At 39.7% G+C, this 71,509-nt stretch overlaps 3 protein-coding genes and 1 long non-coding RNA gene across 5 annotated transcripts; 2 read left to right on the top strand and 2 right to left on the bottom strand.

Moving 5' to 3' along the window:
- The first annotated feature begins 10,883 nt into the window (after positions 1 to 10,883).
- On the top strand, positions 10,884 to 16,491 carry LOC136288242 (uncharacterized). The gene is made up of 4 exons (XR_010720496.1): positions 10,884 to 10,944; positions 11,250 to 11,321; positions 16,106 to 16,197; positions 16,425 to 16,491. It is a non-coding gene; the product is annotated as an uncharacterized lncRNA (long non-coding RNA).
- GPX8 (glutathione peroxidase 8 (putative)) lies at positions 14,919 to 20,641 on the bottom strand. 2 transcript variants are annotated; one of them, XM_066181149.1, is made up of 4 exons: positions 20,063 to 20,641; positions 19,201 to 19,462; positions 17,055 to 17,266; positions 14,919 to 16,527 (listed from the first exon to the last, which is right to left on the bottom strand). In XM_066181149.1, the coding sequence occupies exons 1-3, from the start codon at positions 20,267 to 20,269 to the stop codon at positions 17,103 to 17,105; spliced, it is 633 nt and encodes a 210-aa protein (XP_066037246.1). In that variant the 5' UTR covers positions 20,270 to 20,641; the 3' UTR covers positions 14,919 to 16,527; positions 17,055 to 17,102. The 2 variants fall into 2 exon arrangements, with proteins under 2 accessions (XP_066037246.1, XP_066037245.1); XM_066181148.1 differs by lacking the exon at positions 14,919 to 16,527 and having other exon boundaries at positions 16,824 to 17,266.
- A 4,680-nt stretch (positions 20,642 to 25,321) lies between these two features.
- Positions 25,322 to 41,413, top strand: CDC20B (cell division cycle 20B). Its single transcript, XM_066182492.1, is given in 11 exon segments — positions 25,322 to 25,356; positions 28,611 to 28,700; positions 31,168 to 31,278; positions 32,706 to 32,852; positions 32,855 to 32,897; positions 33,747 to 33,811; positions 33,814 to 33,838; positions 36,331 to 36,548; positions 37,526 to 37,656; positions 38,400 to 38,510; positions 41,276 to 41,413. Coding segments are annotated over 11 exon segments (1,083 nt in total). The 5' UTR covers positions 25,322 to 25,352.
- Positions 41,414 to 46,116: 4,703 nt separating this feature from the next.
- LOC136288850 (granzyme A-like) lies at positions 46,117 to 51,217 on the bottom strand. Its single transcript, XM_066182353.1, has 5 exons — positions 51,133 to 51,217; positions 50,305 to 50,449; positions 48,537 to 48,675; positions 47,604 to 47,876; positions 46,117 to 46,806 (listed from the first exon to the last, which is right to left on the bottom strand). Exons 1-5 carry the CDS (start codon positions 51,191 to 51,193, stop codon positions 46,648 to 46,650), a joined length of 777 nt encoding a protein of 258 aa, XP_066038450.1. The 5' UTR covers positions 51,194 to 51,217; the 3' UTR covers positions 46,117 to 46,647.
- Between the last annotated feature and the right edge of the window lie 20,292 nt (positions 51,218 to 71,509).

The following is a 71,509-nucleotide window of genomic DNA, read 5'->3' as shown; positions in this document are numbered from 1 at the left end:
TTATATGACAGCAGCAGCACTCTTGATCTTGTCTTAACATTGACTTACTTCTGGTCAGCAGCCATTATTTGCATTTTGCATTGCACAGCCTTAATAAAACAACTAAAGCTAATGAGGTCAAAAGAGGCTGTGGTTTGCTTTGGAAAAATTATTTCATAGCTGCAGCAAAGACAGTCTTACAGTCTGCCTTGCACCTAGCACTGTTCAAACTCTGATAGCAAGCATTTATGTTCAGTATTAACTTTATACTCTTAAATAAAATACTATGAAAAAGAAATCACTAAGAGTCTTCCAGGTTTTTTCATGTGCTAGTAAAACACATGAAAATATTAATTTTTGGTAAAATTTCCAGATTTCTTATGCAGATAATGGAGCTACAATTAGAACCCACTTGCTAAAATAGGTCAATTTGGATTATGCGTCTATTCTCTTTTTCACCCAATAAATTGTTGTTGCAATTGCCTGTGAGGGTTATGATTTAAACCCAGCTGGAATTTAAACTTCATGCAACCACTCCTTGTCCTCCAGTCCCTTACCCACACACTAGTGAGAGAGAGAGAGAGAGAGAAAAGGCAGAATTGTAGGTTGAGATAGCAATTTACTGGAAATGAGATACGGAAATGAAAAGTAACAGCAACAACACATACAAACAACAATGTATAAAAGAGGATGATTACACAAAAAATGCTCATGGAGTCTAACTAAACAGACCTGGTGTCATGCAGATATATTTATCTATATAGACATAGATAAAAAAATGCAGAGGAATTATTTCTGTAGTCAGTGGCTGTCCCTTCAAGATGTCTGTTGAGTTCGTGCAGTCCATGACTGTGGGTTCTATCCTCCCTAGACATCTTTCAGAGGAGGAGGGCTTGTGTGCTGTTGGCTAGTTGTGAGCTGTGTCAGCTCACAATTGGTGTATCTGGAGCACTCCATCCTTGTTGCCCATGGTAGTAATGGCATACAGTGGCACAGTCGTTCAACAACCAATATTATACAATTCAGTTTTACAAACTGTTCTCACCCAAAAATCAAACCTCCTTGCGGTACACATCATATTTCCCTGTCCTGCATTACCCACCAAGTGCATCCACATCCTTGAGCAAAAACAATCCCATGGATGTAGTTGCCTTTGTTTGAAGCAGGACTAATCCAAAATGCCTTCCTGAAGGGCCATCCAGTGGTTGTTTCCACTGTTAACACACAAAGTTTGTCTTGGTGGGTTTGGGGTAGTGTGATGTAGCCAATCTGCCAGTTTGTGGTAACCAGGGAGAGAATACCCATGGTTAAGTCCACCCCTTGATCACAAGCCCATTTGGATGTTGCATCTCTTCCCTGCTGACCTGAGGCATCATGGGTACATTGAGATAGAAATAATTCACCCTTGTGTTGCCAGTCCAGATCCATCTGAGACACTTCAACCTTGGCAGCTCGATCCACCTCTCCATTGTTTTGAAATCCTTCAGTAGCCCAACTCTCGGGGTATTGTGCACCTACATGATGTACTTTACAGCCAACTTCTACACCTGGGCAGAGGTGCCACACTTCAGCAGCCCAGATGTGTTTCCCTCTGCACTGCCAATTGGTCTTTTTCCCTCTGCACTGCCAATTGGTCTTTTTCCATTGGTCCAACCACTCCTACAGAGCATTTGCCATCATCGGCAAGTCAGTGTAGAGACAAAGCACTGGCCATTTCTCTCATTCAGTGATACCTAGAGCCAGCTGGACAGCTTTCAGCTTTGTGAACTGACTGGATCACCTTGTCCCTCAATAGTGTAGGACTTCACACAGCCCCTTTCCACTTTCAATTTGTCCGTACAATACATCAGAAACCATCTGTGAAAGAGAGTGCATCGTTTTTCATTTTCTGGCAGCTGATTGTAGTGTAGGACCTCCTCAACATGTCCAACATTTTCCTCCTCTGGTGATGACCTCAAATTTTCACCTTCAGGCCAGTTTGTGATGAGTTCCAAGATTCCTGGGTGATTGAGGTTTCCTATTTGAGCTCACTGTGTGGTCAGAGCAATCCAATCATTCTACATAGCATCTGAGGCATGAGGCATGGAAGGCGCTTTCCCTTTGAACATCCAGTCCAGCAATGACAGTCAGGATGCCAGAAGAGGCTGTGCTTCTGTGCCGTTACTTCTGAGGCAACTCAAACCCCATCATAAGGATCTCTTTTTCAGCTGGGGTGTAGAAGGCCTCAGTTCCTTTGTATCCCTGACTCCAAAACTCCAGGGCTCATCTTTGAGTCTCCTGGATACCTTTTGCCAGGACTCCACGAAGGACCATTTTGCCTGGATGCAGTGTAGAGCATATTTTTCACATCTTGTCCTGTCCTGACCAGCCCAGGGACTACTCAATGAACAATCTCCTGTTTCATTTGTTCAAAAGTTTGTTGTTGTTCAGAACCTCACCTGAAAAAATTCTTCTTTAATGCCACATGATGGAGAGGGTTTACGCTCTGACTGTGGTCTGGAACATGCAGTTTGCAAACCCTGCAGCACCTAGGAATGCCTGTGTTTCCTTCTTGCTGGTTGGCGGGGACATAGCTGCTGTTTTATTGAACATGTCCATTGAGATCTGATGATGTCAATCCTGCCATTTACTCCTAAAACTGAATTTCCCAGGCAGGTCCCTTGACCTACGTGGGTTTATGGCCAAACCAGCCTTCAGCTGATGTTGAATGCCTGAGAAGTTTACTTTTCCGTTTACTTTTTGGCTGCAAAGAGTTTTTTCTTGAAAGCAGAGTAAACATACCACGTTATACTCTAATGGGTTTTCTCTGTCCATCACCAAAGCTTTGTGCCTCTGTAATTCCCTAACTCAAGTGGATCTCAGATAGAAATAGGTGCAGGAAGTTTCCTAACATACTTCAGTTTGACTTCCAACAAGTTGTGGCCTTAGGACACTTCACACCATTTTTCAAGATGAGAGGTAAAGAGGGCTACAAAATCACTACTGAACCTGTGACACACCACTGCTCAGCTTTCTAATAACACCCTAAATAAGACCCTAAATAAGGTCTTTTTCCTCTTAGGAAATTCCTTAGTATAATTTTCTTTGAAATTGGTTGGTGCCCTAAAGGATTGCATAGGTGATAAGAGGTATGCACCTAGCACTTCTATACAGTATTCTTCAGAAGTCTAATTAGACTATCAAATATGCATTCACATGACTGGGGCAATGGACAGCACATACTTCAGGATATTCTGGGATGTGCAGTGCAGAGCAAGTGCATACCTTCGAAACAAGGAGGAAAGGAAAAGATAAGGGTAAAATCAATAGCTGAATCTCTCACACTGGTCTCTTTGTGTGAAAGATGTTATTAATAAAGCAGATACAGAGATATTTATTTAAAAAATATCATTTTATTCTTGTTTGGTCTGGTTGCCTCTAGTATTGTTCCATTTTTATGTATGTTTCATAGTATGCACCTCTCTTTTTAATTTTGCAGTCAAATTTGTATCTCCAGGTGAGATTCAGAGTCTCCTTTGTCTCAGTGGGCCTTTGAATGGGTTCAGGAATCTAGCAGTTCCAAGGTCTTTGCAGGACTAGAGACTCACAGTGTCTCTGAGAGGAGCTGGAATAGACTTGTATCTCTTGTGAAGGGAAGGAATTTTACAGATTGTGGGTTGACAGAGACGGTTTGACCTATACCTATACCATGAATATCAAGGAAGGGTTTTAGAAGCTTAAAAAAGTGGAAGAGCTGAATAGATGAACATCTCCTACAGAGTAAGTGTCTTGGTTTGGGAAGACAGGTATCTGCCAGGTAAAATTACAATCAGAGGCTCTTTGGCAAAGATTTGGGAAATAGGAATAGCAGTTCTTTACTAGTATGTATTACAAAGCAAACAAACACACAAAAAACCCCCCACCAAACAACTACAGCATTAATAACAAACAAAAACAGTACCAAGAACCTTGAGGGCTTTGTTTCACAAAACCCAGGGCAGTTTGGTTTCAGTGTCCCTGCAGGATCCTCAGAGCACCAAGCTGAAACAGTGGAAAGTCCTGGGCTGGTAGCTGGGATGGCAGGGTGTCCCGGCAGGCAGGGGCAGGATGTCCCAGCAGCACAGGGGGTGCAGGGTCACACTGTAGCAAGAGGAGCAGCGCCGAAGAAGCCGAAGGCGAGGCAGGGCCGGCCCAGCTCCCGCGGGTGGCAGAGAAAACTCAGGATTCAGGCCGAACCAGTGATAGTAGATTTCCCAGGACTGGATCCCTTTGGCCACAGTGAAACTCTTCCAGCCAGCAACAGCCGTTCTCTCCCTCCCCAAACGCTGAACGCGGGAAAAAGAAAAAGCCCCCAGCTGCCTCAAGCTTTGTCGTTTACCTTCGTTATCTCCCCCTTCCACCTTTGTCCACCTCTTTGTTTCGGTTAAGTACTCTCAAGTATCCAACACTTGGTCTCCTTGGTAACTTATGGGGAAAAAATTCTTTAGAGAAAGAAGGAACAAACCTAACCCCCAACAGTAAGGTACAAATTTGATATCTTCCACATTAAGTGTGTAAGTGCTGAGGGTAGGACTTAACCTGTGTAATCTAAAAACTTGCTGAAGTCCTTACCTCAGTAGGGAGGTGAGGGATATTATCTCTGTAAATTTGTAGATTGAAAAGATCTGTTTTGTCCTGATGATTTTAAATGTATTCATTTTGAAAGAGTGAAACAGAAAAACAAACCCCAAAACCGTTTTAACTGAAAACTTTGGTTAAGCATTCAACTATATTGAAAATACAGTTGGACACAATTCCCTAAACTTTAGTCTTTGGAAACGAAACCAGGGACTTATTTCCATGGCAAATCACATGGAAATGCAACTGAATTTCGGAAACTAAAAGGTGTTGAAGCTGAACCTGTCAGCAATCACTTGAGTGAAACATGCTTGCATGGAGAGAGGGCAGTGTTTTTCAGCTGTATAGTTAATTACCCTTATCCAGGAAAGAATGTTAGAAACCTTACCGTGTGTCCAAGACAACGTGAAAGAGATCATGTACAGCAAGTGCCTGAAGCCTTGGATATAGTTGCAATTCATAGTTATTCAGAGTTGTAATTACTTTTTGCAATACTTACTAGTACAATAACATATAAGCAGTTTAGTACTAGAAATGTAGAAAGAAGTATTGTGCTATCAGCAGAAGCTGCTAGGGAAGCTTTGGAAAGAACCATGTCTGAGTGCTATTTTGGCAGTTTATTAATCCAGACTCTTGGAATTCCAGGATGAAATATTATTTAGGCACACAGCTGGCAGCTGGCAATGAACCCAGAGGTTCTTTTGTTCAGTTGGAGTTTATCCAAACCAAACAAAATGTAACTTTACATTGTATACACTCTTTAATGCCACCACAGGATCTCAGCATGTTGGAAGCATTGACTCAGACTGTAGCAGTAGCATGCTGAAATGGATTTGCAGTGTGCACAAAAAAGGGGAGAACATGTTGAAGAGTGAAACTCAGCAGAAAGGCCTGGGATGGATGACTTAGCAGGACAGCTTTTGATCTGCCCATGGAAAAGCAAAACCAGGAAATTACTGTAGTGTGCTGATGAAGAAATAGACTATTGTTTTATGAAAGCTGAAGGTCACATTAAAACTGAAAATCCTGGGAGTCAACTGTGTGTTACATGAAAATTAATATAATTTATCAAAATGCACTTATCCCTTGTTTTCTTGGCTTTTTTTGCTTCCACCTCTCTCTTTTTAAACCAATAAAAGAAAGTAACTGGTGGCACAAATTCGTCCCTGAGCTAAATAGAGCCTTGATCTACTGTCATATGCTTGCCAACCTGGCTTGTTGTTATTGCTAAACTTAGCATTGGAAATAAAAGAGGTTTAGATACAGGTGAAAGGGTGGCACAAACGGGCAAAAGTCAGAAAAATTTGTATATAGGCAGTATTCAATCTTTTAAATGCCAATCTATGCACATAATGCATTCTTTCTGTGACAGAAGCAGTAAACAAGTAATAATTGCGTATTTTTTCCTTTGTTTTCTCACGTGTTTGAATAGGAGATGTAATTTTCCTTAATGTTTGAGTGTTGGGGGGTTCATCTGAAGAGTAACAGTGGATAGTTATTTTGAAAGCTCACTCCCCTCATGTTCACAACCACTTTTACTGTGCTGGTGAAGATAAATGTCATGGGATATTTCTAACGAGCAGAGTACTGGACTGAGTTGTCAATTGTTGGTTTTCATGTAAGCCCCAGCAAAGAAGGAGAAACTATTGCCTCCTCTTGTCCTCTTAATTACCTCTCCTTTGCACAGCTAAAATGAAGCTTTGAGTTCATTGTACAGCTAAAAGGGAGCTTTGAGTTCATTGCCAGAATATTCCAGTTACCTGGTCAGCAATATTTCATTCTGGAGTCTAAACAACAGCTGCTCACTGCAGTGTGAAATGATGTGATGGGAACAGTCACATGAATCGAGTCCCTATTTCTTTCCTGAGTCCTTCCTTCCCCTTGCTTGCTTTGCTTTCTGTTGCAGGTAGAAATACTTGAGGGTCAAAACTCCCTTTAAAAAATGAGAACCACCATTTACTACAACTGTCAGCCACTCAGAAAAGTCTAGTGTTTTGTCTGTCCCGTTGTGAGAACTATTCCTCTTACCCACTCAGAAGTACTTAAGCACTGAGCAGGCAACAAGACTGGGATCTTTCTGGTATACTGGCTGAAAATCTAGAGAGAACAGTGAAGAAATACAGGAAGAAAAATTAAGATGTTTCCATATCTCAGAGTCTCTGCTCAGTAAGCTTATAACAAAGCTGGGACATAATTTTCCTTCTGGCAGGAAGTTGGAGGCCTTGGTTTCCAGAAATCTCTCTTGATTGCAACTACAAAATGGAAATCAATTTTCACCTCTGTATGTTCAACAATTTTTCCCACCTATTTCAAAACTCAAACCTGTGTAAATCTCATTCAGACCCCTCACCCTGTTAAACAGTAATCCTTTCCTTAACATAATTTGTTACACCTTTCTTGGTTTATCCTGGGTGTCACAGGCAGTGATTACATCATCTCTGGATAATCTCTCAGTATGCCCTTGATATCTAAGTCCCTGTGCTCCTTGACTAGCAAGGTTTTTTCTCAAAATGGGCCTTCATTTAAGAAAAAGTTTACTAAAAATTTACCTAAAGGCCAGTTTTGTTCATCTCTCTCTGACATAGAGACAATCTGTCATCTATTGCTTTTAAGACAATGTTCTATGACGAGCTCTTGGGATCTCCCTACCTGCCAGAATCTGGTATAAACTACCATCACGTCTTGTCAGCAGTCATTTGGCAAGGAGCACCTTCCCTTTCATACCCTGAAGTTCTTGGGTCCTAAAAGTAGCAGTGGTCCTTGTCCAGCAGCCTGGATGCGATGAATCCAACTTTTCCTAAAATGTGTTGTTTCAGTCAGTGCTTAATTCTCTGTTAATGTTGTGAGTCTTGCTGTTGATGTCCAAACCTCACCTTCAAACAACAAACTTGCGTTTTATTTAAATAAATCTGACATATGATGATTAAGGCAATTTTATAGTAGAAGATCTTAGGGATAATGGCTGAGAAAAAATGGTGTTACTATGGTAATGATAACCTGAATATCAGCTTTCTAAGTACCAGGCACAACATATCAGCACCATCTGCTGCCAGTCAGGACAAACTACATGGTTTCTTACATATTGGTTTGGAAATATTTTTACAGGGAGCTACAAAATTTCAGCCACGTTTCTAGTACTTGAGTGAAATAACTGAGCAATTGGCTGTATAGTTTCCATAATGAGGAGCCTAAAATTAATTAATGGTGAGGAAGAAACAAAGACACTTGACCCAGAGGGCTGCATTTCACTTTGTAGACCTATGAGTGAGATGCTGGAAGCATTACAGAAGTGGTACACTTAGCTATGTATAATTTATCTAAAAAAAATCTGTGTTTAAAATTGAGTTACAGTCTCAAAGTGACAATAAAGCTCTTATCTGGCCCACATTTTCCAGAATATTATGTGCTTCAAGTGAAGAAGAATGTATTAAGGACATCCTTGGTGTTATAATGTCTTCCTGGTAATCCAACACATCCTCCCAAACACAATGAGGTTCAGACTTCCCTATGGCACTCCTGCTTATTTTTATTTACCGCTGACTTCACCTAGGGAGCTATTTACCTTATTAAGACTCCTAACAAATGTAATATCTTGACATATTTCCCATTGCTAATCAGTGTTCAGTAGAAATTTTATAGAAAAACCTCCAGATTTTTTATTATAATCCATTCATGGTGCATGTATGCATGCACAGGTTGAAGGTTCACAGGTGGGAATCACTGCTTGTAACACCAGTTGCAGTGGATCATATTATTTACTCTTTAATGAATTGCTCAGCATTAATTAATCCTAATTCACAAGGAACAAAATTCATAAGGAACAAAACCTTGATGACTTTGAAAGACTTTTGACTTTTATTCCAGTTTACAGTCATGAAAACCTCTTTCTTCCCACTATCAAACAAACTACACGGTTACAGGTTTTCTCATCTGAAAGAAACATTTCAGTGTGAGAAAAAAGTTTGTTAAGAGCCTCAAACACTGGTCTGATAGGTAACAGTTCAATACACCTCGCTTGAGTGTTGCTGATTTATTGAATGTTCAAGGGAGCTGGCTTTGCAATCTGCTCTTAGGCAGGGTGATGATATTTGGCCGTGCTCGTTAAACGTTAGTCTTGTAGGAAAAAACTCACATTCAGTTAAATGAGCAACTGGAGCATTGCAAACAATCCTTTGTGAAGCTATGCCTGCAGTGCCTTGTGTGCTGTTTGTTTTACAGAAAGCATTAAGAAGGTGCTGAGTGACCCAGCCACTTTGTATGCTGGGTGTGCTTAGTTGTGCCCTTACCAGCACAAAGGGAAGTAATAAGGTGGCACTTCTTTGTAATAGTTCTACTTTGATTTTGGCAAAACAACTCCATCAACTGATATCTAATTATTGCTTATTACACGTTCATCAATAAAAATATTGTCCTCTGTCATCTTCTTTACATGGTGTTTTTTCTGCAGATGTGAAGTGTGAAGCTGCAAAATAAAATTAGGTAGGAAATAAGAAATGATATGAGAAGATTTTTGCAGAAGATTTTTTTAATAGGTTCAAATAATTATTTTCCAATGGAAAACTCTCTCCTGGTTTCTAGTAACAGTGAGAAACTGAAGATTCATTTCAGCATAGTTTAAAAAGTGGTACTCTGTTTCTTACTCTTAGAAAAGAACAATTTTAATGCTGTTTCTAACATCCAAAAGCTAGAAACAGGAAAAAGTGCTCTTTTCCATGCTGTGTGTCTGCATCTGTCACTTGAAAACCTGGGTGGTGTCACCCCAGATTTTGACACTATGAGAAGGACTGAAAAAGAATGGTTCTGGACTTGCATTGAAAAAAATGCGTTCTCTTTCTGCCTCTTTCGATTAAACTAGACCCTATCTTGCAAAAATCCCCCCCCATGTTTTACCTTTCTCCTATCAAACTAGTGCTCAGGTTTTCTCAGATAAGTGCCTAAGCATGTATACTGCCCCTCCGGCGTGGGAACTCCATAAAACACATGCATTAGCAACTCATCTGCTGGCACGAAGCGACTTTTCACACTTTCTCCTACAACTTCCCCCCTTACCTGCCATGTAAAAGCAAAGGATAGCAGGTTATTTTCCGAATCTGGTAGGGTAAGATGGTGATGAAATGGTGAGGTTTTGCTCGCTTTTGGGTTTGGAGACCTGCGCTGGCCGTTCGCTCAGTCTCGTCTGAGAAAACGGCAAGGCATTCAGCTCTCAGTTTCAGAGAGCCTGGCTTGAGTGCCTCAGGATGGCACTGCCTGCCCCCAGACCTCTGTCTCTATGCGGTGCTGCCCGGCTCCTCACAGCAGGCGAAGTGTCACTGGGAAACAGCTGATGTGAGACCTGAGGGGGTCTGTGTGTAGCATGTGCTGAAGAGACGGGCAGAGAATGGCAACAAAGCTGGTGAAGGGTCTGGAGCATAAGTGCTGTGAGGAGCAGCTGAGGCAGATGGAGGTGTTTATCCTGGAGAAAAGGCGGCTCAGGGGTGACCTTATCACAGACTACAAATATCTGAGACGAGGCTGTGGCCGGGTGGGGGGTCGGTCTCCTTCCAGGCAAGCAGTGACAGGACAAGAGGCAATAGCGTCAAGCCATTAGGTTTAGGTTGGACATTAGAAGGAATTTCTTCGCAGAAAAGGTGAGTAGACTTTGGAATGGGCTGCCCAGTGAAGCGGTGGAGTCACTATCCCTCGCGGTGTTTAAGAATGGACTGGATGCTATTGGCACTTAGTGCCCTGGTCTAGTTGACATGGTGGTGGTTGATCATAGGCAGGATTCGATAAACTCACGGGTCTTTTCCAGCTAAATTGATTCTGTGATTCTGTGAAGCTGTGATGCTATGCAGTTTCCCATGCCCCATTCCCGTCGCAGAGAGAAGGGGCCGAGCGATGGCAGACCGCGGCACGGACACGGGGCGGTCCCGGGGTCACGGCTGGGGCCGGTGACACAGCGGCCTCGGCGGGGCGGGCAGCGGCCGCCCGGGGTGTCGCTCTGGCGGGCTGCCCCTGCCCGATGCCGAGCCAGGGCTCCTTGGCACCGGCCGCCGCCGCCGCCCTGCCCGCGGAGCCGCGGGACCCGCCGGGCCAGGCGCTTTGCCGCCAGCCGGGACCGCCACCGCGCTGCCCGGTCCCGCCGGCGGGACGGGACAGCGCTTCCCGCCTCGGCGGGCGCGCCTGCGGGATGCTTAAAGGACGGCGAGCGGCGCCAGGGAACGGTGCGGTGGGCGGCCGAGCAGCTGGCACCGCCTCCCAGGGGGGACCAGCGCCCCGAAGACTGGCCGGGCTATAAGTTTCCCTCCGCACAGGTTTCCGTGAGAGCGGGCTACCTGCCACGCACCTGCCTGGAGCCGACCCGCTGGGAAGGATCCTGCTCCAGATCAGGTACCTCTCCTGAGGCGGCGGCAGCGGCTTCAGCCAGCCCCGGAAGAGACCGAGCGAAAATTAGAATAACCCGTCCGGAGGACGAGCAGGAGGGATGAGGACTTGCTTTGCTAACTGTGCCCCGTGGGCGTGTAGGGGCTGCCGGTGCCCTGGGGAGGACCGGTTCTCCTCGGGGTCTCTGCCCTGTCCCTGGGGCCGTGGCTCCCAGGGGAACCTCGCCAGCAACAAGGCTGGAGGGAGGGTGGTTTAGGGTGAATAAACTGAGCTGCGTGGTTGCTAAGTGTTGTGTCTGTGTTTCTTTCAAGCATGACGCGATGAGAACGCTCGGAAAAGACCTGAAGTGGAGCAAAAAGCCAAGACCACGGAGAGCGGCTAAGGTAAGGACAGGCACAGACGTTTGCACTCCTTTGTACGCACTGAACTGAGAGTTCCACTGTACATTTCTGGGGGATAGAGGGAGAGAGGGAGGAAGAAGGGAGGGAAACTGTGGAAAATAACTGATTTGGAAAAAAACCCCACAACATGTAATTTTTATTCTGTTCACTTAATCCTTATGACACTTTCTTAAGTGTAGCATCTGCAGTGTCACAAAAACACAAGTTACGGTCAATTGACATCTGTTCAGGGAAGGAAACAAAAACACCTTTGGGCTTCTCTCCTGGTGCACTAGAGGGACTGCTTACTCTTTAAAAGCAAGAGTTACATGACCTGGTTGAAGGGATTGTTTAGATTTGCAGAGCTCTCTTTTCGTGCGTACTGCAAACTCAGTTACCTACATTTAGAAGGTGGTAAATGATACAGGACACGACAAAATTTCACAAGTACAGTAGGAACCTAGGTACGAAACTAAATCACAAAAATAATAGCTGAGCAGTAACAAATAGGTAAAATACAGGCAGCTTGTGTCTTAAGGAGTTGACATGAATCACAAGACCAGGTAAGACTGTAACATGCAGACTGATGGAGTGGGAAGAGAAGGTGTTGGTGGGATTGACCATACTGAAAAACACTGAGGCAGGAGATAAGCAGTATGCTATTAGGTCTGACAGTATGGAAATGTTATCTCTGGCATGCTGAGAATGTTGCTTCAACATATGTATTTTATGTAAGTGACCCTTTAGGGAAAAGCCACATTGCTGACGGGAGCAATGACTGGGTTCTGGGAGACAAAATTTTGGGTTTGATGGTGAAGGGGAGCTAATGGCCAAAACTGAAGAGAATGTAACAGTCTGGCAGTGCACGTTAGCTGGCTGTTGTCCCTGATGTGTCCACAGCTGCTAGCTGCACTCCATATTGTTTCATTCAAAAGCACCACAGAAAACTCAGAGGTGGCCTCCTTTAGGCTGTGGAACAAGAAGAACTCAATTAGCCAGTACTTTCTGTGGCTGCTAACAGCAGCAGCACTCAAGGAAGTAAATGTTTTATGTTTTGTTTTGTATCGAGTTAAGATTTATTTTGAGTGATTTAAGACCAATTCTGCAGGAACAAAGTGAAGGCTCCAAATACAATATTAATTGGCTTTTACACAAAGTGTCTAACTCAGTACCTCCTTTCCAGTGTGACTTCAAAGGACTTTAAATCAAAATGGATGTTGGAGGTAAAAATTTTACTCCCATCCAGACTAAATTCATAAGCTTCAGTCCTGAAACCTTTGTTCTCCATTAGGTGGCTGCAAAAAGAGGTATGCTGTGGTTTGTAAATTACAGGTAAATTGGACTATAGAGTAACCACGGGTAATTCTAATTTCAAAACAAAATTGACTACACTGAATTTGACTCTGGACTCACCTAGACTAAGGGCAGGGTTGCAACAGTGGCCGTAAGTAAATGTCCCAACAAAGAAAAGGACTGAAGTAGGTGTATATGTTACAAATTTACCAGTGGAGGTAACTGGTATTCCTACCAGTCATATTCCCCACTATACTGGTATTCCTACAACTAAGACAAGAAATCGTTTGCAGCACTGTCCAGTTCCTTTTGGACAGTCTGGGAGCTCCACACAGGGTTTATACTATAGCTCTTACTCTGGTCTTCCTGAGTCAGACACTTACCTGTGACATTTATTTCTTGACACTATGTGCTGTTTGAACTTGTATATACACACATATGAAATATGAACCTTAAAACAGGTGACTAATGCTGAATTTAAGTAAAAAATAAGGAATGTTTCCAGGCATATTATTTCAGGAGGCATGTCCCTCATAAGGACTCTGTGTCTGGTAGGCAGTGTATTGCTAGTTGACTGCTGTACCTAACACAGCAGTCACTGCTACACTGTCACCAGCTGCAGGGCTGGCTCTCCACTGTTTCAAGGCAACTCCTTTGGAAGATGCTGGGATTCATGCAGGAATTGGTGCAGGTGGTGCAACTGTGTGTGATGGGATGGCAGTGTATGTTGGCTGCTTGAAATTCTGACAGCAGCTAACATGCAGCTGCTCTCTTTTCCCACATACTTTGGTCATCAAAATGGAGAGCTACTACTTTTTATAAGAAATCTTTTTGTTTCTCCTGATAATTGCTTTCTTTGACTGTCAGGCAAATACAAGTGGTATCTTGTATTTCCATTATTCTAGCAACAGTGAGAATCTTTGATTGATTTAGACTCTGGTGTCCACCTATTTTTAGATACCAAAGTAACAGGAAGTATTTAAAGTATTTTTAAGTATCTGAACCAGATAAATAATTCAAATATTTCAAAAAAAATTAAGCTCTTGGGAGCTTTTTTTAAAGCAAGAGCAGCACAGTCAAAAACTTCACATGCATTTTAAGTTTGATTTTAATTTTTTAATAGAAATATTTGGCAAATTATGCCTGATAGGTTTTTGAGAGGTGGCTTTTTTTTGTTTGATTGTTTTTAATTGAGTAATTAGAGTCCTCCATGGCTTAAAGTCACTTTCACTAACTTCCTAAATACTATATCTGAAAAATAATTACCTTTCTGTTGTATGTGATTTAAAAAGTCAACCTTAGAGTTTTTCATCTCTCATTGCTTCTCCAAATAACTTAATTTGTTAACAACAATGCATTAAAACAACTGCACATAGTCTCAACAGCCACACAGTGTGAACAGGACATAGCACTATACTTGGAAGAACAAAGGTTGGAATCACATTGATCTTTTTGATCCATTTTACACTGTGAGCTTCTGTCAAACATTGCTGCCTCAGCCAACAGAGTGTTAATTTTCTCATCATCCTGCGGTTTAGGTATCTACAGAAGGCCAAAGAAAGTCTTTGTTGTTACTTGTTTTATCTAGGTGCTGCTGTATGTGCCTTGGACAGTGAAGAGAAAGAGCACTAGTGTTGGTGAAGGTGTCGTCCCACTGTTGCATGTGGTGATTAGGCAGTGTATTGTTAGTTAGCTGTTCCCCACACACCAGCAACTGACTACACTGTCAGATTAGCACATCACTGTCCAGACAAGGATATAAACACTGCAGTTATAAATATCTCGTAGGTCTCTATCTGGTCCAGTGCCTGCCTTGTTCCCCTGACCGAATGGAGCTGTGCTAGGTTATGCAGACAGAGTGAATGCAGCGTTTAAAATAAAGTATAACTGAAGTATAGAAGTAAATGTAGTTATTTCACACAGTTATATAGCTACCCTAACTGTTTTTTAAACAATCTACTGAATTATGTAAATATTAAGTAACAGTTTCAGGTTTGAACCCTAAGTGAGTATGTTTCTCTTACAACACGAAATGTTTGCAGGAACATTGATGTATTGGATCAGCAAGCAAGGATTTTACTTGAATTTACAGGAACATGTACTACTGGTGACTGAAATGGACTTAGAATATTTTCACTTCCAGGCAACTTTTTGGAAAGAGGAGCTCACAGTTAAATGGTATTTGTTTGAGAAAATAAGGATACATCAGACCTAAGTAGTGACGGAAGCTTGATATGGGAGTGGCTAGGATGAAAGATGCAATAGGTTATGCTCAAATGGAAATAAGATAACCTTAACACTCATGGACTGACCTTTGTTTAAGCATCATAGGAGGGTAGTGTAATCTTAAACTGGGGGGATTATTCAAGAATCCAAGAAATAGGTTTCAATCTGTTTAAAATACTGGAGTTTGTATTTTTATATGCTATATTTTAAATAACTCTAAGTGGATATTTATATAGACATGCATTCACACTACTTTCTTGGCTTTTGACTACAGATAAATGTTTGTTTGTATAACAGTATTCTGACTTTCATTTTATTTGTTTGCCTTTCCAAGTTTGTGTAGATTTGGCCATTAAAGATGCTTTAGTTTCACCTGTTAACTGGTAACATACTTTTAACAAAGAAGTGATTAGTTTATCAGTGGATAAATATGATAATATTTATATTATATTGGAAGAGCTGGTGTGCCTCATGATGTATAAGTAATACAAACACACTGAGTTTTTGTAAGGAGGAATGTTAATTTTTTGAGGAATGTTAATTAACAGTAAATTTTGAAAAACTTAAACTGTGTAGAATCTGGACTGAACAGTACCTATACTGAAATTTATTCAGAAGATGGTTGTAGTGCATTGTGACTAAATTGTGGAATGAGAAGTTCCATGACTGTTTTCTCAGACAAAATCTTCTTTTTCTAGGACTCTGGAGTGAATAAGATTCAGGAAGCCATGAGCTAAATAATTCTGTCCAATTGTTTGCTAATATCACATGCTATTTCTGAACACCAGGAAAGACACTTGATCTTAATGCTGGCATTGAGATATTCGAGATTATATTGTGTCATCTCAAAAACAATCTGAGCTTTAGTGAGTGAGTGACAACAAGGTGTACACATTTTCTTCCCTCCTGATCACTTTCAAACAAGAAAATCATACCACACTGTTTATCTTGAGTGTTTTAAGGACTCAGGTGAAATTTCCCATATACTGAATAACTCTCAGGCAGTACCAGGACTAAAACAGGCTTTTTTTTTTTTTTTTTTTTTTTTTTTTTTTTTTTTTTTTTTTTTTTTTTGGGGGGGGGGACATCTTCCATTAACGATACCCAGTATTTCTTTATACCTACCTTTTTTATTCAGTGATACAAAAACCGAGGAGCTTTGGCAGTTCACATGAACAGATACTCATGTTTTAGTCTTGTACATTTTCAAGCTAAGATATCCACCTTTTATTTTCTTACTTGTTTACTAACTCCCTTTATTCAAACAGATAAATCAAAACGCTTGGCAGTTTGTAATACAAGAGTGGAACAGAACTGGAAATGGGTTAGCAGTTACATGCAGGACTGGCGACATGGCAAGGTGAGAAGAGGGGGGCTTGACCCATGAGCCTACATCCCCTTCTTCTACCTCTACTTGAAGATTCCAATTTTATTCTAAAAATAAGAGGTAGATGGGTGGCCGGGGAGTATTGTTTTGGACTGACTCAGAAAGACATCTGTTAGAGTGCCAGGCTCTTGATTTTTGTTGCCCCTTGAATCCTTCTGTAAGCAACCATGAATATTTACACAGGCCCTGCCTTCATCCAGGTCAGAAGAGAAGGAATCCAGCAGGAGAGGAGCTCACATCTGAGGCACTGTACTGCAGCATGAATGTATGGAGAAAGCTGAAGACTTGAAAGGTGTTGCAAAACTGAAATGTAAAATGATCAAAATATGCAGCAAGCAAGCAAACTTTTTTTTCAAAAATTTCACTTCTTTTTTCACATTTTTTTTTCCAACTGGCAGCTTCACAATTCAGTAGTCTTCCTTGAGAAGATATTGCAAAGCTGGTATCTTCAGTTTCATCTGTGTCTAGAAACCCTGCTATGGATGTCTCTGGGTTCCATATCTTTCATAACAGGGCAATTATGTGTTAATGGAATATAAAATCTCTTTGTAATGGGTAGATGGGGAAAAAAACCTGTGTAAATACTGAGTAACTTATTAATAAACCTTCTTTCTAACCATCCACCTGCTGGTGACAATTTTAATTAGTTATTGTCAGCAATTCAGAAAAAGAAATCATAAACCCCTTATGCAAATTGATGGTCCCTCCGTGCCAGGTACTGAGTGCATTGTCATGTCAGTAACCTCAGTCCTTCTTGAGGCCACTGCAGGAGCCAATTCAGAATTAACAGACATATTGCAAACACCAATGCTAAAGAGTAGCAAAATCACCTGACGGAATGTAGAAAGGCTGTGTACCCACGGTGTTGAATAGCTTTTTCAGAGGTCTTCTCTTTTCTTCATGATAATCTGCCTGATTAATGATGTTACTTCTGGTTTGATACTTTCTATTGGCTCTTCGGGTCTCCAGAATTTCACAACTTTACCCTCAGGGTTGACAAGGTACTTCCAGAAATTCCATCGAGGCTCTTTCTTTGTAGAATCTGTAAGGATGAAATCAGATGATTTTACACCTGGAATTGTCTCCAGGCACCACACTGAGTCTTTGACTATTTATGCTGAGGTAATGCCACCATATTCTTGCTAATTGTCTGGGCATAGATTTACTGATTGCTGCTAATGATCTGAAAAGCTGGAAGTAAATGATGCTCCCCCCCTTCCTGTGAAACTGTTTAAGAGTTCCCAGTTTTACTACGCTATACTTCCTAGGGAAGAAGATACAAGGGCTGCATATTTATTCAGGGAATCCCCAGTTTTATGGCAGTTTTGGGAAGTGAGAAGGTAGCAGGAAGTTGTACTGGTGATGGCTTAATTAGGCTGCTTTCACAAAAAGCTCCAGTAGATTTTGACTGGAGAACAACTGTTTGGTTGGGAATGGTGCTGAACCCTAAAATGATTTATTGAAGAACTGGATTGAAGTTTGGCACCACACTTACGCTGCAAGTGGACTTTTTTCTGTTTTGCACTAGGTTATTGGAGAGTGCTGTTGTCATCCTGTTGCCACCCTGTAGTCACAGGCACAAAAGGGTGGTATAGCATGATGTTCAGCCTTCTGATTGCCAAAACAGCAACATGAAAAAAACAGGTACTTTAATTGAAAATGCAAAGGAATTTAATGTGAAACACAGGAATGCAGAAAGAGAAAAAACTTTATTTCAGAACACTGAAGTACCAGAGAATCTTTCTCCTTCTTGTGGGTGAACATCATGTCATGTAAGAAAATGCTGAGGAAAAATTCTTTTCTTTATAGGTATCAATGTTTAACACTGATGGCACTGATAATTAGAATCTGGATTCATCACACACTGCAGGTGCCTTTGTGGTCTAGACTCTTCTATAAAAAACCGAGAGAAAACACTCAATAATTCCACTGGACATCTGGCAACTCAGGGGGGATAAAGTTACCTGAGGTTTTTAGTAGCATGCCTAAGGAAAGGTAGGAACAAACACAGTTACAGTGACAATGGTGACCACTTAAATGATTCCTGAATAACAACAATTTTCAAGTACAAAGGAGGTATCATAGGGCATACGGTATATAGGTGTTTGGGGAAAGATTTAATTTAGATATTGAAATAGTTCTCTGACAAGAGGCACTATGAGAGAGTGAAAGAGACTTGAAAGGCAAGGAGATGGGCTTTCTGCTACTTTATTTTCTGGGTAAAATGGTGTGTTAGAAAAGGGTTATGTTTAAGGTATTTTTTCTTTCATATATCAATGTGGTTCTAAACCTGGTCAAAACTCAGGAAAATTCAGAGAGGCTTTTCAAGTTGGCTTTGAGTTTATGAGATCTTTGGCCAACTGAAGGGAGAGAGCACTTCATTTTGTTTGTGAGAATATGAGGTTCTAAGTCTGTAAATGCTCCCTGTATTCATGCAGGATTTTGCAGGCTAGGCCCTGAAGTTCACATGACAAATTAATACAAATCAGTAGTTATATGTAACTAGTATATATAAACCTGCCTTACAATGCAGTTTACATAAAAGTGGACATAGGATCCAGCTAAAAATCTCATCTGCATGTGTTTATATAAAATCTTCCAGTAATTTTATGACCCCCAAAACTACATTTTTGTCCAAAAGAAAAGTCTTTTTAAAAATAAAGATCACATACTTTGGAATGGAATTTTGTAGGTGGGAGTTTCTAGCTCTAGCATTTCTAACAAAATGGATGTTTCTGTCTGGGCTGGTCAGAGTAGGCTGTTTTTATAAGCACTGAGGAGAGACTGTTGTTTTCAGGACACAATTCTTTTGCCCATATTTTTGATATCCAAATTGAAATGAGAGGAATTGTGCTAAGTGCCTGTTTCTCTCCGTAGTTTATGAAGATTCAATGTTTTCTGACAAAAACATGCAGCCTGGATTCAATGAGAGTACCATGGTTACAGGCAGCTTGATACGTAAAATAAAACAGTTACCTGTTAGAAATTTAAAGGCGGGATCTGCTTCTGATCCTAGGATCTTGATTTTGCCGAAAACAGGGAATGTTACTCCATAGTTTCCTTTGGCAAAAGAGTCTATTTCCTGGCTTGAACCAGGCTCTGATTCTCCGAACTGGTTGCAGGGAAACGCCAGCACAGTGAAGTGGGAGGGACCAAACTCTCGGTGCAGCTCTTGCAGAGCGATGTAATTTTTGTCTGTGTATCGGCAGTAACTGGCCACGTTTACAACCAAAGTTGCCTTCAGAAAAACAAAGTTAGAATAGTAAGGAAAAAGCCTACAGGTGTTGTAGAGGTCACAATTAAATCTTAAAACGGCACTTCTCATTATCATGAAGGTTCCTGTCGGAAGGCCAAATGTAATCTGATCATCATTTCATTAAAACAGATAAAGATGAAAGCAGCTGAAGATATTTACTTTCAGACAATCTGTTGTAAAACTATAGTAAACTGATAAACTTCATCTTACAGCTCTGTTTAGATATAAGCATTTTAAAAAGCAGATAGTTAGGACGTGCAGTAAAATCATATTTACTGCATAAACTTCCAAAATCCAAACTCGACGTTCTTAACTAAGATTAAAATCCACCAATTTACCTGTTAGGCTGTATTGGTCTATGCTAAATAATAGAATTTATTTTCTTGATTTACTAGATCTAATACTTGATTCCTGGAGCCAGCCTATATAAAATAAAATTTTCTCCAGCTGACAGTATGAGGAACAGGAGTTTAGCACAAATCCGCCAAAACCTCCCATAACTAAACTTTTTATTTACCTAGAAACGGACACATTTTTTTGTCAGTACGGATTTAAGACAGAAAAAACGAAATAATAACTTACTTTCCCTCTGTACTTCTCCAAGGAAATGATCCTTCCTCGTGAATCCTTGACTTCAAAAGAATAAAAATCTTTGCTTTTCGGTTTAAAAAACCTGAGTTGCAGCAGGCAGAGAACGGTGGTGCACAAAACCATTGACAGGAAGACAACAAAGACCCTGGTTTTGGGGACTGAGTATTTCAGAGGATAACTAGTTGAGAGAGGCTCCATTTTTGAAATCTTTGGAGAGGAAACCGGGCAGGCCTGGAATGCGAAGGAGGAGCTGAAACATGAGACTCTCCGCACAGACCGGAAAGAACGAGCCGCTCATTTTTGTCCCAGTCGCAAAACAGCTACTACTTATCACGATGCCTGCTGGGCTTCCGAGCTCTTGTGTGAAGTATCGGGGTCTTTCGGGGAATGGGGAAGAAGGAAGGCAGGAAGGAGAAGAAGTGAATGAAAAGGCTGTAACTATCACCTAAGGAGGCTGAATGCTCCGAGGGATAACTGGCCTGTGTGGGAGACTCCAGCGTGTGTCTGCACTGTCTTCAGAACTGCTGGGGGCAAAAGTGAGTTTGTAGTGCAGCTCCAGCACATCCCCTGGGCCCCCCAGATGTATCTGGCGGAGTTGCTCAGCAGGAGGCAGCTGCGTTATCAGGCACACTTGGAGAAGTAGTCTGGGGGACAGCTGCTCAGGTAGAGAAAAGGTAGAATGGCTGAAACTGCCCTGTTCACTAACTCAGCCCTGCATCTCATCAGCTGCTGTGGGATCACAGGCAGCTGTGTAAAACTCTTTTAAGCACTTGGAGCAGAGAAAAACTCCTTGGTAATAAGCTGTCATAAAGGAAGATAATATAATGTGGATTTTTTTTTTGCAGTGAGAGTGGGGATGATAATGAAATATGGGTTGCTTTCTCAATTGCTACTGGCTACCTGGCAACGAGCTGTACTGAGACGGTGAGATTGAAGGTCTGCATGAGAGAAGAGTTAGCTGAGAGTCTCAGGTGTAAGCCAAGCTCCAATGGTGTCTCCTGCTTGTGAGTCTCTGCTTACTCTCTTTCCATCCCAGTGCAAACCAGGACTGAAGAGTAATTTCTGTCTCAATTGGTTTTCTTTGTCACCCTGATTTTTTTGCTGCACTTAGATTATGCATTTTAAACTACAGAAATATAAGGGGCTTTTTGGTATGGAAAACCTGGAATCTGGTTGTTTCTTCCTTTTTAGTGACTTACTACTAGTATTATTGGTTTGTACAATATCATAGTGATATGTTCAACTCTTTCTATAATCTCTAAATAGCTAAAATCCACATTTGTTTTGTTTAACAAGATTATAGAGACAATTTCACACTGTTTTACATAACAGAGCGATGCTTGGGAAACAGTGTGAAATTTTAGTATTTGTATCTGAGGGAGTGTTAGGCTTTGTCTTTGCCTGGCAGTGAGGCCTGTGAATGTGGTGTTTTGATGGTGGGAAAGAAAACACACAGGCTTCTGTGCTGAAATGAACAGAACTGTACTCAACAAGCAAGCACAGGTGACTAATGCTGACCTTGAAGGCAAGAACAAATGTGTTTGGTTACAGAAAATCCATGCAACATCCTGAGGTCTAAGCTACATCTCAAATGTTTGCATTTTGCATCTAATATTATTTCAGAACTAAATAAAACAAACAAAACCGAATATATTGTAATACTTGTGTACCTAATAATTACCCAGAAGCCCATTATATTAAATGTCTCCTTTTGTTACTCTCAGCTAAAACCTTGCTCAAAATCTGTCTGAAAAAGAAATTGTTTAATATTGTCTAGGCAACATTTTAAGTTGTGATAGTTTTTCAGGTTTTATGGTTTTCTGATACAAGTTGCTCTATGAATGAGATCGAACAAATGCAAATAAGACCCTCAATTTAATCTTTACTTGGTATCCCTTAATACTTTAAAAAGTATAAGATAACATTAAAAACAATGACATGAGTAAACTGCAACGGTGGTGAGAAAGTTCAGAAATCAGAAGAGATCCAAGTCCTTTTTCAGGTAAAGATCAGAGAACCTGCCTGGTTGCAGACTGACAAAAGTGAGTTTGCCCAGTGTCCCTCTCTCGGGAACCACCAGACACCTAAACCTACGCTGCTGTGTGGCTGAAGGTGCCTTGGGTTCTCAAAAGCCAGTGATGTAGCTTTAATGCATGAGTGGCGCAAATTTAGGGTGGGATTTTTTTTGTTTTGCTTTTCTCCCCCCCCCTTTTTCTTTTTTTCTTGTTTTTCTTTTTTATTTTTTCCCTGCCACAGGCTTTCTGTGCCAGCGTTGTTCAGCTGTACTTATCTGAACAGAAACGTTTATTTTCGTTTCTTTTGCAGTGTATTCACCCGTCTGCTCACTCCTTCTTGGCGCGTTTGTCGGTCTGCCGGAGCCGCGCTCAGCCCAGTATCCGCGGCTGTCGCTCTTAGGCAAGGGCACGGCAGAACTAAAAACAGCGCGCAGGGACGGGCTGACACAGCCTTGGCTAGTGTGGGTGTTCGGTGTCCTGTCGCGGGTGCAGGTGGCAGGCTCGGAGCCGGCAGGGGCTCCATGTGGAAGAAGAGCTCCACGCCGCGGAGCGGGCGCGGCGCTGCCGGCACAGGATGGCAGCAGCACGGCCGGCGGGGATCCGGGTCGGCAAGCAGAGAAATACATCCGTGTGGAGTGAGGACGGCCTCCGGCAGGGATTTCTGAAACAGCCTGCGGCAGGGAAAATGTGAGGAGGTGAGTGTCGGTGTTTCCCGTCTCCCGCTGCCGGGCTCTGGCAGTGCGGGGCTGCAGCAGTCTGTGCGGGCTGCCTAGGCAGACCGAGCTCCAGGGCAACATCCTCTCAGGTTTTTTAATTACGCCGAAGTACTGGAGCAAGCCCAGAGAAGGGCAATGGAGCTGCTGATGGGTCTGCAGCACAAGTCTTGTGAGGAGCAGCTGAGGCAGCTGGGGGTGTTTATCCTGGAGAAAAGGAGGCTCAGGGGTGACTTTATCATTCCCCACAACCGCTTGAAAGGAGGCTGCGGCCAGGTGAGTCTCGGTCTCTTCTTCCAGTCAACAAGTGACAGGACAAGAGGAAATAGCGTCAAGCCATTAGGTTTAGGTTGGACATTAGAAGGGATTTCTTCACAGTAAAGGTGATTAGACGTTGGAAAGAGCTGCCTAGGGAGGTGATGCAGGCACTAGCTCTGGAGGTGTTTAAAGAAAGACTGGGCATGGCACTTAGTGAAATGGTGGTGTTAGGTTACAGGCTGGACTTGGTGATCTCGCACGTCTTTTCCAACCTGCTTCATTCTGCGATTTTCTCACAGGAGCATGATGCTGTCAGGAAAGGAAAGCTGGGCCCGTGGCTGCCCTTCCCAGTGTACAGACAGCTTAGGGCAGCAGGCCATTTCTGACAGCTGACGCTGAGTGGGGTGAAAGGAAGCAGTGTCAGAGTAGCCTTTTTCTCCTCTATGATGTGGGACACAGGAATGGTTTTAAGTTTCACTGGAGTGCAAGGGGGCACAGCACCTTCACGTCTGGAAAATTAACAACAACTGACAGAAGGGCCGGAGAGCTCATACAGCTTCTCTCATTTGCTTCCTTTTGCTTCTGCTTTACCGTATGTGCAGGTCCTGCAGATCCAGATGTAACTGCAGAACTGGGACCAGTCTGCAGGCCTGGATTTGGTGTAGTGTGCCCTCATGGGAGGAGGAGCTTGCCTTGTGTGGTTGTTTCTTCTAAAATGCCCAAGGCTTCATGTATTGACAAAGGGACACCGCCTAGGGGACCCCCACACTCTACTCAGAAGGGACCTTCCGGAAGGCCATTCAGAGCGCAGATCAAACTTATAGGGGAGGCTGTTTCTCTCTGTCAGCAACAGAGGGAGCTGACGAAACGTTGAATGAGCTTTGAGAGCGCTGACTCCTGCTTCCAGCAGTGCTCGGGGAAGGTGGGGAAAGGTTTGCATGCTGCGTGTCCACGAAAGGCTTCCTGGAAGATGTAGAGAACTTAACACAGCTGACTTCTTGATTAATAATAGAAATACTTGGAAAACGAAGAAAGTATGCTCCTTAGTGTTCCGGATATGTTCCTGTGATTATGGTTAGAAAGTACAATTCTGTTTTCTGCTAAGGAGAATAGCAGGGCTTTTCAGCAATGCATACTAAGGTCTAGGAAACTCTGGCTCTAAAACAATCTGAAGTCTTTCCGTCTTCACTTTCTAGAACAGAAACTACTGCATACTGCTTCTACAAGCAGTGGTGAAAGCCTGTGCAGTCCTGGGAAATCAGATGTTAATTTTCCAACAAGCAGGATTCTCTGTAGCTATTCAATCTACCTAAGGCTGGACATGAGCTGCAGTAGTAAACAGGCATTCCTTATAAAAGGAATGGTCAGTCTGATCTAGTTTAGATATTTCTTTTAGGATAAGATGAGTAGTGCTGTAGAAATATCTTTTTCTTCACTGACAAAAGGAAAGCAGGATGACTGCTCCAAATGTCAATATTTGCACTGGCCCACTTAGTATGCAGATCTGCTTCCTGAGTACCGCTCTTACACAATCAGTGCTATTCTAAAAAATACTTGACAGATATTCTCATGCACGTTTTTAAAAGGATTTTTTCCATTAAAACTGTTTTTCCAGTAACACCTTAGATGCCTAAGAAACTCTCCATCATGAAAACTACTCTACCAAGCAGTTATGCTGCAACGGGTTTGGAAGGAAGGAATAACAGGAGAGCTGAAACAGAAAACTAGTAGGTGAGTTATGCCATAATCAAATGCACAGACAGGATATTTGCTTTTCTCATGTGTTCTTTACCTTGTCTCTGGCCTAGAATCAGTTATGAGGATACTACCTTACTGACATGGATAACAGAAACATGAGAAGGTCCATTTAGGAAATGTCTGCTGGAGAAAAGTCAGGAGTAAATTGTGTCATTTATTTGATTCAACTTTTCTCCTCTTTCTCCAGGCTGTGGTCCTGCAAACTAAAATCGACACTACACTAATGAAGCCCCCAGGATGAGTTTGTTACTGCTGAGGGAAAGAATATATTGTCAAAAATATGCATGAATGACTCAGTTTTCCACTTGCTTTAATAATCACTGTGTGTGAAGAAGATGATTGCTTCAGTTCTTCAGGATGTAGCTCTTGATTTTGTCACACAGACAGAATGAGGTGCTATGAAAAATACACAAAAGAGTTACCAAAAAGTACCTTTCTGGGAGTACTGTTGTGAAAATAGGTGGTCAGACTTTGATCAAGGTTGAAAGAACACAAGGAATCTGCTTAACATGAGAAACAAAGGCTTCAGAACACTTAATGTGTAAGTGTTAATTTCTATTGCTGTACATTTTATCAGTTTATTCTTCATAGTGAGCACTGGCACACCATTTTTTTTTTCTTTTTTTAGGCATTATCCATGCCTTTTTGGACCATAAATCTATACTTCAGCTACCCACTTTCACTAGTGAAGAAGTTTCTCTTCACTAGAAAATTGACTTGTGTGATGCATTTGTACTTAGGTTAGAAAATCTATTACCATAATATGACACTCAAAACCTCTTCTCTACTTTACTGCTATCTCCTTGTGACTGTTCATATATTAACTTGGAACTTTTTGGCCAGTGATTACAGTTTCTTCTGTTCTCTCCTTCCTCGGACTGCACTAGTTCCAAGGTTGGTATGAAGATGTTAATAGCTACTTTCACATAATTACTCTTTTGACCATAACTACTGAGCAAGCTTGCTTCAGAAATGCATACCTAGTGTCTTTTTTTACAACGTCTTATAATCCTTAATTTAGGTTATTGAGACGTTTCTGTGAGGTATTAAGCTGAACTTTTAACAAAAGGAGGCAAGGTCAGCATTGATGGACTAATTAAGCTTGTTGTCTAATGCTTTGTAATAATGGTACTCTTGAACATCTCTGGACTTTGGAAAGAGATCATGCTTTTATACCATTCTGGGAAACCTGATTCTTGGGACAATCACTTAATATTCTTAATAAACAAACTAGTTTTGAAATCTTCCTCTCAATAAGAAACGGTGTTTTCTTTTTTTTCCCCTCTGCTCCATCAACTGATTGAAGAGCCAGTAAATTTTGGAATTCCTAAAATAAACAACCCAATTGTTTTAATAGTCTTAGGTCAATCTAGCCAACAGAGAATTTGCTCATTTTTTGGTGAGATGATAAGCACTTTCTATGAAATGTAAACATTTTTTCTTATAATGGAACATCTTTTAGAAGATGAGTACATGTTAGTCTCTTCAAATGGAGTCATAGAATGATTTGGATCGGATGGGACACTTAAATATTATCTAGTCCAAACCCCCTGCAATGACTGGACATTTTCAACTAAATCAAGTTGCTCAGAGCCGTGTCCAACCAGGCCTTGAATGTTTTCAGGGATGGAGCATCCACCACCTCTTCAGGCAACATATTGCACTGCTTCACCACCCTCATTGTAAATAATTTCCTACATCTAGCATCAATCTCCCCTCCTTTAATTGAAAACCATTACCTCTTGTCCGATCACAACAAGCCCTACTGGAAGGTCGGCGCTCCTGTTTCTTATCAGCCCCCTGTAAGTATTTAAAGGCTACAATAAGGACTCCCCAGAGCCTTCTCTACTTCAGGCTGAACACCCACAGCTGTCTCAGCCTGTCCTCAGAGAAGAGTGCTCCAGCCCCCTGATCACTTTTGTGAGTCTGCTCTGGATCCACTCCAACAGGTCTTTTTTGTGTTGAAAGCCCCAGAGCTGGACACAGCATTCCAGATGGGATCTCATCAGAGCAGAACAGAGGGACAGAATCACCTCCCTTAATTTGTTGCCCACACGGTTTTTGTGCAACCCAGGAAACAATTTGTTTTCTGGGCTATAAGTGCCCATTTCCAGCTCATGTCCAGCTCTTCATCTATCAGTACCCCCAAGTCCTTCTGGACAGGGCTGCTCTCAATCTGTGTTGTTTCTGGAGGCTGCCCTGAGCCGTGTGCAGCACCTTGAACTTGGCCTTACTGACCCTCATGAGGTACATGTGGATTCTATGTAAACCTAGATTTATACTGTAACTTACAAGTAGAAGTTGAGTTAGAGCAAATATTTTCAGAGTTCTAGATCCAGGGCTACAAACATTTCCTAAGCTGTGATATTTGCAATACACTGTGGTGTGACCGAAGCCTAAGTTCTTCCTAAAACCATTTGAAAGTCAGTCCTGGCTAAACCCACATGAAAATCTACTTATCTTCTTAGATATAGTAATAAATCACTATTTACTTTGTGCAGCCTGTTAGTATAAAGGAATGGGATCTGTTGAGAATAGAACCTTCTCACATACCAGTGAATGTGTGTGGTCTCTCTGTGGGCCAAAATATTACTTCTTTGCATACAATCAATTTCCCACAGAAATGTCTGCACTAATCTTCGAGGTACACATATGCAAGCAATGTGATTAGCTTTCTGCCAAGTTGCCTGTATAAATCATACAGAAAATGCTTCTCAAAGCTGAAGGCCTGCTGTAGAACAGCTGGACTATATAGAGGAGAAACACTTCTATTTTCCAGTTATGTTTTTCTAAGACGTTTCTTGTCATGATTGCAGCAGAGTTTTGAAGAAGAGTAACACAGATTGTGCATGGCAGGGCAGATTTCACAGACATTGGAGAGAGAGAATTCAATAATCTTGAGTGGATGATAAAAACATCTGCTGCATTTCCACACTACTATATATAAAGAATTACAGAACAAACAGAAATTTAGCATCAGAGCATTCATCTCAATGACCACTGTGCAGAAATGCATATTACTAGGAATTGATGAAGATATTCCTGTCCTGTGTGAGCTGATCTGAGCCTCTGAGTCTTGGTTAAAGACCTAATAATTCAGATCTCTCTTTCCTTATTTTTTCTGCATAATCTCTTTCTTTCATACCCAAGGAAATGCTAATGTAATTTTTAAGATGGTATTCCTCAGAGATACCTTGTAGCTATTTTCCACTTTATATTGTAGCACTGGTTCAGGGAATGGGATTGGGATCATGGAGCCCAGTGTCTGTGACCCTCGTTTGGGAGAGCTGTGACACCCAGAGGGTGTCATGCTGTAATCAGTGGCCCTGCAGTGTATGCACCACAGACCTGCTCTTCCCTCACAGACAGACTTACTGACAGCATCCAGGAAATGTCATTTCAAGCTGGTAACATTAGTCCAAATCCCAGTTCAGAATAGGACATGTGATCTCTAAGGTTTGACAGGTGACCCAGGCTGTAACTCCAGACGTACAGGTTTGGACCTTCTTCCACTGCTAAGGCGTTGTTCAAACAGCTTTGTTAAACTCTGTGTATGATCATTAGTGGTGAGTCTGTGTTTTATGGAAGGAAAAATGTCTCAAGTCTCTCAAGTTAGAACAATATGATTTGGACATGATTCGACATTCTGTGTTTGTTATTCATTTTCCATCCTAAAGACAGGTTGTTTTGAGGCTTTTATGTATTGACTGAGTCCTTTGATAGGATTGGTGTTATCCATGATATTTAAATATGTTTTTCAACTGACTTCTTCATTCAGTTGTGTTTTCACTTCAGCTTGGCTTCCAATGGTCCTGGAAGTTGGATATAGCATTGCAGAAAATGGTGATGTGAAGGTCTGGGAAAATACAAGTTGCATCTGGAAAGGTATGTTCCAATAAAGCATTTTCAGGCACACTGAAGAATAAGATAATACAGTCTGCATCTACACAGGAAAAGCAAGTGCCTCTACCTCTTCCAGTGTTACAGAAAAATACAAAGTGGCTGAGAGCTACCTGCACTGAGTTATTTCTAGAGTTCTCAAAACCTCTGAACAGAGAGTATTCCAGCTCTTTCAGTGTGGTTAAGTCCTACTATTTTAGTTGGCTCTCCTTTGGCCCCTATCAGATGCACTGATAGCCCTAAAACAATAATTTCCTTTCAGCTTTTCTGTTTCAGAATGCTACAAACAGTATAGGGCTGTGCTGTGGAATGGGCAGGGGATATATGTTATCTGGACTGTTGGGTACATGAGAGTGCAGGGCATGCAGAGATAGTGGAGTTTTGTTGCTCTTGTCTGCAGGGGAGGTTCAGACTGTCCCTAGCACTGCTGCTGGTTTTGTCTGTGGGGGAGTTTTTTAATTTACTACATAAAATATCCTATGAATTAATGAGCGTTAGGGAGTGTGAATGGTAAAATGATTTGAAAACAGGTGGAATCTGAAGAGATAACCTGTGAAATTATACAGGCATTCCCGTAATGAGACAGTTCATTATATATCAGACTAATATTTTGGTGTCTTTTGTCTTAGACAGATGATTTGTTTTGGTGCTCTGGCTATTCCTCTATCCAAATCTGGATTTCACCCCCTGTAGAAGAAGTTGGGGTTTATGTGATAGATTTGTATTTTCTTATATTGCTTTCCTCAGTTGCAAATAAGCCTCATTTCACAGCAGTTAATAGCAACAGTGTAGGGATAAAACACAGTAGGTTTTTCTCTTGGCGATGAATATAGGATTGAAGAATACCAGGTTTGTTGCTGCCCACCTACTTGCTAATTGAGTAGTTTGATGGGACAGCACTGCCTACTTATCACTTCTGGAGTCTTATTTTGGGAATTGACAAAGGCATGTTAGAACCAAAATCTTATCCAAAGTCAGTGATACTAGTACCCAGGCAAAATAACAAAATGGACAACAAAATTTGATTTCCACTAAGGAAAAAGCCTATTATGCATACTCATGTGTCCGTGAAGTTGTGAATAGAGCTGAAAGGGTAACAAGTATGATTTGGGGTAGATGAATTACTAAGAAGAGAAGAGAATCCTGAAATGAGTTAGAGATGATTTCCTCTGTTACTGTCCCATCACACAGCACCAGCTGCTAACAATAAAGAAGAAAATTATATGCAGAGTTTCAGAAGTGTTGCCATTCTTTGAATATTACAATTAAGTGCCTTAAGTTTCTTGAATTATCTTACTTAGTAAGATTCAGAAAGACTTTGTAAAATTTTCAAAAGTAATGAAAAATCTAGGTATTAGAAATACAGTTTTTTTTTTCTGTACTGCAAAGCCTCATTTTAGTAATATCAGATCTTTCTAGGTTTAGAATGAAGTATTACAAATTCCATTGTGCAGATGTGAGGTCATTCCTGCAAACCCTTCTTAATTGTTTAGCTCCACAAAATTTTAGACACAGAAGAAAATTGCTCTAATCTACTTGCTTACCTTCAGAGAGAAGGAGTACCACTGCTGAAAGAGGAAACATTTCCTGTCTGCCAAACTGAATTTTGGAATAAGGGAGAAGGTTAAGGACAGAGTGTGGAAAGGATGTATGTTGTAAGTTTTCCACAACTGTCATTGAAATTTTATATGGGATGTGTATGTGTTCTTCAATATTCTTCACCATATAGTGTTCTCTGCAATATAGCAATATCATTTCTTACACATAAAAAGCTAGTATTAAATGATTCAAAATGTTAGTGATCTGGCTTTTTTTATTTTTTTATTTTTTTATTTTTTTATTTTTTTTTTGGTGTTAATAGTGCTGAGGCGTCTTTGCAGCCTAATGTAGACATTGACCACAAAAGATGACTCTTCTTTCTCACACTTGTATTGGCTTTGGTTTCTTGTTACTGTGGTGTCGTGAGCTTAGTGTGGTGTGATCAAAGAATGTGTGTTTTAAAAACCTTGTTCTGTAGTTAGGGGACATTTGGGGGAAATAAACACCAGAGAGTAAAAGAGTTAATTACTGTATAAGGGGGCTTTGTATTGGGAGAGCATGCATGACAAATTCTGCTACTAGTAACTTGTCACGAAAACAAAGGCAAAAAAAGAGAAAAAACCCACCATGTTTTATATTAAACAGTGGTACAATTTAAGCAAAATATAGTGGAGCCTATTCTCAGTTCTAGCTGACTGAATGCATGGAAGTTTGAAAAAGCTGGTGAAATATGACTTTTACCTCGTCCAGTGTGTGTTTAGTGTTTTGAGCCTACCCAGGATAAATAAGGCCCTCCAAGCCTCCTCTGAACTGTTCAGAGGCAAATATGATGAGAATGTGAAAAGTTTAGGCCTTAGAAAAAATGGTGGTATTTTGGATTACTGATTTGTGTGTGATGAATCTTCAAATACAGGATGCAAAGAGGGGACTCAAAATGAACTTAGAAGTGTTACCACTGTGAAGCTGTCCACACCTTTGGAGCAAGGTGTGAGGTTTCCTATTACAGGCTGGTACAATGATCACTGTAAGTTAATTCCTCCAGGGTATTGTTTTTAGCACAGACTGTGAATTCTTCTGTGTGTTTCAAGAAATGTGGTGATGTGTCCCCTTCACATAAAATGGAAACATTGCAGGACATAACTCTCATACAGCTTCCTTCAGCTATAGATCTCAATACAACTTGCAAATCAAGTATATCTACCTCCACTTAAAATTAACTTAAATCAGCCTTGGTTATCTAGTAGCCAAGAACCACAGCAGCAGTTTCATTGAGAGGACTTTGAAATATCTTGTTTTGGAAGACAGCAGTGACATCATTCGTGGTTTGGGTGACACCTTCTAAATTCTCACTTACGTCTTTGTTAGTGAACAGGCAAAAATTAAACACTCACAGGTTACACACAAACAGACATAAATCTCAGGTCTGAAGGTTTTGAGCACTTCATAAGATCAAACAAACCATTTATGTTTATGTATTTGTAGTTGTCCCTGGGAAAATTTTTTAACATACCTTTGCAAGTGTTCATGAACAGGATAAAGGTTTGTTGGTATGATATACACTGATAATGCACAAGGTATGTCCCAAGACTAAGTACATTAACAATAGTGGTCTATGGAAATGATTTCTGCTGCAACAGTCAGGTCTGTAATTAAACAGGCTGATGGATTCAATTGTTCTCCAGAGAGACTTTAGTTATCAAAATATGATACCAGACCTTGGATTACCATAGCACATCCTGTGCTTCAGGGGTCATGAAAAATGAGAATGTCCTGGTTTGGCATTAAATGTTGTACACCATCTGATGCTGACCTACAAGACATAAGAGGGTTCTATGAGGCTAATTATTACAGTGGTTTTTTTTACAAGTGCAATGTGCCCACCATCAGGGACAATGGAAGCAGTACTCCCATCATACACTTACTAAGCAAGAAGCAAGCCCTGAAGATGAGGAGCAGAGTTTCCCTAATAACTTTTTCCATTTTGCTGTACCATCTGCAAGGTAAATGTTATCACTAACTAGAAGATGGTGGACAAATTGTACTGTCTATGTACTGTACTCTGTCCTGTGTCTTTCTCAGACACAAGAATCACCTCGGAACAAGGGTGGTTTTGGATCTGTATCTGTTGGAGAAGGAGCCTCATTTCTGGTGGAAGAAATCAGGGAGAGTGATGTGGCAATGTAAAATCCAGGGTGACAGATTAAAAAAATTTTAGTGGGTAAACTGTAACTCAGATGCTGTGTGCAAACATAGACATTTGAGGAGATAAGACTAACAAAGACCTTGGTTTGTCAGAGATAATCCCCTTGTAAGTCAAATGCTCGCCAGTAAAACTTTCATAGAAGAATTCTCTGGATGTTTTTGCATAGTCTCCCCCAAACCATGCTCCCCCTTACCCCAGCTAATTATCTACTGTTTTTTTTCCAGTAATTTTTAGTAGCTTTCTTCTAGAGCTAAACATAGTGGGGTGGAGCCTTGAGAATTTCATCGCTATCGAGGTAGGACCTGCTGCACACATCCGGAATGGATGAAATCTTCAAGCTGTTGAAAGCATTGATTTGAATTCCAGTTCCAGACACATTTCATGTCTGGCTTGGACGGAAAAGGAATATGCCTTGCAATTTGCACCAGTGATGGAGAAGTGCAACTACTAGACAACTTACTTTTTTTCAGTCTTTCTCCATTTTTGGCTAAAGTGGTTACCAAACTATTTGATACTGATTTTTTTAGGGAAACAAATGGAAAAGATTGACTAAACTGAAAACATATGTACGACTTCCCAGTATCATTTCCACCATACTGAAGATCCAGACTTAGTGGCATCCAGATTTAGCTACATGAAATGGAGCTTCTAAAACAAAAAAAAGGTGATGACTGAATTAATGAATTAGTTTTCCAGTGACAATCGGACTGTTTTTCCGTCAGTAAGAGGAGCTCTCATTAAATTATTTTATTCAGCACAGACTGTGTTTTTCTTCTATGTCTTTTGCTAAGATCACTCTACTAGTCAATATCTTTAGAGTTCAATTCAAATTCTCCTTATAGGTTCTCATTTAAGAATTTGACTTCAGTCTGATTAAACACATATATCTGAGCTTGCTGTTACAAGACACTACTACTAACAAGAGTATTTTTTGTGACTTTAGCGGAGGTGCTAGATAATAACTGGCCCTATTTGCTGCAGTCATGAGTCAGCAATCTGAAGGCACTGAAGTACAGGGCTTCCATGTGTGAACCCATACAGATGGACATGTAAATAAATAGCTTTAAACTTACAGGTATATAGCCCTTCAATTCAGTCAGACTTCTGCATTACTGATATATGTGTTGAAATTTGGAAACACTCATTGTCTTACTTGTGAAATAAAGAAGCTTGAAGGTTTCCTTATGTCAATTCAGAAATGGAGAGTGGCCAAATTCTAAACAAATGAAGGGAACAAATTTTTCTTTCTTCTTGCTGTCAAATTTTTATGTCTTGTTTGTTTTGGACTGGCAATTGTGGAACATTGACACCAGAAAGAGGCTGAGAAATATGTTTGGCCACCTGTCTGTAATTGGAGCTGGAATCATTGCACTCTGAGCAGGTGAGTAGCAAAATCCATTCCCAGAAAGAGTCTTGCTGCATTTACTCAGGCAGGTATTCCATTCATTTTAGCTGTTTTTCTTGGCCTTTTTCAAATGTGATTTACCTGTTCTCCCATCTTTCACTGATCTCAGAAATCATTTGTAGACTTATTGCATGACAGAAAAGCAGCCAAAGAGGATTTAACCTGTTTCTGCAGTCTCTGTTTATACTGTCCTTCCAAAAAGTTGTCACCACTTGCAGAATTTCACTATGATTTGGAAACTCTGACTCTGGTTTAGTGCAAAGCCTGAGCTTGAAATTGTTTTGTCCCCAGTGGGTCTGAACCTCAAAAATCATGGTCTGCCCCGTGCTGGGGAGACAGTATGTAACTTAGATGGCCCCTCCATTCATATCAAGACTCCATCTGTCTTTAGAAAAACGCAGCAAAGCACAGCTGTTAGGAGTTGCACACCTCTCTAGCTGTGTATCTGAAAGGAAAGGCCAGCTCATTGCTATCTACCACCCAAGAAGGGATGGAGTGGTTGACCTTTGCATTGTCAAGGGTGTATTTTATATTTTGTATTTAGGTATCATTTCAGTATGTGGGCTCAGATGACAAAGATCAAATGTACTCTTGTGGGTTTTTTTCATCCCACTTTCTGTTTCAGATCTTTGACTCACGCATGAAGGGGCTGAGGGGAGACTTGTGTATGATGAATGCTTCTGTGATTTTAAAACTGTAAGTTCGTGTTCTGTTTTACTTAAATGGAAAGATAATAACAAAGTTAGACTGACTTTATTAACTCAAAATCAAGTATCTCTTGATAAGAACAGCAGTGGTAGATTTATTTTTGGTTTCACAAATGCTCTGGTTGTGGTTGTATGAGGTCTGCAAGGTGGAGGTATGAGGAGGTACAGGCATTCCAGTTGAACAAACAGTTAACAAAATGCAGCTGCAATTATACTGGGTTAGGTTACAAGGATGCAGGTGTAACATCCTGTCACGGCCAAGTGCCATAACCTCACTACAGTAAGAAATAGTTTTGGTTCATATTTCCTCTTGGCCAAAGCAATGAAAACAACAGGAACTTCGTAGCAGAAATTGATGATAAAATTCAGTGTGAACCTGTGAACTACCATTACGTTTGACGCATTAGATTGAGGTAACATTTATTTATTTTTCTAGGTTTGAAATTAACCGTATAATTCTAATATTAGGGCAGAGTTAAAATAATTGCACAAAGGAGAAAAAAAAAGACATGGAGTTAATACTAATTGTTACAAAAATTAGAGCAGCATTCTTACATTAAACTTCATTGAAACTTCATTGTGGAAGTTTCCAAAATACCAATTGACTTTGGGATTACATTGTGATTGTTGTGGTTAAAAATAGTCCAAACAATAGCACATCATCATGAATCTGTAAATAAATTTCTGTACCATAAAGTCCACTATACAAGCACAACACAATGACATTTCTTGCAATAAGTCAGGTTTGCATATGCATTTTTAATGCTTCCAAGTAACTCAACATGTATCTGAAAAATCTTTAAGAGCCATTGAGGGAAAGTCTCCAATTGCTCATCCTTATTAAAATAATTAAAACACTTATATAAATCTATTGCAGTAATGTAAGATACCTGTTTCTCAGATACCCAGAAATATTGTATTAAACTTGCTGATTTTATTTCAGTGTCATCATACTAGTTGTAAGTGTGAATTTCCAGCAGGGAGCTCTTCGGATTTTTCTTAGGATTAATGTAAGCAATATCCATAATAAACGGTAAAAGTTGAAAGGTATTTTCAATATCTTCAGTTCAATTCCCTTATTAATCTGTAGAAGTCATCTCTAGGTGCTGAATTTTAACACTAGCTGTGCTTCCAGTCAAGGTGTTCCTTCCTGCCTTTGGTAGACTGATGATAATACTGGTTGTAGAGGAGTGAATACATTTCCTAAAAAGAAGCTAGTGCACAAGTGTTAAGGTGTGAAGATTTTCCTAAAGTCTTAGAGTGGGAGGGAGAAACGAGGCAAGAGAAGGGACAGAACCAAGGAAAACACAGTAACTTGCTAGAAAGCCTTTTAGCAGTACAATGCACTTTTACACTGCCTCTCTGTTGGGTGTGGAGTCACACACGGCTTTGGCAAAAATCACCTTGTGAAAGAATTTTTCATGAAGAACAGAAATAGTTTACACTAAGTGGCTCAGCAGCTGAACAGTGTGTAGATTAGTGGCATACACTGTGCTCATGGAAAAAAAATTTGAGGGTCAGCAGGTACGCTGCCCAGCTGGAATGGAACAGCTGCTTGGCTCCTTTCTGTTACCAGACACCTCTACAGTCAGGGTGTGCTTTTGATAGTTCTTCTGAGTTTCCTCTTACTGAAATGCTGTTGTTCTGCTGATACATGCCACTCTGATGTGGTTTGCTTCTGAAGAAACATTGGTGTGATGAAGATGTTGTTAATGTTGCATTGACGTTAAACCCATGCTGCCTTTTCTTGTCTGCAGTGAGTGATTCACTATCAGGATCTATCCAACCGCGTGATGTTCAGGTTGCTCAGCACCATGTTGGGGTTTTTTGTCAAAACAAACAAAGCATTTGCAGCCTGAAATTCTCACTAGACAACCTGCTGCTGGCCATTGGGTCTAGGGGTGGTATATTGAATATCTGGCATGGTGTGAAATTGCAGTCATAGACACTGAAAATCACACTTCCTTTCTTAGCAGTTAAAGTATATGAAAAAGGCATATTGCTCAGGTAATTTTTCAAACTATCTTATTGATGTCTATTAGTTTCTTCTGTCTTTGATGTAATTAATTTTAAGGCCAGTTTTCTTCATAGATAAGTTTGCTTGGGCTTTGATACTGGATTAGCAGATCTTTGTAAGTATATTGTGAAACACAAATAATGTTTATCACTTTTTTTTCTATCTATGTGCCTTCACAGAAAAGTTTGGTGTTGTAATACTTATAAGTTAGCAAACAAGATATTTCGATTTTTGGAGTTATGGAAAACTACCTCTGCTGCAATTAATTTGATCTATGAGTTCATTTTGCCCTCCTGCCCATATTTGCCTGCCATTGCTGGTGACAAGGATTCTGAAGAAGGAAATTTTAAATGAAACAATTTAAGATTCTTTATGTAGTCCCTGTCTGTGTAGGAGATAGGTCAGGTAATAGTCATAAGCAGGAGAATCCAGTATTTACAAGCTGTTTGCTCTCCCAAAAGTATCTGAGGCTAGACAGTGCTGGGTTTAAAGGGTCAGGGAAATTTATTGAAACAGGTGGAATTGGGTTCTGACAAACTTTTCTTCAGGTAGGTTCTGGGCCTTAGCCATATCCTGGCAATATCCTGGGAGAAACCAGGTCTCCCGTAAGACCTGTAGGCCACTTTTCTTACATTTCTGTGATGGCTTGGCTTAGGCAGTAAGAGTCTATCCTGCTTGGTTCTTCTGGTATTGAGGTGTGAATCTGTGGCCTCTGAAGGGCAAGCAGAGAAACTGGAGTTTTATGAGGGTATGTGTGACAGTGTAGGCTATGAAACAAAGGCCAGGGAAGCAGCATTTGAAGTTTTGGGATCCTACACTGCCCTGAGTGTACATTTCAAGTGCTTGTACTTTATTTTTAACAGCTAGACTTTTAGCTAAAATCCTCTGTTCTTCCAGCTAACCTCATTATCTATTCTGGCATCTGTTTTCTTTTTATTTTTTATGCTGTGACCTGGTGTCCTTGGCAGTCTAAAGTCCTTGCTACAGGAAGTGGAATGAAAGATGGGATTTTGTGTGTCTGGCACATGAATTGTGAGAAAATCATCCGAAGTGCAATTACAGATTTGCAGGTGAAATGTCTGCATACTTAAGCTACGCTTTTTTTTTGTGTAGCTGTGCTCATTTGACAAACTCCCACTGACTTTGAGGGTGGTTCTGCAGTAAGAGGAACAGCAGGATTTTCTCTGGATGTGCAGTTGTGCTACATTCAGTACTACAGCGTGTGATTGACTCAGAAGCAGTTTGTTGTTTCTCATTCACCACTTCTGTCTCCACGCAGAAGTGATTGAAGAGGAGATAGTCTTGAAGCCAGACACTTCTTCTGGCTTGACTTTTCATCACCTTGCCATGCTGTCAATAATAGTTTTGGCCAAAACTCTAAATGCAGAGAGAATGTTGAAGGGAAAAAAACTCCCAGAGCATTGGGGTGAGCAAAGGTGTAAGAGTCAGAGAGATTACATCTGTCTCTGGAGTTTGAAAATTAGGAGATAGAGGAACAGGTTCTCAGCTGTAATAAAGCTGCATAACTTGGTTTGCTGGAGCTATTATAACTTAGCTGAGAATGTGTTTTGAGGTCTTTGATGTTATACTAATAAGTTGTTACAATGTTTAGATAGGACAATAAAGCAACTGTACTTTGAAGAGTTGAAAACAATTAAATGATCCTTCTAAATAAATAAATAAATAAACACTCTGCTTGGACTGTTTCTCAGTAGCTTGTTCAAACATTGTGGATTTTATTTCAAATCTCTAAATGATGTATGTTCAGCCCTTCTGAAAACTAAAGCAGAATCAGAATTTTAAATTGCATTAGATTTCTTCCTTGCTCTGGTTACCCAGTGAACTGATGATGGGACAAGGCCTTCCTAGAAATCAGATTAAAGTATGGAAGTATCCCATGCTTGTCAATTCATTAGAACACTATGTCAAGTAATTCAGTTATTTATCTGCCAAACAAATCTGGCTTTGCCATTGCATACCTTATGTAAAAAAAAGAATAAAGAGCAGTCACCGACACATTGGTGTTCATGTTCATGCATTCATGGGATTGTAAAGGCTGACTTATTAGGACTATGGTATTAATTCCTTCTGGGAAATTCCTTGTTTTTAATGATGGGATTCTTTCCTATTATTCCTAAGGCCATGCCAGGTTCAGGATGTGTATTTCCATTTCTTTCTAAGGCTGACTAGGCCAGGATTGGATGTGTTGTCAGGTTGCTTCCAGTGTATTCTGGCTGTTGACCTTCTGGACAACACAAACCAAATGGTACTGCTTTTGCATCTCATGATTTGAGGATACTGAACCAGATTTCAAATTTTGGTATTTAGAATTCAAGTTTTTGTATGTCTGTGTTTTAATGAAGGATTTTGCTGTAAGAAATTAGGTGCAGAGTGTTTCCCTTGCACTCTGCCGACTGCCAGACAAAGTGGAGTTTCCTCATAGCTCTGTTTTGTTCTGTGGTGCTGTAGAGCTACACCATATGCAGAGGATGTTTCTTGCAATTAAGCCTCTTTGTCTCTGGTGCTATTCATGAACAAAAAAGGCCAGATCATTGCTGCACAGACATATTACTGTGTATGAAGACTCCTAGTAACTTACCGTAAGCAATTGAATGTTGGAAAAAATTGTGGATGTATGAAAGTATGGTCAGAATAAATACTGTGATGAATGATTGTGACTCAGATGGTTCTAAGTCAACCTCAGACACTTCTAACCGCATAAATTTTACACCCCCAGAAATGATCTGACAAATTGTAACTGAATTTAATTGTTTAAGCCTCTTGCAAATGCTGAAGACCCCAGCTAAGAAAGAAGACCCATCAGCACCAGTTGTGCACTTTAGTAATTAAGGTTGACTGTCACTTAGAATATTCAGAACAGAAAGACAACAGAAAGACAGTAACATTTTTATAGCACTGCATCAGTTTTTGAGATACTTCTGATAGAACTATTAGAGTAATTTAGAGTAATTAGAGTAATACAGAGTAATTTAATAGAAAAAAAAGGGAATAATTTTGGCTGTAATGTCCTCTCCTTAGAAAAGATTGATGAAAACATATAGGCAAGCAAAATATGCAATTACTTTGAAAAATTACCTGACTTGAACATGATCTTGAAACAATGAAATAAACCCAGAAAACTCCACTCAAAACCCATGTAAGTGAAAAATTTAATCTTGTCTGATTTGTCCCTATTTCCCTCCACTGCTTTTGACGCCGTTAATCAAATTCCAATCAGTGTTGTGGATAGTTTTGGGTGCCTCTAAAGATTACAACTCAAGATCCTCCTTCAAAGTCATCACAGAAATTGAACAGACACAGCATAAAAAATTCACTGAGTTGTAAAATCTTGGTCCTAAGTATTGTCAAAGATTCTGTACATTTCTATAACTTGAGAAGGAGCAAAGCTAGATAATTTATCTCTGCTGAAATAATTTAGTGGTGTTGAAATTCAAGTCAAAGTTTAGGAGGGACACACGTAGCTCAGCACCAGGGCAGCAGGTTATTTGCATTTAATCACAGTGTTTCCAGAGAGCCACTGTATCAGCTTCACAAATTAAGGGCAGACTTTCCATTGGCAACAGTCCTGTGGGCCTTCATCAGATAGCAGTGTTTCAAGAGGGCTTTACAGTTCCTCACCTGTTTATCCTTATAGTATCTTGAGCTAGGGAAATGCCATTCTCTTGTGTTCATGGACACCTCAGGTACAAGTGAAGGGAGGACACAGGTCACACACATTCGTTTAAGATGGTCATGCACTACTTCTTACTTTCATGCTTCCTTTTAGGATGTGGTTTATCTGATCTGCTTTAGAAATTATTACTCAGAAGATTTTTTTTTTCCTCTTGGGGGTTTATCTTACCACTGTGATTGTCAGTAACTTGCCCACCCAGAAAAGACAAAGTCCAGTAACTTCAAGGAAAAAGACTTCAAATTTCTCTTGCTGCAATGTGCCTTAAAACCTCATGGGTTTTCCTGGCATTGACATAGCTCTGGAAGGTACAGGAAGCCTATGCCAGAGCAATGAGGTAAATGCAACTCTCAAGAATCTCAATTTAGTTCCAGACTCTTTCTACCTTTGGTTCAAATTCAGTGGCTGTTTGTGGGTGAGATTTTTATGCAACCACATAAATGAGTTTTGTACATTCTTTGTGCTGCTACTGGGTAGCTTTCTGCTACCGTGTGTAGCTCCCAAGATTTACTACAACTGCAGACAAACTCAGAACACAATTCCACTAAATGGCTCAGTGGAATCACTGTTAAAAGATCTCCTTAACAGTAATAACTGAGCAGCTGGAGACAGAATCTCATTATTGTTGGATCAGCTGCTGCAAACTGTCTGCAAGGCCTTTGCAGCCAGATGGGAAAGCTGAGCAGTGAGAGACATTACCAAACACAGATGAGACTGATGTTTTGAATGCATGGAGAACAATAGTTCAGGTTCAGTGTGTTCCTTTGACAGAAATGTCTCCTCAAAGTGGTGCAGACAGTTAAAGCCTATTTCCTATTAAGAATGTATTTCCTTCAGCTTCTTATTAATATGAAAAGAGTCAATAGAGGATGATAGTATGTTTCTCTGCTGCAGTAAAGTGGAAACAAGACATAGTGTGGGTGGTGAAAATAACTGGCATAATCAGTGTAGAATTCTGGTGTATCTTTCCTTTTCTTTCGAAAATATTTTATTTTATAGGTCACAAAGGGAGAGTCTTGCATATAACCCTGAGCCCAGATCAGAGTAGGCTCATTTTTGTTGCAATGGATGGGATGTCTTGTCTGTGAAAACAACGTGGAACTGGGGAGAGCATTCACAGCAACAAGACTTTTTAATAACAGTTATTTGAGTTCATTGCTGTGACTTTTTTTCTTGAAAACCAGTGATTAATGTATTCACCCCATTCAATTATTCAAAATATGTGTCTACCTTCCAATAGAAACATGGCTAAAGATAGTACAATTTATTTAAGAGAACAAATTGTTCTTATCAGTCTATTATTTGAAATGTTAGTAGCTTGTCTCACCCTAAAGGAAAAATATTCTAACTGAAGAATAATGTCATGTATATTTTTATTAAATTAGCAAACATGGAAGGAATCCAATCTATGTAAAGTTTCAGCATGAAGTTCTAGGTCCTGTTTTTAGCTATGATTCTTGCAGTAAATTTTACATTATCTTAGCATCCCCATTGATAACCACATACTAATTAATGTATATTGCCTTGGATCATTCAAAGGCTATGATGAGCAGAGACCAGCTCAGGGAGTTGTTCTGTTCTGTGTATCACATAAATTGTATGGAATCTGTCTAAATACTCTTAGAGTTCTAGGTTAAATATGTAACTAAATATAAATGATTTTAAAGGAATACTTTATTATTTTCATAATGCTAATGACAACTAGCATAATTAGGAAACCGTCTTTACTGGATTTTTAATTGTTTCCTTTTTTTAAACCCACCCACTATGTTTGACAGTGATTGAAAATACAAACAATTGCATAATAATTCTATTATTGTGCATAGTTATGTAATCAACTAATTAAGAATTCAGATGGACACAGCCAAAGAAGCATGCTGTTTGGGCCAGACACAACTGTTAGTTCATTTCTTAAGGGTGTCAGTTCAATTCTTGTTGCCAGCAAACTGTGCAGCTGTCATGGTATTGTGAATTTTATTCAGTGCTCACAAGGAAAAAGCCCCTTGGACTTTATGTTTGCCTTGCAAGACTTGTCCACTATCAACAGCTAAGTAAGGATGTCAGGACTGGTCCTCAGAAGCTACTCAGATACGGGTCAGTAGTGCTATTCAGTGTGTTCTGCTTACTAACACCTTCAGAGTTTTGTTTTCATTGTTAGGAATGATCAGAGGCAAGGGGTAAGAATTCATTCTTGCATTTTTATATTAAAAGCCCTCTGAGCTCAGAAACTTGTATTGTTTGGATTCCATTTTATTTTATTTTATTTTATTTTATTTTATTTTATTTTATTTTATTTTATTTTATTTTATTTTATTTTATTTTATTTTATTTTATTTTATTTTATTTTATTTTTTACTTTTTTAAAATTTACTTCAAAACTGAGAATTTATTTAGAATATTTCCTGTAGCTGGGGAAGAGTAGGATATTAGGGGGGTGGAGCAGTGCTAGTCCATGGAAAATTACTCTGTGGTCAAAGAGATGGGCTGGGGCACATGTTATCTCTGTAAATGAATGTGAAACTGTCATGTCTTTAGCTCTCATGATTTTCAAAACCTCATCTTGTGCTCTTCAGAAGTCGTGGTTGCTAACTTTAGGTCTGGAAGGTTGAGACCACTCATCTGTTTTACCTAGTAAGAGATTACAATAAACCTTCTTCTCAGCTGCTGGGTTCTCACGTCATTTCATGTGGTCTTCAAAGCAGATTAGAAAATGGTAATATTGGTTGTCAGTTGAGAAACTGCTACCAGGAAGCTGATGTCTAAATATGGGAAATAACTTATACTGTGCCTGTCTTCTAATATGAACAAGTTTTTTCTGGAGATTTTATCAGACAATTAGAATCTGGTTTAAATACTCAAAATAGTATTTGAAATAATTTAATAGGCTTTAGGAATATTAAAAATATTTTTCCCCCTTCATAATGTGAAAAAAGAGTAGAATTAATCTCTTTGCTCATCCATTTGCCCAGAAATTCTCTCTTTCCTTTGGCAGAGGATATATAATTTATATCCAGTATAGGAGGATGTGTATGGCACAAGATGGGAGGCTGTAGCATGGAAGGACCTGACCAATACTGAAACTATGCATATTTTGTTGGATGCTGAAGTGTCAAAATAAGAAAGTACACATTTCTCAGCCTAAGGACTGCATGTATCTTAGTTACTTATTGCTCATTGTTGACTTGTCAAACTGTATAGCCCCAGATGTATTTTAGCATAATATCTAAAAGTGGGAGAAGCCACTGATTTCAAAAGCCCATAACTACAAGAGGCCCTTGTTTGTGTGACCTGTAGGTTCATTATGTGACCATGTCTGAGAAGACATCTAAGAGTGTATTCCAGACTGTGACTACTCTGGAGTGAAAATAAATGTATACTGTAGTGCTTTTTTTCTGAATGTGCAGAGTGTGAAGCTGCTGAAAGTTGACCATGCTCTTGCATAGCTGCCTCATTCTGCCTGTGCAGAGGTCTTAATATATGAAATCTTGATCAAAATTTGAAATCCTGACTTTCTCCCTGCAGAATATGGCATTCTTCTAGCTCATTGCCAGTTATGTACATGCCCGGTATGTTGCTTAGGCCCAGGAGAAGACAGAAATCAGTTCTAAGAGTTCCACTTATTCTGCATCTGTGGTCTGTATGCACTGGAGGATGAGTCTCCAGGATGGCACAGAGGTTTAAGAAAATTTAAGCTGGCTAAAATCAGATCTTCATCCCTACAGTCCTGTCCAAGGTGGGGCACTAGAAAACATATAGAATCCAAAACTTCAGGTCAAAAATAATTTTTGCCTGAAGAGAAACTTCATTGCTCAAACAGTGCATGTGTCTTTCTTCTCAGGTATATCAATATGACAAAACAATTGCCTGGAATGTAATGACCAAGCAATCAATTTGTTCCCACACTTAAAAGAATGAAGTCTAGCAGGCAGTGCCTTGTTCTGCCCCTATGTGATCTGGCTTGATGCTATGTGAGTTTATGTAATGCCACTTGTACCTGTTACTTCCCTCCAATCATCTCATATAGTTGGACTGAGAATAGAACAACGTCATCAAATTATCATAGAGCATTTTTCTTAGCTACTGTGGGTTCCATTCCATAATGGTGAAACTCTCTTGTGTAAAGGTTCATATCATGCCTCTTGAGCATCTAGAGGAAAATTCAGCTCTCTCTTTCTCTTGCTTCCTCTTTTTTCCACAGGTTTAGACTATTGCCAGTAGTGACAGAAGCTGGAATTTTGGTTTTACCATGTAAGTCCAATTCCACAGGCTTATTTTGCACATTTCACTAAAAACACCCCTATAAGAAACCACAATTTTTAAAGTACTTTGGGGCAAGTCCCAAATTTCAATGTAGAAGAGGAAGGCTGCACATTTTTCTGTTACACATTTCTTCATGCATTCAAACTTCGCCTTGGCCAGAACCTCTCCTTCCTGATCTCTAAGGTTCTCCAACACTTGGTTCAGAAATACTATCTGAAAAATGGAGAAATACTGAATTACAGGATTTGAGAGGGATTTTCCACCGACAAGGATGTTGTTTGTGACTTTTGAGGTAGAAGAAAAACCAGGCTGAAGAGGAAGCAGAATGATAAAATAATGCAACAGCAAGATGAAAGAAAGTGAAAATATGAGCAAAGAAATGTAAGACTAATGTATGGGAATGGTGAAATAGCCCAACATGGGCTACAGGTTAATAAGGATATTTTTGTTTCCTGAAGTCTTTTAGAATTAGTTTTTGCCTAAGCAGGGGTTTGGTAGTTTGCAAGAATTAAAAAAAAAAAAAAAAAAAAAAAAAAAAAAAAAAAAAAAAAAAAAGGTCTGAATTTACTTATTACTTGTGTGTTTAAAGACAGAATCAAGTCACTGCTTTGGGTGTTGGTAGCAGTGAGTGGGTCAAATTCTCTTCTCAGTTTCACTGATGCAATCTTATTTGTCTGAGAATCTTTTTTTTGCTCCTGCTTTGCTTTTGTGTTTGTGTGACCCTTTGTGTGTACATTTTGTGTGTTCAGCCCAAGAGTGAGAAAAAACATTTAGGAATATGAATTGGAATGTGGAAAGTTCTCACTGTGTAATGTTTTGTAACAAAGGGGAAAAAAGATGTTTTTAATCATCAAAACTTCCACTAAAGATCCCTGTAGTTTAGGCCTTCTTCATCTTCATCCTTCCTCACTTCTCTGGGAAAAAAACACTGTCTCTTCTCAACGAGATCAGCTAAAGGCAGTTGTGTAAAAAAGTTTCAGTTTGTGCTTTCTCATTGTGTTTGTAAGTGGTACTTAATTGCTCAGGATGGACAGAGCAACAATTTTTAAATTAAAATCAACGCAAAATTTCTCCTCCCTTGAATGCACCCTGCTTTCTCTTAGCTAATGCCTACCTCCAAGTAAAAACCTCTTGAAGCAACACAAAATAAATCCAAGCCCATTTTGAGGTGCTTATGGGATTGAAAATGCCCAAGTCCTTTAATACAGAGGCAGGCAGAAACATTTTTCACAGTAGGTCTATTTGCTGCTTGACAAATGCTTGTGGAAGCACTTAAAAATTGCACTGCATGTCTGAAACAGCAGTACTGGGATCATAAAATTAAGAGTGCTTTATATTATCAACAGTGCTTTATCATATTGAACTGTAACAGTTCCTGTCATTTCTCTGAAGTATGGGTTTTCAGATGATTTTCTTAAACAAAATGCTGCTTATTTTTGTATGTTTTGCAAACATAGAACATGTACAGAACATTACACAGGTCATAAACAGATCCTACAGATAGTACACAGACTATCTGTAAGAGACAGAACTTTTCAGATAAATTGACAGCTGAAAGCAGTAGATTTTTATTGCCATTTCTTTATTAAATGCAAAGTACATAAAGGGATAAAATCTTGAGGTTTCAAATACAAGACAGTTAGAAAATTAATACTTATGTCCCACAGTTGCTGCAACTTAATATTCTGAAGCTTACCACTACACTTATAAAACCAGGGGCTTTGCTGCAGAGAAACTAAGGTTTTTAGATGTCTGTACTTTTTACCCAGCATGCCACTAACTTTCAGGGTATTTGCAGAAGTCCAGGTACAGAAGAGTGCTGTATATATTCCACATGCAGTGAGGACCCAAAGAAGGTTTAGGTTCTTGATCTGAAATACCAATCCATATAGAGCTCAGTGTGAACATGCATTACAGGGATGTTGGAATTTTCAGTCCCAAATATCTGCAATGACTCCATGGCTGACAGGATAAGCTATAAATGCTGTGGTAGCAGAACTACAGCAAGCTGCCAAAATTCAGTGTGAGAATACCTCTTTCACCAGGCTAATTAAGCTGTTTTTAAAAACCCATTTCATTTACACAAATCACGTGGCCCAAACCCAATCTGTCAGGCCCCCCCTATGGTTTTCCTTATCCACTCAAGGTATTGCTTTGTGAGTCGAGTGTAGACACCAGGGCCATTAGCCTTGCCACAGCTCTTTGGCTTCCCAAATGAAGTGATGCCTCTCATCACATTTTTGCATCTCAAAGGTCCACCAGAGTCCCCCTAGAAAAATGGAAAATGTTGTTATTCAAATTAACAAAATCTAAAAATTGTTGCCTTTATATAAAATTTTCTCTAGTTAGATGGAGAAAATAAAAATGTAGTCAGTGTTATTAGGAGTCATTTTTTCCTCCTTGGAAATTAAGATTTCCAGCAGCAAAACAAATGAAAAGGAAGGCTTCATAGATTTCAATCTAATCTTCCAAGTGTGCGTAATGGGGAATGAATCTATCCCAGTTCTAAGGAAGAATTAGTCTTTTTCAAAATGACAAAAAAAAAAAAAAAAGCTGAAAATTATCCTCATAGAAATGTAAGTCTCCAGAAATTGATACCTTTTTTTTTGGTAACTTTTAAAATGCAATATTTAAATCTTTTAATATGTGATAGTTCTTACACAGTTGTGTACTTGACTTGGTACCCAGCCAAAATGCTTTTTATCAGCAAAACCTATTTCAAAGTCTTCTGACATCAAAGAAGTTGTTTCACTGAAGTCAACTACTTGAGAATTGGCCCATAAGCTGTTTCATGGACATTTTAGTATTAAACTCATTTTATTGAAGATGAGGATAGCTACCTGCCATGCCTGGATGCAACTGCTGTATCAAAAGGCTGTGAAGATGAATTTATCAATCTTAAGTTTTGATTTTAAGGTTTGGAAGAACAAGCCTTGGTAAATTCACTGACATTTGATAAAATTCTTCTTTGATTTGAAGAGAGACAGAGATTGTAAATGTATAATGCTGGTACATTGTATTTTATTTCTATTATACAATTTATGCAGTCATAGTAAATATACTTACATTACATGAGTCCTTTCCTCCTTTCTTATCCCCTGCACATATCATGTTTTCTGTTATGACGGGTTTGCCGTTATAATGATTTTTATCATTGCAGATTCCCCTGCTGATGACAGTGATATTGACTTCCATCAGCGCAGTAGACAATGTCTTCCCACGATTGGTAGTTTTACCCCATCCTGCTACTGAGCAATCTGTTCCTGGTTTGGGATCATCATCTGAGGTAGGCAGGGGAATGGGTTTCACAGCTTTAGTAAGTTTTGCTCTTCCCTGAAGCTGTAGAGGATATGGAAAATAGGTATTATGGGGCAGAGTTTAACAGAGACCCTTTCATATTAAGCACTGGATCTTTCCCATTATGGTAATTATTGCAATCCCTGTTTGAGATTCCTCAGTTCTTTGTGACAGTATTTATATCATCATTGTAAGAATGAGGAAAATGTGTACTCTCTGTCTCATGAAAGCCCACTTACCTTCTGCTGATCTATGAGCTTTAAAAAACATCTTATTTTACTTCTCTGGCTCTCCGACAATTTAGAAGACAAAATAACAGTAATTACTGATGCTGGCAAAGTTGAGGATCAGAAAAGTCAGACAATTTTAATTAGAACTGTTTTTCAGACAGAACATTAGGGCTTTTAACCAAATGTTTTATCTGCATGAATCTTATTTCTTTTATGGAAAAGCCAGAAACTGAAATATCTTGATCAAGCTGTAGAATCTGTGTACCAGCCGTAGCAAAGTTTATAGGAATTATTGATTGCCCTAGTTACTAGTGAAACCCCAATTCCCCAGGCTGCTGGATTAGCAGACCAGACTGTATCCCCCCTGAAAAAAAGCCACCAGAAACTCCCTTGGCTTATCTCCCTCACAAGAAGGAAGAAAATTGTTCAGTGTAGGAGATGTATATTCCACAAGAGATATAGAAGTCTGTACCTGCAGCAGCATAATGTCATTTTCCTTGGTTTTGCGGTCATAGCATGGATAACGAATGCATTTTGCAATCTGAAAAGTCTGCTGCTCTTTTTCACTTTCTTTTGATGAATGGGCTCCAAGAACAACTTTGGCTTTTTCCCTGAGGAGAGGACCACATAGTTATTGGGATTCACTTTGATGTAAATCTATATTTTTTGCTGGTCAGTGTGGTGCTATAATGTCCAGCAGCTACAGTCTCTTTTCTTGTGCCTGAAAAGTGTCAGTAATATAGAAATATCTAAAAGATGACCCTGTTCATACTACAGCTAAAAGAAAAAAAAGACTCAGTGAATCAAAATTCATGCTATCTTATTTCCCTTTTCACAGGAGCACAGAAAGGTTTCAGGTACCTGACTCTGTATCTATCCCTATTGTTTCCTTTTGGGGACTGAATGAGTTGTAAGCGCATCAGATTTGCTGTGGGTACTTGACTCACCAACTCTGCCTTCTGTAACTTGTGCTGAAACTTTAGGAAAACAGGTCACAGCACTGTTAGTCCAGAGATGTCCTCACTGTATAGAAATGTACCATTGCTTTGCTCTAACAGATTTCAACACCATTTTCTGAATCTGTGTGAGACACAGCTCATTCCTCTTCTCTAGGTTTTTCTGCAACTCCCTGTACTTACAAGATCCTGAAGTGGTGGCAGAGCTGTTCCTGCTGCAGCTCTCTGACAGAGACACCAGAAGTCATGTCTAGTCCTTGGCCAAACAGGCATTACTGCTGACCACAGGTACAGCTGGTTTTGGGCAAACAATGCCTCCTACAGCTGAATGGGAGAATATTCTTGGAGCAATTGTGTATGTTGGCCCTCATTCATGCCTTGTTGTGGAAAGTGCAGCCCAGTTATTACAATTAATAACTAATTTTATCTTCTCTTAAAGGCAATCTCATTTTGAAACATTCTTTACTTTATGTTAATACACAGATTTTGGGCCCAATGCTCTCTTTGTAGTAGGTCCCACATAACTCCCTATCCAGACAAGGACAGCAGAGATGGATATATTTCTCTGATGTTTGCAGAGTCCAGTGGCTCACAGACTTGGTCAGGTTGTTGACAGAGTCTGTGTGAGGTCTGGTTCAGCAGTAGCTTCAGTCCTCCCCACAAAAGAAAGTGGGGGTGGGATGTGTAATTCAAAACTCACTTCTTGCCTTGCTGAAGGACTCAGTAGAGCCCAATATCCATTTGCATCTTGATTTGGGCTGGGGAAGGAAGAATGGCTGGCAAGCCGACATACAAAGTAAGACAGCGATCTCTCAGTGTCTCCTGCCATCTGTTTGGAGGATTTTTGCTCCTGTGTTGACCACATGCTGTCTCTTTCTGTGGTGAACTGCATATCTCTTACAGAACAAAAGCACAAGAATTTATTTTTGTTCTTAGAGTAGCAGTTTAGACTGGACACTCCTCTCATCTAGTGTACAGGTTGACTGAGAAAACAGGGATAAAACTTTCCCCCAGATTCACTGCTTCAGTGTCGCTATTCTGTGTGTGCAACTACAAGTTTTAAAATATCTCTTCAGAAATGGTGGAGATTAGTAAGATCAGTACACCCTGTTACATTTTTTTACTCACTATAGCAAATTTGCTGATCAAACCTATAAAGCATGATCAGAACATGATCATGGTCATGATAAATGGGTAAAATTACCAGTTATACTAACTCTCCTGCCTGAACAGAGATACTAGATATTCAGCAAGGACAATCTCTGAATCAGAGTAAGAACTTACGCTTTACAATGTGCTGCTGTTAACACCCAGTTTTCCTTGATTAAAGCCCCTCCACAAATGACACCTTTTGATCCCTTGATTTGGGCCATGAATGGTCTTGAGTGTGGTTTTACTTCATATCCTCCAATGATATCCGCACACAAACCTAAAAAAGTAAGCCACAAGACACACAGCTGGGCTAACAAATTCTGTAAGACACTCCAAGTCTCTTAGAAAACATGGCTGCTCTAATTAAAGCATACAGACATATGTCACAATGATGGTCTGGTAGAATTTTAAAGCAGTATTCAGCAGTGTTACTTCATTACATTTCAGCAATACTTAAATGAGACCCGTGGGGTGAGCCTGGGAAAAACCCCAGCAAAGTTTTGTTTTTGCACAGATTTCTTTTCTTGAAGATTACTGATATGGTTAAGTTTTTTTGCTTTCACTGCGAGTAACAACCTCAGATCTGCCATATCATAAATACTGTGCATGGAAACTGGACTATATGGTGTAAGCCGCATTACAACAATCTGTTTTTCAGAAAAAGAGAAAATCAAGCAGTTAATGTATGTGTATGGCTCTGGAGAGAAAGATCAGATAATCATTATGTTCTCTACTCAGAACCCCTCCAGATAGCTTGGACTTTGTGCAGCCTTAGAAGACTACCCATTCAGAAATTATTTTGTTTGTGTGAAAGATCAAACACATGCAGACAGTGGAGAGGAGCTAATTATAAGAATTCAAATAATAATTGTGACTACTTCCTTTACATTAGAACATGTTGGCTTAACTAGAATCCTGTACATCAGCATTACCTTCAAAAGTATTAAATTGCATCCTTACCTCCATGAATTGCCAGGAGAATGACAGCCACAAAGGTGTACCAAGGGAGGAAAGCACCCATGATTTCTGTCTGATGCTCCTCTTTATTCACTGTTTAATATACCTCTATCTATCTACCTATCTATCTATATATATACATAAATGAAGAGGATGTGGGTTTTGCTTTTCCTCTTAGGGGTGTTTGACATCTGTAACCACGACAAACACAGAAAGCCTCCCCAAAGATGTTCCTTACAGCGGAAGTGTTAGTGAGAATTTGTGTCATCTGCCGTGGTGTGAAGGCAGGCTCTGTCCCACTTCGTGTTCTGTCTGTAGCATTTGCAGAGAACTGATATATGAATATAGGGGTGAAACACAGTGGGACCCTGTCACCGTTAGGGACACGAAAGAGCCACACTCACTCAGGTTCAAAGGGGAGCAGAGAAAGAGGAAGTTTATTATCATTTGTGATTTAAATAGGATTTGGAGTTTGGTCAAGGATTGGTAGATGAGAGGAACACCTTTCTGACCCTAGTGGTCAATTCACCAGTCCTTCACAGACTGGAATGAAAACAATCTACTTGTTTATGTTACATTTGTGAGAGACTCCACTAGAAATATGTAAACAGTCATCAGAAGGCTAAAGAATCAGGGCGACAGAACCCAGCTCACATAAATTTAGGCTGATTCAGTTGTCCATGTGAAGTTGTATAGTTTCATTCCTGACACCTCAGGTGGCTTCCAGGACAGACATTGATTCCAGTCCATTCTCCATTTATGAAATATCTGTTCTGCTCAGGAGACCCACAGGCCCAAGAAATCTGATGTTTTCTCATTTCAGGATCTGATCCTACCTCATTAGCTTAGTATTGGCTGAGCATTCATACAGCACTGAGTGTGGTTTCATGGCCTATAGCTAACGGTATAATGATATTTAAAGTGCCTTGAGGTGTTCTAGGTCTGGTGCAGGCGGCCATCAGTTTTCTGAAGACACTGTGTCAGATTTGCCAGCCCTGTGTCCATGTCTGAAAAGCCCACAGTATCTCAAAAGAGACTAAATGCTGAGTTTTAGGCAACTGAATTGATTCCTGGAAACTGAGGGTGGTGGGGCTGGAACAGGCTCCCCAGGGCAGTGGTCACAGCAGCAGCTTGTCAGAGCTCAAGGCATGTTCAGACAATGCTTCTGGGAGCATGTGGTGTGATTTTTGGGGTGTCCTGCGCAGAGCCAGGAGCTGGACGTCAGTGGTCCTTGTGGGGTTTCTTCCAACTCAGAATATTCTATGATTCTGTGAATAAATCTTAACTAGAGCCTTGTAAAGGCACAGTTTCTCCCTTCCAAATACATACCCAAATAGTAAAATAACTTGCATCAATATTAAATAATTTGGAGTATCAATTATTCTATAACCTAGCTAGTGAAATGTCACTGTCACACAGACTGGAAGGTTTTTTGAAGTCTTGAGCCTCACAAAAGGCAACCTGCAGAAAGGAGGCCCACAATGAAAAGCTTGCAGAAATATTCTAGGTTCTAGCTGTATCATATCTTGAGCTCAGTTGGCCCAGCACCATGTGAGTTTCACCTATAGAAGACCTTGGGCAGACCTTGCTCACATTTCCTGATGCTTTCCCTTCTGGGGCAGAGGATAACTTCGCAATTTTTCTGAAAAAGGCAGATGTGGATCTAATTTTGGAGACCGTGGAGCTCTTTGTCACCGATGTGTCTTTGTTGAGACACCAGTCACCTATGTTACATTGTGACAGCTCCATGCACTGCTAAAGCTCACCAAGATTTAATTTTATTTAGGTTTTCTCCTCAATACTAGCACATGCCCCATAATTACCATAATTTTGTAGCACTGGTGTTCTTTTTTACAGTGTTCGCCTGAGCACAATATCTCCAGGTATCATAGGTACAATTCTTTCTTTTATCAATCACAATTATTTGACAAAGTCTAATTATATGATATTTTAATTAGCACCCTTACCATATTGAAGCTGTTTTGTGTCTGGACTATGCAGAGACATGATCACGATGAGCACATGTGGGCAAAAATCCTGTATGCTCAGGCATGCTTAAACTTGTAGTGCTACAATGATTCATCTTTAGATGGTCTCATGTGAGGTGCAACGGCCAGTAAAAAGAGGTTTGGTTATGTATCATCCTATGCTCGCCTGATCTGCTTTCAAGGAAAATTTATTTGAAAGACATGGAATAAAATATTCGCAAATGTTCCTAGATGTTTTCCAGGTAAATAGATACAGGCAAATCTATGCCTTCTATGTAAAACCAAATCTGCTATAGCCAGTTTATACTTTTTTTCAGTTTCTAGTTGTGCTTCTGTTTACTTCTAAAACGTATTTACTTCTAAAGATGTTTTTTCTGAAACTCCGTAGGTACTAGCATATCCATTTCTCTTAAAAAGCACCCTCCAATTCTGAGAGATCCATTGACACTGATAATTAGAATTAGAAATATGGAGTCTAAACTATTCAGTATCAATTGGTGACTTTCTGTGCAAGCTCCTAAATGACCTCTCTGACTATCTGCAAAATCCCTGATGGCACAGATATTAAAGATCAGATTGATATGTACATAACCAGAACCAATTTTGTATCCAAATGCTTTGTCAGAGAGTTCTCCATCTCGCTATTTATATCGCTGAGGCTGAAAATTTGACATAAAATTTTAGGGTGTGCAATTAGTTGGCTGGCTCCTTTAGTTATGGCACTAATTTACGGTGAAATTTAGATTCTATTGGCCTTTTGCATGTAAAGGGAAACCCCAAAGCAAAGCTTCCTTCTCTAGTCAAATTCTTTTATTAGCTCCTCTGTTGCATACTCGATTGGTCTTCAAGAGGAGTGAGGTATTTTAAGTAAAACACTCCATCCTTTCTCCCTATAGTGCACACAAAGCAGAGCCTCTCACTTGGCAGAAGCCACTGCCTGAGTAAAAGAATAAGCAGTATATGCCATTCTATTTCCAGCCTCTGCCTTGGGGAAGTTTCCTATGGGCTTTAGGCGCATGGGTCAGTGGATCACTTTCAGCTCTGTCATTTCTGTGCTGAGGTCTTCTATCCCTTACCTTATACTCTGTTATTTTGACCATTTTCCTTCCACAGTGGTTGTGCTCCTTTTTCCTTCATGCTGCTTTCTTTGGTGCTTGAGGTGAGCATTAGATGTGATTTTCGGACACTGGTTCAGGAAACCAATTTAAACAATTTAAACAGTGCCTCTAAACTTTCCAGGTTTGCTGATGCTGAGTTCAGGCAGTCTCAGCTCAGTTTGCAGGTCTGTTTTCTTGGGCTGGAACAGTGGTGCAGTGCTGACAGCTGCCAGCAAGGCAGAGCTGCCACACTTTCCCTGTCTTCTCCTTGGGCTGCCCCATCCCCAGTTCCACCCCTGTGTGTCTGGGCGCATCCCTTAGTAGTGGGGAGACAGATTCCCACGGACTTGCTTGGGAAAGGGTAGAACATATGCTGCGTCATACCTGTTTTATTTTCTTGTCAGGTACCAGTGCCTCATGATACTTACCTGGTTCTCTTTTCTGCCTCAGCTATTCACTCAGTGTTCCTGTTTCCATCTATTTGCTATGTGATATCAGCAGAAAATGTAGTAGCACAGAAATACAAGTAGATGCAGTAAACTCAGAGAGTCCTCAAAGCCTTGCAGCAAATCAGCATTCCTTCTATGATGTTGATAGTAGTTTGCATAAAAGAATCCAGCATTAGATATTATGCTCTGGAAATACGAACCTTCTCCTGTTTGGCCAGAGCATGATTCTGTTTCCTATTTTGTCTCTTATGCTGCTTTCCAATCCAGCTCATTATTGGGAGGGCAAAGCCATAAAGGACAAACACAATTATGCCTTTAGGACTCTCTTTGCAGAGATTACCCGTGGCTAATCTCCATAATTTAAAAATCCATAATTCTGGGATTAGATGGAGAATGACTTGCGGGAACTGGAGTAGGCTCTTTTAAGAGCAGATGAATTCTAATCATCATTTGTTTTCTTTTAAAAGAGTTTTCGAAAAGTCTTCTGAAATATGAATTGGGTTACATTGTGCTGCACTGTGTGCATGTTTTCAGACTGGGTTCTAACTAATAATATTCTGTGACATAGAAATGAACATTTCAATGTTACCATTCGATTCAACAATGAGATTGAGACTGAGAGAGCTGCCATTCTGTAATTCTTGAATAAAAATGAGAGCTAATTATATTGGGCAAGCTATGTTTTGGATTCTTTCTAAAGATACTGAATATTGTAGCAAGTTTTGTAACTTCTTCACACAAGGGCATACTGGTTTTTTTGGTAGTAGTTTACCAGCAAGGTGTGCAAGACATGGATGCAGACACAGTACAGAAATGCCTTTCACACTGTTTTATCTTTTCCGTGTGACCTCAGATCAGATTTCTTTTTTTTTCCATTTGCATTTGCATTTGCATTTGGCATTTTCAAGGTCTAGCGTTTTCTGTGTTGGAAAGCTGCACCACTCCCCCAAATTATTTTTAGCAAAATGCAAATTGCTTTGTCTTACATGTATGTGGCTGGTCTTGGCTTGTCTTTTATATCTCATATTCCTTGGCTTATAGAATAACAGATGTCTGACAGTCCTCAGTGGCCCTTATTAATTTACATATGAATATTTTTCAGTTTTTCAACTGAAGATGTTACCTAGGCAGTGGAATTCTGTGGAGCAATTGCTGGCTGCTGATGCACCTTCATTCAAAATAGTGACTTTTGTACTCTAAGTGCCCTGAGTTTACTCTATTTAGGAGTCCACAGTTCAGGGAAAACTTTTGAACGCTTCGTGCCCTGATTATTCCTTCACACTGATGTTCTCTGAAGCCTTTTCAGGTGACCTTTGCATTAATTCTCCGTTTTTTTCCACTAGCTTAAAAATGACCAATTTAATTCTTATAATTTAATTTTATTTTATATTTTAATTTTATTTTATATTTTATTTTATTTTTTGCCAAAAGTGAATTGAATACCCAGAGATATCTATGTGTTATTCAGGGTTATTTGGGTTTTATTAGGAGATTCAAGAAACAGACAGGTTTTAAAGAAACTGGAAGAGAGAATCTAGAGAAATCAATCTGAAATAAAATAACACAATATTAAAGGGAAATTTCCAGAGAGGGAGCTATTAATAAAAGCTTTCAAACCCATTTCCTGTAGGGGACACTTAAATACAAAGTAGTGCACTACAATTTAGAGTGCTCCTGTCAGCAAATAGCAGCAGCTGTGACACCTGGAAGGTCTTCTGCTCTCTTTAATTGCTGTTATCCTATTGACAAGATGCAAGTTCTCCCCTGAGAGTAAAAACACCCAGTTTCCCAATTCTTCTGGATAGCACATAATATAACTGCACTTCTGTTACACTTCAGTTGGCTGCACGGACATTGTCAGAGGACATGAAGTGCATTCTCATTCCTGGCCTTATAAGGCTGCTCTCTGGGACAAGAATTTAGGCGCTTTTTGGTGGAGGAACTCTTGTGGAAAAACAATGAGTTTTGACAGCAGTACATTGTGAGTAAGTATCTTAAAGTGGGACAATTTTAATTCTTCATTGAAGTGAGGCGTGGTATGCAAGCCTGTAAGTGAAGAAAGGTGAGTATTGATTTTTTAATAAGTTATTACAAGCTGCAATTATCTCACTAAAATGTTTCTAGAACTTATCATTCTGGTTTTAGTTGCTGTATACTACTGATCTGCATTGCAGTTACCTTCATTAGTTAGATCCTGCCAAAGTTACAGCATAAATACTGTGCTGTTAAAAGACCAAATTCATTATTTATGCATGTGAAACAGCAATGTCTTAGACAAGGGAAAATGACCCAAGGTTTTTTAAACAAATCTTACCTTTGTTCCTGGAACTAAGTCTCAAAATACCCTGAGAGATGAAGTTGAATTAGATGGGGACACTACTCCTCTAATTTTGAGTGACCTGGGCTCACAAACCCAGAATGTCACTCATGACTGTGACAAGGAACCCTGTCCTTTTGAAAAGTTAAATGTGAGCAGAGACACCTCTTCCCCAGGTGGAGTGCCCCGAGGTCAGCTCTGCTGTTGAACGGCTGACTTAAGGTAAGGGAGACATCTACTGTTCATATTAGGAAGTAAAATGCCCTATTTTTCTTAAAATGTTCCCTGGTTTGTGTTTGAGTTCTGCAATTTTTCCTTCTTACTTGACTGTCTGAAAGGAAACAATTAAACAACCTGTTACAATTAACCTGTGGAAACCTGGCCTCCTTAAACAGTGTGAGCAGGTCGACCAGCCTTCTTCTATGAGTTAGTCTGAAAAAGAGGACTCAGCTCCTTCTAAGTGAACTTGACTTTCACTATTTTTCAGCTGAATCAGGTTTTAAGGGTAGAAATACTCGTTGCTAGCACTCTCTGTTTTGCAAATTTACAAAACAAAATCAAGTCCACCTTTTTGGAATTAAGGGACTTTTTAATGGGATCTGGAGTCTCTAACTCTTCAGTCAATGTGTCAGAGATAGCCAGTCAGGTACACTTATAAAAAAATCAGATTTTTTAGCTGTTCAGTGGAAAGTCTGTCTCTGATCCTGTGGAGAATGTACTAAGAGCACAGTGTTTTGGGCTGACTTTGAGTATTTGTCACTGGGGCAAGCTGAACCAGTCTGGTTTCCTTCTCCTACGCTGTAAGACAATGCTCACACAAACCCCACCAATGCCTGTTCTATGCCTAGTGCAATTGCAGTGCCTGTAAAACTTCCGAACTAGTGGACCTCATGTGCTAATCATGTCTGAAATAACTTTTTTCTTAGGCAAAACAGCATGAATTCAGCAACATGAATCTCCGTGTGGCCTGTGAACCACCTGTTAGAGTCAGAGATGGAGTTTTGAGAGGCATATCGTTCTCTCTGAGGAAGCGTGCTTTTTAGATAAAAAGAAACTTTTGGACTACAGCATTGCCTTTGCAGCTATTTTCACAAGTATAAACTTTCATGTATAAATAAATGAATTATGTCTTTCTGTGAGACATGCATCTTGAATGAAGAAAATAGTTCTTTTATAGCTTGTATTGACAAATTCTTTGTTCTGGCTTGAATAAATATTCCTATTTATAGTGAGATTATATTCTGAAAATGAAGCACAGGAAAACAGCAGTATGTGTCAAATTATTGGGCTGCATTAAGTTTAGCAGGGCAAAATTAAGAAACACAAATGTTAATAAATACATTTCTGGTGATTCTTATAGAGCTTGGAACAGAGTGGAATTTATTGGTTGCTTAACTCTTAATGTTTATTAGCAGGAAGTGAATGTGTAACTCTTTGAATTTTAGCATTCTCCCTTTTTTTAATATTCACTACTGGGGAGTCCTGGGTTGGTCAACACATATCCTTCTTCCTTAATGTGCTGAATTCTGTGTTTAGAAAATTAAGGACAAAAAACTTATTAATATTAAAGATACCCACTGTAGCAGAGCATTAACCCGTATGCATAATGCTCAGGGTGAGTGTTGAGTATTGATGTGTGTTCTGGTGTGCTACTGGTGTCAGCAAAGTTTCATTCCTTTGTGGGATTAGGTTACAAATCCAAAGGAGACCTTTCAGTGATTAATGAAAGGTATCACTAGCGGCAGTCCTTGTGCAAGCAACTCCCCTTTTGAAAATGTGAGGCTCTTTCATGAAACTAATGCCAAACTCTGAAAACCTCTGGAGGTCAGTTATCATACAATTTTTTCACCAAACTATATTTGCAGTAAAGAAATATTACTTTATAGAGGAAAAAAGAAGCTCATGTCAAAACATTAAAATGAATTATTTCTTGCTCTATGTTTTAATCATGTTGTTGTAAAATGAAATGGTATTGTGTTACATGTCTTTTGATTATCCTCAGAGAAGTTGCTCAGTTCCTGTAGTGACTTTCTCTTCCTATATTTTCTATAAATTACAGGATAGAGGAACTGGTAGAGAGAGTTGTTCTTGGAGCTCTTTAGGCATCCATTGCTGAAACAGAACAGCAAGATACTTGGGATTATGGAAACCTTTCCTCATTGTCAGTTTGACAGGCCTCCCTTTGATGATGATATAATGCTCCTCAAGGTATTGTTTTAATTACTGCTGTATTTTTATGAAAGGAATTTTGCTGATGATCATTTTGGCTACGCTTTGATATTGAAGAGTACATTCAGATAACTTAACAGTATCACAGAACTGTCTACTTTCGGTTGTATTAATCTAGATGAAGTTAGAGGATCACTGCCTCTGTGAGCAGGGATGATATTTCAAGCCCATTCTGTGCTCTAAAACTCCCTTTTCAACCCATTCACTGCAGCAACCCCTCCAAACCACAAAGCACATTCATCAGTAATTTTTCTAAGGCAATGCTGAAAGGATGTATGCAGTGGAGTCTGGCTCACATCTCTATCCCAGAGTTATATCTTGTGCTGGACTAAGTAAAAAGGGATGAAACTTACTGTTAATTTTCTGGGGTATCTAGGTAAAGTGGAAGTGTGGATAATACAGGACTACAGACTCAGCTCTAGGAGCTCAGTGGCCACAAAGTGGAGAAGGCTCAGGATACTGCAGAATGAAGCATGGAAAACGTCTTTGTCAACATTATCATCTGATGCCAAAGTGGGGCAGGGCTGTAGAAATTTGAATTTACAGGGAGGTCCCCCTGCCCATGGCAGGGGGATTGGAACTAGATGAGCTTTAAGGTGCCTTCCTACAGTAACAATCAATTCTACATTTCTATTATTCTATGACTGGAACTTGGCTTTTAGTATTAGGATGGCATCACCAGTTTGTGACAGTGAAACAGGGAGGAGGGCAACCACATCCCTTTCTGTGTTAGCTGGAACACTTACAGGCATCTGGGCTCGAATACCTGATCACAGCCCATCTCTGAGGAACCCCTTCCCCCAGATGTTAGTGAGCATTGAACATCTGCTTCACTGTCAATGTTGACCAAGCTCATCTCACTGGCTTCTCCTGTGGCCACTTGCCAGGAGCACCAGGGTATCTGTGAACACAAAACCAAAATGAATCACTTGGATGTAATATTTCTAGAGCTTCAAGAATGATATGGATACCATAACATCCTTTGAATTTGACACAGAGAGTACTTGAGCTTACCTCCCATCCCTACACTTCTGCAGTAGTGGAGTATTAAATGGTTTTCCAGAAGCACTGGCAACAATAACTGCAAAGATTTTTTTTAAAATAAATTTTTGATTTGTTTGAGTGTGTTTTTTGAAAGGTATAAACCCAGAATCATTTAGTAGAGAACAATATAGCACTCTGTGAAATGAATCATGGTGCAGTGACCATAAGACTGAAAATGTCTGTTCAGTAGCTGTGAGCCCTTACCAAGCATACTGAGGATATATGTCAAGGTTTGGCTGTGTTTTCATTATAGGCTTAAACTGACTCTGCTGAAGGATGGATCTGTCAGGCAAAGGCCAAGAAAATATAGACAGTTTGAATAATTTAAACCCTTTAGGATCTCTCAGAGAAAAATTGGCAGTGTGAATAGACTGAGACCCAAATTTTCCTCAATTACGTTGTTGCTTTTGTGTCTAATTGCTTATAGCTTTTGTTTTCATCTTTGTTCACGGGCACACTGCTCTGTGCTTTGAGATTTTTTGTCACTCAAGCACCAGAATCTGATTTCAACACTGAACTTCAGTGGCAAGTTAGGTTTGTGAACAGGACATAGATCCAACAACCTAACTCCCATCTAGGTTTCACATTTCCCACTGTATCCAATGGAAGGCTGGATTTGAACTTACTACTGCTGCCATAGATGGGAAATAGCTGTGCTGCTACTTGGAAAGACTTCTGAATTTTCAAAGGGACAATTAAGCTCAGAATCAGTTCCTAAATAGTGAAAAGTGATTTTTAAGGGAGGTATTGGTAAAATGAGACTAAAAGATAGTTGAAACTAGATGATAACTTCCTTTCCTCTCTGCATAAGAAATCTAGTTTTTCCTTTCCTTATTTTTTTTTTCCCTTTTTATCTGAATGATATTACCAAGCTGAATAAATATGTGCAACTTTTGCCTCTGCCTGAGTCTTTTGAAGATGTTGAACCCGGCACACTCTGCCAGGTGGTTGGCTGGGGAGACACGTCACCAGGAAACCCATCAAAATATCTCCAGAAGGCAACCCTTAAAATTATTGATAGAAAAAGTTGTGACAAACATTATGGAAATGACCCCAAAATAACCAACAACATGTGTGCTACGGGGAAATGTAAATTATATCTGAGTGATGCTTATGAGGTAAGAAGCAAAGTTACAAAGGAGGGGATATATATTTAACAATGGTTCCCTTTTCACTGGGAACAAAGCAATGTTAGACTTCTTAAGAGGGTGATCTTACTTGGGTGATTTTAACTACATTTGTAACAGACTTTATTGCTGTGAAAAACACATGTTAAAACTTTGTTTAGTTTAGGTCATTGTGCCAATCAGGATCGAGAGTACGGGAGTTTGATCCTGGGATTATCTGTTAACTTCAGGTATATTTCTCTAGCTATAGCCTTAGACGCCACCTCTAGTTATGGGAGAAAAAGCAAAGCTATCAGGGTCTCAGTCATCTGATCCTTTCCAGAAGTCAACATCTGAATAGTACAGAATTAACTGTATACCCAAAAGGGTTGTTTGGATCTTGCTTTTGATGCTGAGTGCTGAAGATACAATTGATAAAGAAGTGAGAATCAATTTATACCAACAATAAAAAAATATTTTGAAATAGAATTATGATAGCACTCTACTGGTTCACAGCATTTGTATCAAGTTTGAAAAGTGACCTCTCTTTCATCACATGAAGTGATGTAGGCCAACTGATTCATTTCATAGGCTGGAAAAGGTTAGAGGCAACATTTCCAAACATGCTTGTGCACTGCAGGTGGCACTGCATGCTCCTCTGTAGAGAAATGGACACACTGACAGCTACTTCGGATTTGTCTTCCAAGGAGAATCGGGTGGGCAATTAATCTGTGCTGGTCAAAACTGTGGGATTGTTTCTTTTGGAGAAGAATGTGAAAAGCACACCTGGAGTTTATACATGGCTCACTGAAGAATATATTGACTGGGTAAAAAGAACCATTTCCAGTGACACAGACCCGTGAAACCGTTGAGAGTGTTTCAATAAATATTGTGCTGTGCATTAGAGCTGGATGCTGCTGCTTTAATACACCACCTTTGAAATGTACCTCCCAGCTTTACAGCTTTGCTGACACCACCAGAGCTTTATGAGAACAGTTCAAAATATGCGCATTTGTACAAATAACACCTTTACTAATCCTTAGCAGGAATTTGCCATTTAGAAAACATTATTTGTATTGGATTCCACTCTACTTCTTACTGCGATGGGAAAGCACCTGGTACTAAGCAACATTTGTTAATTTGTAATTACACAAAAATTTAGTTTCAGACTGATACGGAATGAGATGTCTGTTGAATAAGGAAAAATAGAACAAATGCTTAAAATGTTCAAATATTTATCTGTGATGTTATTAAACCCCAAATACCTCATTTTACCTTTCATAATACTTATTGTTGAATATTTATTTACCTAAATTCATTTCAAAGACTTAAAATATTAAACAGAGAGAAAGTTTTCCAATTAGTCCTAATCATAAAGATACAAATATAGAGATAAAAATAATGTGTGTCTTTTTTACCTAGATTTTTTCCTCCTTTGTTTGTTTGGTTTTTTTGTTTGTTTTTGTTAGTTTTTGTTTTTGGAGTTATGTGTGTGTTCTTTTTGTGGGGGTGTTTTGGTTTTGTTTTGTTTTGTTGATCAAATAAACTAAATAACCTCCAAGCTTGGTTCATAATCTCACTCTTTCGGTTAATTGTTTTCCCAAAAAGTATAAATACTGATTGTAATAAATGTAATTATAGTTCTTTAACACAGCTTCTATCTAACATCTGTGAAAGCAAACAGGACTCTGGCTACAGATTTCAACAGACTTCTAGTAAGAGAAGGACCTGGTGTGTCTCTTAGGAAATCCGCAGTTAGCTTGCTATATACTCCATTACCTTTCAAGTATTTTCTAGGCCTTTTGTAACCAACAATTTTGAAGTGGCCATCCTCAGGGTTTCTCTGCTTCTGTGCTTATTGCACTAACACTGTACTACAGTAACAAATACTGTAAACTTTGGGATGTTGCAGAGACATGAATAAATAACTCCAGCACAACAACCTACTTGGCCTTGATTATTGACCAACGACCATGCCACAATTCTGAGCAGAGGAGAACAAGCTATATGTTCTGGATAGGATATATAGGATATATACATAGGAAAGGATATATAGGTAGGAAAGAAGCAACCAGACACCACATAACTGGGTTGGTTATTGGGCATAGCACAATAAAACCTGCCACTGTGGTGTGTGGGGGCTTAGACCCAGTTCTTATTCAAGGTTGTGAGAAGGAAGACCTTAGAAGATGTCAGTGGGATTTGGCTCAGTACTGGAATACAGAGAGAACTGGGAAAAACCAAGGGAAAATAAGCAAAAGATACATAAAAGTGGAAAGAGTAACATACCATTGTTCTCACTTTACAGCAGGGGATCTCAGACGATGTTGCAACACAAATTAGTCCCTTTAAACTTTGTGAGGTAGACGACAGGAGATTTTTCACACCATGCAGCCCAATGGCCACCAAAGGCAAGGCTTTCACTGTCTCACTCACGTGTACAGTGGCTGTCTGTGTCACTGATGGAAGAGTGAGTGATAAAATCTGGAAACCATAACCCAGCTTGTTCATTACAGTTCATATGCTGGGCTTCCCGTGTGTGATCTCCTGCAATTACTTCCTTCACATCATCTTTTTACTGTGTATGGGTAATGGAGTATGTGGAAAGGTGTTAGTACTAGGCCTGACTGCCCTGCCCAGACCCTGTGGCTCCCTCACCCACCCACCCACTTACCAGAACCATCTAAGCCACCGGGGCCAGTACCCCTCCCCCAGCCACAGCTGGCAAGCAGCTTCACTCAATTTCTGCCCACCCTGAGGCTTTATTCCTTCCCCATGTAATAGGAGGGAAGCCTTTTCTAGTGTTGAAATACCAGTGTCTTGAGAGAGTGCCTGCCCTCCCACCTCTCCATGTGAGGAAGGGACTTTGGGCCAGGGAGTGTGGCAGGAGTCCTGCAAAATGTCCCATAATTCTGCATTTTGTTAGCACCTCTGAAAACACATGGTCAAAGGATAACTGGTTCTGCAGCCAGAGATGGGTAGAAGAAAGGTCCAGGTGATCACTGGTGTCATTCACTGCTAAAGGCACTACTGGGCTGGTTCTCAGAACTGAGATCAAAACAGGAAAGCCTCACAGAATATGTTACAGTTCTGCAATGATAGACAACAACAAAGCCTGAAAAAATTAGGCTGGAAACACATTCTTTACCAGATTGAGAAGAGCTGATTTTCAGCAGCTTGTGGCAGAATATACTAAACATACTAACATAGCATTTGAAATTCCACTTTTACTCAGTGACAGAAATTTAGTCTTGTCTCTTTTAACCCTACATGTCTTAAAACCAATCTCTATGTGCCTGTAAAGTGTCCCCTTGGGCAGTACCTCCCAGTTCCTGAACATTAGCTTCTTCTACCAGACCAGCTCTCCTGTACTATTTTTATCTTTACTGGAAGTTTATGAGTGGATTAAGGGATTCTGCCTCAGGAATCCTTCTGCCCTTGGCCAGGCATATGCTCCTGTCTATGTTCGCACTTCTCGTCTTCGTCTATGCGGAGCTGACTTCTCTGTCACACTTTTGCCTCTGTATCTGCTTTTATCGGGGTCTTCCAGGTAAGCAATATTTCTTAAGGATTACTTTCTGAGAGGTCTGACTTGCTTGTTGCCTGTCACACAGTCATGACCGGGCATAGGGAGCAGCCCCTAAGGCTGACCAGGCTGTGCAAAGAGCTGACAAATGGCACTGATGTATGATGTACGGCACTGAGCAGAGCACACAGTGCCTTTGCCTCTATCCATGAGAGGGGACTGACAGCTCATATACACCACACTGCAGTACAGATGCCAGTCTTGTTTAGTCCTTTGGTTCATACTGCTCTTGTGCTGAGCAGTAGTGCCTGTTGTTTTGTTGTAGTTTTGCCTGTACATCTAATGCACTGCATGTTCAAATTCTGGTAATTATTTTTTTAGACAAGCTTCTATTTCTCGGTACAGAGGGTGTCATTTTCTATTGTCATCAACTGTCATTTCCTGAAAGTGTGGTGGTATGTTTGAAGCATGGACTGCCTCCACAGCTTCTAGTCAAAGTCTTTGCTTTATCTTCTGACTACAGAGCCGCCTGCTATCTAGCAAGATGTAAAAGTAACCTTCCTTTTGGGCAATGCAATCTGGCATCAGGAAGAAACATTTAGAAAACAAAATTAAAACAAAACAAGCCATCAGATTTTCAAGATAATCTTTTTGAATACTTGCTAAAAAGAAGCAAACTCAGAAGACTCTTTCCAACTCTGAATTAGCCAGTTCATCATAGTCAGACAAGTTACAGCAAGTCATTTTCATATGTCTGCTACATCTTTTAATTACAGATTTGTAATTTCAAAAATGTATCCTAATCTCATTAGTGACCTGGCAGCTGGTTCAGACACTTCTATCCAGTATGCTTATAACCCCACAATCATCTGAAAGAGCTCTCTTTGGACTGACTTATGCATTTCATAATTAATGTCTAACAGATTACAAGTAGGTTTAATTTAATTGCAATTCAATTCAAGGTGGCACAGGTTTTTTCAAAGCAGGAACCACAGAAAGATGAACAAAAAAGCCTTTACTAAAACCATCCTTATATAGTGATACAATAGGAGCTTACATACCTTAGCTACTTACAAAGCCATATATTAGATTTAATATATAAACAACAGAGTTTCAGAGACTTCATTCTTTTGAATTATTAATACATTTTTTGGTAAAAAAAAGCAAGAAACTTTGCCCTATTAACACATGCTTAAAACACCTTTATTTCAATAAAAAACTAAGCCTCTCTGCAGCCCCACATAAAATCAAGACAGAGATAATTAGAACAGTAGCAATTTCAGTAAAAGAAAAAATTAAATATTACTTTAATCATTCTTAAACAGTCCTGTACTAAAAAGTAATAGTTACGAGTATTTTGTTAACTATTAATTAACAAGTCCAGAGAAGAGTCACGAAGATCATTAGAGGGATGAAGCACTTCTCCTGTGAAGAAACACTGAGACAATGGGGATAATTCATCCTGGAGAGGAGCGAGCTTTGGGGCCATCTAATTGCTGCCTTCCATTACCTGAAAGGAGCCTACCAAAAAGATGGGGAGGGACTTGTTATAGGAGCATGTAGTGACAGGACAAGGGAGAATGGCTTCAAACTGAGAGACAGTAGGTTTACATGAGATGTTGGGAAGAAATTCTTTACTCAGAGGGTAGAGTCTGGATCTGGAACTGGTTGCCCAGAAGTTGTGGTTTGCCCTGTCCCTGGAATTGTTCGAGGCCAGGCTGGGTGGGGCTTTGAGCAACGTGATCTGGTCCCTGTCCATGGCAGGGGACTTGGAACAGATGATACTTCAGGGCCCCTCCAATCCAAATGATTCTATGGTTCTGTGATTTCCATTTAAATGGAAAAATGGTATGTGGTTGTTGGTTGAGGTCATCTTGAAACAATGTAGAGGATGTTACCTCTTAGGATGCACTGGTCAGTCTGCCTCAAGCTGTTATGACTAAAACTATAGCAAATATTATTTCAGCTCAAAAAGAATACCAGAAAATTGATATCAGAAAAAAGCAGAAATGCTTTGAAAATAGATGCACGAAAATAGTGTGGACTTTGAACTAGTATGGGTTCAAAACCCATGGCAAAATTCAAATGGCAATGGACCACATTGACAGTGACATGGCTTTCACTGGTTAAAATCTTGGGCATGCACATCCCTTGCCAAAAGCCACAGTCCTGTCTGGATACGGGTCTTAGCGTAGTTCCAGTAACAAATATTTGCACTGAGGGCACAATTATTCTCAGAACTTTGGGCATGCTGATGGAGGACTGTGGAAAAACTTGCCCTTCTCCCTTTCACTGGTGGTTGTGAGAGGCCCCATCTTTCAAAGTGGTCCAGCCAGACCTTGTCAACAAATTCCCCCTGTGTATTATCCACATCATAATGAAGAGAGTAGTGTGGAAGTAGCAACAATACCTGCATCACTGAAGATATTGCACAGTCAGAGACAGAAGAGAAAGTTGCTGATGCTAAAGAGTTGTTAATTTTCTTTCTGCAATATTAGATGGGCTCTAGCCTAGTTTCCTTGGTTTGGCTTTATAATAAAATGCAGGTAAGTGTGAACATGAGGATGCTGAAAAGGTGATGGAGGGCACAGTGGAGCTTATGATTCTAGGAACATTAACTTCAGAGGCTATCACATTTACAGCGGAGTGGAGTGGTGTTTGTGCTCCTCCAGGAGTAGGAATGGGTGGTTGGAGTTAACTTGCCCTGTGAAACGAGACTCTGCTGCAGCAACAATAAGCCAGGGACTGCCACAGCGAGATTTGACAGGGACTGCACATTAGAGCCCTGAATTATTAAAAAACACCTTACTTTCTAACAGACTATTCTGCCTTATGAACAATGATATTGATTTTATCGAGTGGTCTTGGGCTCATTGAGCAGAAATATTGAGAGTACCTGAACAAGGCTGAAGCACTGCTGGTGATGAGAAAATGGAAAAGCTAGACTAAATTCTAAAGCAATATTATTTTTTTTTTTCTTCCAGACCTCTTTCCTTCCCCTTGTTTTTCCGGCACCCAGTTACTGAAGTCAGGGTCACAGTAGTGGTTACCTGTTTTGATACTCATATTTGGGACAGCAATTTCAGAAAGATTTGTTATTCCACCAGCAGTCCTGGGTTGGGCTTTTTCCTCCTCATGATGCTTGGCTGCAGTTTAGCCATCCTAGGAAGCATCTGCCCACTTCTGGTGACTTTGAAAGGGTTTCCATCTGCCCAGTCAGTGGTTTCCAAGTCCTGTTTCAGGCACCTCTCTTAGGCAATAGAAAAACAAAAAATCCCTTTCCCTTTATGCTGATTGTTGAAAATTGACTTTTTATTTTTACATCCAATGCTTTATAAATTAAAAACCCAAACATTTCTTTTTTTATAAAACAGAAAAAGCCACTATAGCTGGCACTGAAAATACTCTGCCCAGTTCTGGCCCAAGTGGCCTCAGGGGATCCACATGAGGGAACATATTGTACACCAAAGCTTTGGGGGCTATTTCCTACCGTCAACAACTATCTGCAGCTGGCCTTCCTCTTTGTTGCCTTTGCAGCCTCTTTACATTCTGGGTGAGATACTTACCCAGCACCAAGCCAGCATTCATCCCCCAAAACACAGGCCAACCCCTGGCAGAGAGAAGAGGATCCATAATACAGTGAGGGGCACAATTAAAACATAGGGTTGAGTAGCAGCTATCTGTTTTTAAATAAATAATCTAAGAAAGTGCATCTGATTGTGAACTATTTCAGAAATGTTTCTGGCTTAAAAAGCTTATTCTATCATGGTCAGGAAACTTCGAAAATAACTCGTGTTCTGTCTGTGACAACTCAGAAGATAAAATAAAAGAGAAGAATAATGTGCCATTGGGGAGAAATCATGTATTCAGTTTGTCAGATTCACAACTTGGAAAGATAGCTCCAACTTTGTATATTTCACTCAATTTTTTCCCCCAGGTAGTTTTCTTAAAGAATAAATCTTCTGGGCATTTGGTTAAATGACTGAAAATTACCATCAAGTTTCAATTAAATAACTAAGGTTGATCAATGAATAAAATTTAAATAAGACTATTTGTGTATTATATTTTATTCTCTCATATATGCTAAGTGTATATAAGTGCATATAAACTATCACATTTCTGAGTAAAAACGCAAGGTTATGTTCTGCACTTCTGTTATTGCTATCTATCACACCTCTTTTAGCAATGTATTAAGAAAGCTGAAAATAATAAAATACAAGCCAAAATAGATTTGGAAGTGATTATGCTCTTTGTAGGTTTATAGCTTATAATTTTAAGCTTTCTAGCAGTTTTAGTACTTAAAGAGACCAAATTTGTCACAGGCAATATGCAGCTGTTACTCCTTGTTGCTTTCCGAGTAGAGCATGTTTGCAAACGTCCCTTTCCATGTTTTGAGTCAAAAACACACAGCAGAGGTCATAAAACATTGAAAAGCATCACCAACCTCACTGAAATGAGTGACACAGCACTTATGTCATTGAAGTGAGAAAAGAAAAAAAAAATAATATTTGCAAACAAAGCCATATGATTTATGGAGCAAAGGAAAAAGGACGTAGGGAGCATGTGTATGAAAATCCTTTTGCCACACCAGAGAAACAAACAGTCCTGTGTTAGGTCCCTCCAAATGTGTTGTTCTTGGAGACCCTGGCTGTGTCTCTTCTCATGGAAGCCAAGATATTAATTCAGTTTGTTTCCAAACCTGTTCACTGAAGTAGATACGAATTCATATAGCACAGAAATGCCTGAGGACCAGCTGCCAAAAGTCTCCTTTAATGAGGCTTTTGTCCAGTTAATCCAAAGTCTCAGAGGCTTCAGCTGTGATGGACAAGATGGATGAAGTGTGAGGACTGTGAACACGAGAAAGCAATAAAGATGGAATAAAGAAACACAGCCTGCTGAGCTCTTATTTTTACCTTGCTTTTTGTGTGTGGCTTAAGTAAACTTGCACATGGATCAGAGAGAAAATACAGTATAATAAAGGAGGAAAACAGTATAATGAGGACTAAGGCTAAGCCAGAGAGATTGGGTGGCAGAGAGAAGTAAGAATTAAACAGCCAGTCATCCCAAGGAAAGAAAGTATCTGTAACACTGGAAAAACTCTGAAAAATAGTTCCCACTGGTGTCCTTACTCCTTTCAGACCTTGTCTGGCTCTTGCCTGAAGTTGTGTTACTTAGGAAATGCCGAAGTCCTTCTCTGGCCTTTCTGGGACCACTTAATTATTCTAGAGGACTTGTATATTTCAAAGATGAGTACTTACAAAAGGGAGAGATTTCTTCTTAAAGAAAAATTATGATCAATATAAACTTGACATGCTTACTTATCTAAATTAATTACTTCAAATTGGCTTTTCTCTGCCAGTGGAAATAATCCTGGCTATATTGTAAAAAATACATGAAAGCATTAGCTCATGAGGACACTTAACCCTAATTTAAACAACTCAACATTTCACACGTATGACTACAGATTTTCTTGTTAGTAACACATGGAGCACAAGAAGATAACAAACTTTTAACAGGTTTGTCTTTCATTACAGGAAATTGCTACTTAGTCAAGTCAAAACTATATATAAAGCATGGCTAAAATATTTGCAGAAATGTAAGACAATAGCACTACTTAACTGCAACAAAGTTTCAAAAACGTGTTTTAGTACAGAAGAGTAGAAATCACATTAATACTTAAGATATGGTCCTATTCCCATAAGGGTTTGTAGAGTTATCAATTTTTTTATCTTAAAAAACAGAGATCAAAATCAACTTGAGTTGCAAGCAAAAATACACTCCCCACCAACCCTAAAATATTTGATTCTAATATCTACACTTAGGAGTATCAGTGCACTTTCAGATTCTGCACAGATACCAACAAAAAATATTTATTTGATGGGAAATTGGCTTACTTATCAGAGACTAGTAGAATCAGAGTGTAATTACTCTGATTGTGTAGAGAAAAGATAAAATCCATATGATATTTATGATTTTACTGACTGTTGTCTTATTGTTTATGTTCGGAAAACACTAATGAAAATGCTTTTCCAAATCTAATATATTATATTCTAGTTCTGCAGAGAAGTACTGGGAGGCTTCATGACAATAGGGAAATGAGTGTTTGTTTCTACATCAGTTAACCATGTCAAACAGTGAAGGACAAAATAGTTGCATTATTTCAGCATTAAAGCTGTCTACCATATGGACACCTGACCCTTTAAGCAGAGCATGCAAAGAACTGTCATTCACATCTTGGTTTTTTTAATTGATAAAAAGCCAGAATATTTGAAGATCAGTCCTGAAAATGTGTTTTTCCATATGGAAAGGTGTACATATGTCTTATCTGGAGTGATTTAGATTTCTAGAATGACGAAGTGTCACAAAAGAAACAGGTCCTGACAAAAGTATTGATAAGATGGGTGTGTGTGAAGGCAGAGGTTTGGGCTGTGAGTGGCCAGACATTGTATTCAGAGAAGGAAATTTTCTGAAGTATAGAAAAGGTATGTGACTTTCTTGTACTGTTCAGAATTCCTCTGACATAGAACTTGGAGGTCTTGAGCTCTGCAACATCTTTCTTCCTCTGGAAATGTAGAAGTCTTGCTTTGTATTTGATGTCTTGAAAGTATTAAAAAAAATTTTTGG

The sequence above is a fragment of the Chamaea fasciata genome, unplaced genomic scaffold, assembly GCF_029207755.1.
Source record: "Chamaea fasciata isolate MVZ Bird 193981 ecotype frontalis unplaced genomic scaffold, bChaFas1.0.hap1 SCAF_4, whole genome shotgun sequence".
Lineage (NCBI taxonomy): Eukaryota > Metazoa > Chordata > Aves > Passeriformes > Sylviidae > Chamaea > Chamaea fasciata.
Note: the sequence above shows the minus strand (reverse complement) of the source record. Positions and strands in the feature narration are given on the sequence as shown.

Bases quoted from the DNA above. Each gene is read 5' to 3' on its own strand.
- LOC136288850 (XM_066182353.1), bottom strand. From the start codon at position 51,193: ATGGGTGCTTTCCTCCCTTGGTACACCTTTGTGGCTGTCATTCTCCTG. The intron at 50,450-51,132 runs GTAAGGATGCAA...TTACTTTTTTAG, and splicing joins TCTCCTGGCAATTCATGGAG to GTTTGTGTGCGGATATCATT. The intron at 46,807-47,603 runs GTAAGTATATTT...CCATTTTTCTAG, and splicing joins GAGGAAAGGACTCATGTAAT to GGGGACTCTGGTGGACCTTT.
- GPX8 (XM_066181149.1), bottom strand. From the start codon at position 20,269: ATGGAGCCTCTCTCAACTAGTTATCCTCTGAAATACTCAGTCCCCAAA. The intron at 19,463-20,062 runs GTAAGTTATTAT...GTTTTTCTGAAG, and splicing joins TGGAGAAGTACAGAGGGAAA to GCAACTTTGGTTGTAAACGT. The intron at 17,267-19,200 runs GTAACTGTTTTA...TCATCCTTACAG, and splicing joins CGCCTTTAAATTTCTAACAG to ATTCTACAAAGAAAGAGCCT.